Source organism: Liolophura sinensis, chromosome 12 (assembly GCF_032854445.1).
Source record: "Liolophura sinensis isolate JHLJ2023 chromosome 12, CUHK_Ljap_v2, whole genome shotgun sequence".
NCBI classification, from domain to species: domain Eukaryota; kingdom Metazoa; phylum Mollusca; class Polyplacophora; order Chitonida; family Chitonidae; genus Liolophura; species Liolophura sinensis.
This window is the reverse complement of record NC_088306.1, coordinates 14,430,107-14,502,195: the sequence shown is the minus strand read 5'-3', so window position 1 is coordinate 14,502,195 and position 72,089 is coordinate 14,430,107. Positions and strand designations below refer to the sequence as shown.

Here is a 72,089-nt window from a genome sequence, read left to right as displayed (position 1 = left end):
GCTACAGCCAAAAGTATTGGTCGGAGAGCAACGCGGTTTGCACCATTCGATTTCTCGTCACAAAATACGTCGGATTAGCCTATTACCAGCAGCACTGGAACAGTTTTTCCACTTTTGCATTTTTTGCCTGGTCTTTTTGTTAATTTGAAATCGGATACACTGTACTATGTACCATCGCGACTGGTCATTACTATATTCAACTTTTGACTATAAGTTATGTGCCCTTCGGTAGCCCAGAAGACGTCAAATCTTTGGGGCTAAGCCCATTTAACTCACCCAGCAATTGTCTTACTTCTAAGTCCAAGACAATCTCAATGTCTTTATCTAGATGTAGAAAAACCACACCATTTGTATATAAAAAACACAAGTTACTTGATACAGTCTGCTGTAAAAAGTACAATTAAACACTGACCCACATCAATAAGGTGCCAAAAGATGCGCAATTGGGCCAGGCATCTCCAGCTGTTGAAAAATTGCAAATTTCCTTGGTTTCCATGGAGTAAGAGCCGTTGCTGGGCACGTGACAATGACATCAATGATCATTCAATTGTGGCTACAGCCAAAAGTATTGGTCGGAGAGCAACGCGGTTTGCAACCATTCGATTTCTCGTCACAAAATACGTCGGATTAGCCTCTTACCAGCAGCACTGGAACAGTTTTTCCACTTTTGCATTTTTGCCTGGTCTTTTTGTTATTGAAATCGGCTACACTGTACTATGTACCATCGCGACTGGTCATTACTATATTTAACTTTTGACTATAAGTTATGTGGCCTTCGGTAGCCCAGAAGACGTCAAATCTTTGGTCTAAGCCCATTTAACTCACCCAGCAATTGTCTTACTTCTAAGTCCAAGACAATCTCAATGTCTTTATCTACGTGTAGAAAAACCACACCATTTGTACATAAAAACACAATGTACTAGATACAGTCTGCTGTAAAAAGTACAACTGATCACTGACCCACATCTATAAGGTTCTAACAGATGCGGAATTGGGCCAGGCATCGGCAGCTGTTAAAAATTGCATATTTCCCTGGTTTCCATGGAGTAAGAGCCGTTGCTGGGCACGTGACTATGACATCAATCATCATTCAATTGTCGCTACAGCCTAAAGTATTGGTCGGAGAGCAACGCGGTTTGCACCATTCGATTTCTCGTCACAAAATACGTCGGATTAGCCTCTTACCAGCAGCACTGGAACAGTTTTTCCACTTTTGCATTTTTACCTAGTCTTTTTGTGAATTGAAATCGGCTACACTGTACTATGTACCATCGCGACTGGTCATTACTATATTCAACTTTTGACTATAACTTATGAGCCCTTCGGTAGCCCAGAAGACGTCAAATCTTTGGGCCAAGCCCATTTAACTCACTCAGCAATTGTCTTACTTCTAAGTCCAAGACAATCTCAATGTCTTTATCTACGTGTAGAAAAACCACACCATTTGTACATAAAAAACACAATGTACTAGATTCAGTTTGCTGTAAAAAGTACAACTGATCACTAAAACACATCTATAAGGTTCTAAAAGATGCGGAATTTTGCCAGGCATCGGCAGCTGTTAAAAAATTGCATATTTCCCTGGTTTCCATGGAGTAAGAGCCGTTGCTGGGCGCGTGACCATGACATCAATGATCATTCAGTTGTGGCTACAGCCAAAAGTATTTTTCGGAGAGCAACGCGGTTTGCACCATTCGATTTCTCGTCACAAAATACGTCGGATTAGCCTATTACCAGCAGCACTGGAACAGTTTTTCCACTTTTGCATTTTTGCCTGGTCTTTTTGTTAATTTGAAATCGGATACACTGTACTATGTACCATCGCGACTGGTCATTACTATATTCAACTTTTGACTATAAGTTATGTGCCCTTCGGTAGCCCAGAAGACGTCAAATCTTTGGGCTAAGCCCATTTAACTCACCCAGCAATTGTCTTACTTCTAAGTCCAAGACAATCTCAATGTCTTTATCTAGATGTAGAAAAACCACACCATTTGTACATAAAAAACACAATGTACTTGATACAGTCTGCTGTAAAAAGTACAACTGATCACTGACCCACATCAAAAAGGTTCTAAAAGATGCGGAATTGGCCCAGGCATCGGCAGCTGTGAAAAAAATTGCATATTTCTCTGGTTTCCATGGAGTAAGAGCCGTTGTTGGGCACGTGACAATGACATCAATGATCATTCAATTGTGGCTACAGCCAAAAGTATTGGTCGGAGAGCAACGCGGTTTGCACCATTCGATTTCTCGTCACAAAATACATCGGATTAGCCTCTTACCAGCAGCACTGGAACAGTTTTTCCACTTTTGCATTTTTGCCTGGTCTTTTTGTTAATTTGAAATCGGCTACACTGTACTATGTACCATCGCGACTGGTCATTACTATATTCAACTTTTGACTATAAGTTATGTGCCCTTCGGTAGCCCAGAAGACGTCAAATCTTTGGGCTAAGCCCATTTAACTCACCCAGCAATTGTCTTACTTCTAAGTCCAAGACAATCTCAATGTCTTTATCTAGATGTAGAAAAACCACACCATTTGTACATAAAAAACACAAGGTACTTGATACAGTCTGCTGTAAAAAGTACAGCTGATCACTGACCCACATCTATAAGGTTCTAAAAGATGCGGAATTGGCCCAGGCATCGGCAGCTGTGTAAAAAATTGCATATTTCCCTGGTTTCCATGGAGTAAGAGCCGTTGCTGGGCACGTGACTATGACATCAATGATCATTCAATTGTGGCTTCAGCCAAAAGTATTAGTCGGAGAGCAACGCGGTTTGCACCATTCGATTTCTCGTCACAAAATACGTCGGATTAGCCTCTTACCAGCAGCACTGGAACAGTTTTTCCACTTTTGCATTTTTGCCTGGTCTTTTTGTTAATTGAAATCGGCTACACTGTACTATGTACCATCGCGACTGGTCATTACTATATTCAACTTTTGACTATAAGTTATGTGCCCTTCGGTAGCCCAGAAGACGTCAAATCTTTGGGCTAAGCCCATTTAACTCACTCAGCAATTGTCTTACTTCTAAGTCCAAGACAATCTCAATGTCTTTATCTACGTGTAGAAAAACCACACCATTTGTACATAAAAAACAAAATGTACTAGATACAGTCTGCTGTAAAAAGTACAACTGATCACTGACACACATCAATAAGGTGCCAAAAGATGCGGAATTGGCCCAGGCATCGGCAGCTGTTTAAAAAATTGCAAATTTCCCTGGTTTCCATGGAGTAAGAGCCGTTGCTGGGCACGTGACTATGACATCAATGATCATTCAATTGTGGCTACAGCCAAAAGTATTGGTCGGAGAGCAACGCGGTTTGCACCATTCGATTTCTCGTCACAAAATACGTCGGATTAGCCTCTTACCAGCAGCACTGGAACAGTTTTTCCACTTTTGCATTTTTGCCTGGTCTTTTTGTTAATTGAAATCGGATACACTGTACTATGTACCATCGCGACTGGTCATTACTATATTCAACTTTTCACTATAAGTTATGTGCCCTTCGGTAGCCATTAAGACGTCAAATCTTTGGGCTAAGCCCATTTAACTCACCCAGCAATTGTCTTACTTCTAAGTCCAAGACCATCTCAATGTCTTTATCTAGATGTAGAAAAACCACACCATTTGTACATAAAAAACACAAGGTACTTGATACAGTCTGCTGTAAAAAGTACAACTGATCACTGACCCACATCAATAAGGTTCTAAAAGATGCGGAATTGGGCCAGGCATCGGCAACTGTTTAAAAAATTGCATATTTCCCTGGTTTCCATGGAGTAAGAGCCGTTGTTGACCATGTGACTATGACATCAATGATCATTCAATTGTCGCTACAGCCAAAAGTATTGGTCGGAGAGCAACGCGGTTTGCACCATTCGATTTCTCGTCACAAAATCCGTCGGATTAGCCTCTTACCAGCAGCACTGGAACAGTTTTTCCACTTTTGCATTTTTGCCTGGTCTTTTTGTTAATTGAAATTGGCATCGTGATTACTATATTCAACTTTTGACTATAAGTTATGTGCCCTTCGGTAGCCCAGAAGACGGCAAATCTTTGGGCTCAGCCCATTTAACTCATCCAGCAATTGTCTTCCTTTTAAGTCCAAAACAAACTCAATGTCTTTATCTACATGTAGAAAAACCACACCATGTGTACATGAAAACACAAGGTACTTGATACAGTCTGCTGTAAAAAGTACACTTAAAAACTGACCCACATAAATAAGGTGCCAAAAGATGAGGAATTGGGCCAGGAATCGGCAGCTGTTCATAAAATTGCATATTTCCCTGGTTTCCATGGAGTAAGGGCCGCTGTTGGGCACGTGACTATGACATCAATGATCATTCAATTGTGGGTACAGCCAAAAGTATTGGTCGGAGAACAACGCAGTTTGCACCATTCGATTTCTCGTCACAAAATACGTCGGATTAGCCTCTTACCAGCAGCACTGGAACAGTTTTTCCACTTTTGCATTTTTGCCTGGTCTTTTTGTTAATTGAAATCGGCTACACTGTACTATGTACCATCGCGACTGGTCATTACTATATTCAACTTTTCACTATAAGTTATGTGCCCTTCGGTAGCCGAGAAGACGTCAATTCTTTGGGGTAAGCCCATTTAACTCACTCAGCAATTGTCTTACTTCTAAGTCCAAGACAATCTCAATGTCTTTATCTACGTGTAGAAAAACCACACCATTTGTACATAAAAAACAGAAGGTACTTGATACAGTCTGCTGTAAAAAGTACACTTAAACACTGACCCACATAAATAAGGTGCCAAAAGATGTGGAATTGGGCCAGGCATCGGCAGGTGTTTAAAAAATTGCAAATTTCCCTGGTTTCCATGGAGTAAGAGCCGTTGTTGGCCATGTGACTATGACATCAATGATCATTCAATTGTCGCTACAGCCAAAAGTAATGGTCGGAGAGCAACGCGGTTTGCAACATTCGATTTCTCGTCACAAAATACGTCGGATTAGCCTCTTACCAGCAGCACTGGAACAGTTTTTCCACTTTTGCATTTTTGCCTGGTCTTTTTGTTAATTGAAATCGGCTACACTGTACTATGTACCATCGCGACTGGTCATTACTATATTAAACTTCTGACTATAACTTATGTGCCCTTCGGTAGCCCAGAAGACGTCAAATCTTTGGGCTAAGCCCATTTAACTCACTCAGCAATTGTCTTACTTCTATGTCCAAGACAATCTCAATGTCTTTATCTACGTGTAGAAAAACCACACCATTTGTACATAAAAAACACAAGGTACTAGATTCAGCCTGCTGTAAAAAGTACAACTGATCACTGACACACATCAATAAGGTTCTAAAAGATGCGGAATTGGCACAGGCATCGGCAGATGTTTAAAAAATTGCAAATTTCCCTGGTTTCCATGGAGTAAGAGCCGTTGCTGGGCACGTGACTATGACATCAATGATCATTCAATTGTAGCTACAGCCAAAAGTATTAGTCGGAGAGCAACGCGGTTTGCACCATTCGATTTCTCGTCACAAAATACGTCGGATTAGCCTCTTACCAGCAGCACTGGAACAGTTTTTCCACTTTTGCATTTTTGCCTGGTCTTTTTGTTAATTGAAATCGGCTACACTGTACTATGTACCATCGCGACTGGTCATTACTATATTAAACTTCTGACTATAACTTATGTGCCCTTCGGTAGCCCAGAAGACGTCAAATCTTTGGGCTAAGCCCATTTAACTCACTCAGCAATTGTCTTACTTCTATGTCCAAGACAATCTCAATGTCTTTATCTACGTGTAGAAAAACCACACCATTTGTACATAAAAAACACAAGGTACTAGATTCAGCCTGCTGTAAAAAGTACAACTGATCACTGACACACATCAATAAGGTTCTAAAAGATGCGGAATTGGCACAGGCATCGGCAGATGTTTAAAAAATTGCAAATTTCCCTGGTTTCCATGGAGTAAGAGCCGTTGCTGGGCACGTGACTATGACATCAATGATCATTCAATTGTAGCTACAGCCAAAAGTATTGGTCGGAGAGCAACGCGGTTTGCACCATTCGATTTCTCGTCACAAAATACGTCGGATTAGCCTCTTACCAGCAGCACTGGAACAGTTTTTCCACTTTTGCATTTTTGCCTGGTCTTTGTGTTAATTGAAATCGGCTACACTGTACTATGTACCATCGCGACTGGTCATTACTATATTCAACTTTTGACTATAAGTTATGTGCCCTTCGGTAGTCCAGAAGACGTCAAATCTTTGGGCTAAGCCCATTTAACTCACTCAGCAATTGTCTTACTTCTAAGTCCAAGACAATCTCAATGTCTTTATCTACGTGTAGAAAAACCACACCATTTGTACATAAAAAACACAAGGTACTTCATACAGTCTGCTGTAAAAAGTACACTTAAACACTGACCCACATAAATAAGGTTCTAAAAGATGCGGAATTGGGCCAGGCATCGGCAACTGTTTAAAAAATTGCAAATTTCCCTGGTTTCCATGGAGTAAGAGCCGTTGTTGACCATGTGACTATGACATCAATGATCATTCAATTGTCGCTACAGCCAAAAGTATTGGTCAGAGAGCAACGCGGTTTGCACCATTCGATTTCTCGTCACAAAATACGTCGGATTAGCCTCTTACCAGCAGCACTGGAACAGTTTTTCCACTTTTGCATTTTTGCCTGGTCTTTTTGTTAATTGAAATCGGCTACACTGTACTATGTACCATCGCGACTGGTCATTACTATATTCAACTTTTGACTATAAGTTATGTGCCCTTCGGTAGCCCAGAAGACGTCAAATGTTTGGTCTAAGCCCATTTAACTCACCCAGCAATTGTCTTACTTCTAAGTCCAAGACAATCTCAATGTCTTTATCTACGTGTAGAAAAACCACACCATTTGTACATAAAAAACACAAGGTACTAGATACAGTTTGCTGTAAAAAGTACAACTGATCACTGACCCACATCAATAAGGTTCTAAAAGATGTGGAATTGGCCCAGGCATCGGCAGCTGTTTAAAAAATTGCAAATTTCCCTGGTGTCCATGGAGTAAGAGCCGTTGCTGGGCACGTGACCATGACATCAATGATCATTCAATTGTGGCTACAGCCAAAAGTAATGGTCGGAGAGCAACGCGGTTTGCACCATTCGATTTCTCGTCACAAAATACGTCGGATTAGTCTCTTACCAGCAGCACTGGAACAGTTTTTCCACTTTTGCATTTTTGCCTGGTCTTTTTGTTAATTGAAATTGGCATCGTGATTACTATATTCAACTTTTGACTACAAGTTATGTGCCCTTCGGTAGCCCAGAAGACGGCAAATCTTTGGGCTCAGCCCATTTAACTCATCCAGCAATTGTCTTCCTTTTAAGTCCAAAACAAACTCAATGTCTTTATCTACATGTAGAAAAACCACACCATGTGTACATGAAAACACAAGGTACTTGATACAGTCTGCTGTAAAAAGTACACTTAAAAACTGACCCACATAAATAAGGTGCCAAAAGATGAGGAATTGGGCCAGGCATCGGCAGCTGTTCATAAAATTGCATATTTCCCTGGTTTCCATGGAGTAAGGGCCGCTGTTGGGCACGTGACTATGACATCAATGATCATTCAATTGTGGGTACAGCCAAAAGTATTGGTCGGAGAACAACGCAGTTTGCACCATTCGATTTCTCGTCACAAAATACGTCGGATTAACCTCTTACCAGCAGCACTGGAACAGTTTTTCCACTTTTGCATTTTTGCCTGGTCTTTTTGTTAATTGAAATCGGCTACACTGTACTATGTACCATCGCGACTGGTCATTACTATATTCAACTTTTCACTATAAGTTATGTGCCCTTCGGTAGCCGAGAAGACGTCAAATCTTTGGGGTAAGCCCATTTAACTCACTCAGCAATTGTCTTACTTCTAAGTCCAAGACAATCTCAATGTCTTTATCTACGTGTAGAAAAACCACACCATTTGTACATAAAAAACACAAGGTACTTGATACAGTCTGCTGTAAAAAGTACACTTAAACACTGACCCACATAAATAAGGTGCCAAAAGATGTGGAATTGGGCCAGGCATCGGCAGGTCTTTAAAAAATTGCAAATTTCCCTGGTTTCCATGGAGTAAGAGCCGTTGTTGGCCATGTGACTATGACATCAATGATCATTCAATTGTCGCTACAGCCAAAAGTAATGGTCGGAGAGCAACGCGGTTTGCAACATTCGATTTCTCGTCACAAAATACGTCGGATTAGCCTCTTACCAGCAGCACTGGAACAGTTTTTCCACTTTTGCATTTTTGCCTGGTGTTTTTGTTAATTTGATATCGGATACACTGTACTATGTACCATCGCGACTGGTCATTACTATATTCAACTTTTGACTATAAGTTATGTGCCCTTCGGTAGCCCAGAAGACGTCAAATCTTTGGGCTCAGCCCATTTAACTCATCCAGCAATTGTCTTCCTTTTAAGTCCAAAACAAACTCAATGTCTTTATCTACATGTAGAAAAACCACACCATGTGTACATAAAAACACAAGGTACTTGATACAGTCTGCTGTAAAAAGTACACTTAAACACTGACCCACATAAATAAGGTGCCAAAAGATGCGGAATTGGGCCAGGCATCGGCAGCTGTTCATAAAATTGCATATTTCCCTGGTTTCCATGGAGTAAGGGCCGTTGTTGTGCACGTGACCATGACATCAATGATCATTCAATTGTGGGTACAGCCAAAAGTATTAGTCGGAGAGAAACGCGGTTTGCACCATTCGATTTCTCGTCACAAAATACGTCGGATTAGCCTCTTACCAGCAGCACTGGAACAGTTTTTCCACTTTTGCATTTTTGCCTGGTCTTTTTGTTAATTTGAAATCGGATACACTGTACTATGTACCATCGCGACTGGTCATTACTATATTCAACTTTTGACTATAAGTTATGTGCCCTTCGGTAGCCCAGAAGACGTCAAATCTTTGGGCTAAGCCCATTTAACTCACCCAGCAATTGTCTTACTTCTAAGTCCAAGACAATCTCAATGTCTTTATCTACGTGTAGAAAAACCACACCATTTGTACATAAAAAACACAAGGTACTTGATACAGTCTGCTGTAAAAAGTACACTTAAACACTGACCCTCATAAATAAGGTGCCAAAAGATGTGGAATTGGGCCAGGCATCGGCAGGTGTTTAAAAAATTGCAAATTTCCCTGGTTTCCATGGAGTAAGAGCCGTTGTTGGCCATGTGACTATGACATCAATGATCATTCAATTGTGGCTACAGCCAAAAGTAGTGGTCGGAGAGCAACGCGGTTTGCACCATTGGATTTTTTGTCACAAAATACGTCGGATTAGCCTCTTACCAGCAGCACTGGAACAGTTTTTCCACTTTTGCATTTTTGCCTGGTCTTTTTGTTAATTGAAATCGGCTACACTGTACTATGCACCATCGCGACTGGTCATTACTATATTCAACTTTTGACTATAAGTTATGTGCCCTTCGGTAGCCCAGAAGACGTCAAATCTTTGGGCTAAGCCCATTTAACTCACTCAACAATTGTCTTACTTCTAAGTCCAAGACAATCTCAATGTCTTTATCTACATGTAGAAAAACCACACCATTCGTACATAAAAAACACAATGTACTAGATACAGTCTGCTGTAAAAAGTACAACTGATCGCTGACCCACATCTATATGGTTCTAAAAGATGCGGAATTGGGCCAGGCATCGGCAGCTGTTTAAAAAATTGCAAATTTCCCTGGTTTCCATGGACTAAGAGCCGTTGCTGGGCACGTGACTATGACATCAATGATCATTCAATTGTCGATACTGCCAAAAGTAATGGTCGGAGAGCAACGCGGTTTGCACCATTCGATTTCTCGTCACAAAATACGTCAGATTAACCTCTTACCAGCAGCACTGGAACAGTTTTTCCACTTTTGCATTTTTGCCTGGTATTTTTGTTAATTTGAAATCGGATACCCTGTACTATGTACCATCGGGACTGGTCATCACTATATTCAACTTTTGACTATAAGTTATGTGCCCTTCGGTAGCCCAGAAGACGTCAAATCTTTGGGTTAAGCCCATTTAACTCATCCAGCAATTGTCTTACTTTTAATTCCAAGACAAACTCAATGTCTTTATCTACATGTAGAAAAACAACACCATTTGTACATAAAAAACACAAGGTACTTGATACAGTCTGCTGTAAAAAGTACATTTAAACACTGACCCACATAAATAAGGTGCCAAAAGATGCGGAATTGGGCCAGGCATCGGCAGCTGTTCATAAAATTGCATATTTCCCTGGTTTCCAAGGTGTAAGAGCCGTTGTTGGGCACGTGACTATGACATCAATGATCATTCAATTGTATGTACAGCCAAAAGTATTGGTCGGAGAACAACGCAGTTTGCACCATTCGATTTCTCGTCACAAAATACGTCGGATTAACCTCTTACCAGCAGCACTGGAACAGTTTTTCCACTTTTGCATTTTTGCCTGGTCGTTTTGTTAATTGAAATCGGCTACACTGTACTATGTACCATCGCGACTGGTCATTACTATATTCAACTTTTGACTATAAGTTATGTGCCCTTCGGTAGCCCAGAAGACGTCAAATCTTTGGGCTAAGCCCATTTAACTCACTCAGCAATTGTCTTACTTCTAAGTCCAAGACAATCTCAATGTCTTTATCTAGATGTAGAAAAACCACACCATTTGTACATAAAAAACACAAGGTACTAGATACAGTCTGCTGTAAAAAGTACAACTGATCACTGACCCACATCAATAAGGTTCTAAAAGATGCGGAATTGGGCCAGGCATTGGCAGCTGTTTAAAAAATTGCAAATTTCCCTGGTTTCCATGGAGTAAGGGCCGTTGCTGGGCACGTAATTATGACACCAGTGATCACTCGATTGTTACTACAGCCAAAAGTATTGGTCGGAGAGCAACGCGATTTGCACCATTCGATTTCTCGTCACAAAATACGTCGGATTAGCCTCTTACCAGCAGCACTGAAACAGATTTTCCACTTTTGCATTTTTGCCTGGTCATTTTGTTAATTGAAATCGGCTACACTGTACTATGTACCATCGCGACTGGTCATTACTGTATTCAACTTTTGACTATAAGTTATGTGCCCTTCGGTAGCCCAGAAGACGTCAAATCTTTGGGCTAAGCCCATTTAACTCATCCAGCAATTGTCTTACTTCTAAGTCCAAGACAATCTCAATGTCTTTATCTACGTGTAGAAAAAGCACACCATTTGTACATAAAAAACACAAGGTACTAGATACAGTCTGCTGTAAAAAGTACACTTGAACACTGACCCACATCAATAAGGTGCCAAAAGATGCGGAATTGGGCCAGGCATCGGCAGCTTTTTAAAAAATTGCAAATTTCCCTGGTTTCCATGGAGTAAGAGCCGTTGCTGGGCACGTGTCAAAAGTTTGGGTCATGGTGACCGTGCTGATGAGACGCGCACACTATTTACCTCATCTACGGAAGCCGCGAAATACGTCATGCAAATGACATGGTAATATACTAGATGTGGAAAATGAAACAAATACATATCTGAAGACATTCACTCATGAAACGGAAGAGATCAGTCATTATTCGTGTTTAGAGGGTAAGACGTCGAGCTCTGGCCATTTTTCTCCATCGTTTCTGGATCACAGAGGATCTATAAGGGTAGATGAAAGGTGAGCAGGATAAACAAATCCCTTGCCTTTCTTCTAACTGGCATTATCAGTCAATTCGTCTGCGCCGCTCTTTTGCTATGAAGATTGGGAAAGCTCCACAAAGACCTATCGATCTAAAAAAACGTCAAAATTATTGATCCATATGAAGCTAGCGGAATATAAAATAGGGTTAACCTATAGGGAGCGAGCACAATAGGTTACCCTGATTAGCTGTGTTAGATACAAGCGTAACATCCAAGAGCCTCAACCTACTGGAAACCCATTTTTCTTATCTGATAAGACAACCCTTGACTTTCTCATCAATCTGTGTTATAGCCCTTGATGCCTTTGATGACCGCCATTCTGTCATGTCGTTGAAAATAATTTAAGAGGAAAGAGCATTACTTGCTCTGCAGCCAAATCAGAATGTAAGAGTGACATTTGTCAGAAATCTGCCAATTTGTGCTCGACTGTATCTTTCTTTGTACACAGTGTAATAGTCAACTCATCAAAATAAATCCCAAGTACGTATAACAAACCACAAACCACTACATAAATCCATTCCAATAGTTTCTAAGTAAATTTTAAGACACTGTTGTAGGCTAGAACATGCAAAACTTTTAGCATTTCCTATTTTCTGACCTCTCAGGGGCACTCTACCAACGTTATTAGAAACTTCTGATAATGATATTGTCATATCAGTCGTTCCAAGTGATTTTGTGGAAGATAATTTTCAGTGGCACATCTCTGAACTCTGGGATTTCCAAATACCACAGGTTTTGGATGCCTATTTGGTTAATTCTAGATTAATGCACATTATAATTTAGGCATCTAATTTTGACACCTATAGATTTATATGAAAAATGGCTAGAGATCAGTAAGTGTTAATCTGTGCAGTTGTTTTAGCACGTAATTACATACATCCAAAAAAATCTTTATTCTGCATATGATGAAGATTGTTTTTACTCCTTGTGATATGTGCACTTCAAAATTCTGAATGCCACGTCTACTAAATTGCGCCTAATAAATTACAATTAACATCACTTTACACAGATCTTTTTAAATCATGTCTTTAAATGGTGTACATATTACCGCACATAACGCCATACGCCATAAGTAATTTTACATATACGAAAGCGGTCATCTTAGTGCTCGACATAAACCACCGACGTTTGACAAGTTATTGACCAGCTTTCTCACGTGATATGGTATGCACAGCCTCTTTGTGGAAGACAAGTGCAGGCCTTCAACGAACGTTACACTAGTCATGCCGACATGTGGCAACACGAGCGTAGTCGATCGTTTATAGTCACCAGAATTAACCCCAGTTATATATATCCCCAGTGCGTCTTGACAGTTATTGCTATAATATTGTACCATAATTGAAGACACGGAACATAAAGACTGAAACCAGAGCAGCGACGACTGTGGTGGCTGGCAAATTGTCACATGCAACCGGTGAAACACGACCTCTTGTCAGTTTACCCCAGTCAGGGCCCCACTCCATCTGTTCATGTAAATGCATAAACATATTAGCAACTCACACGTCCCTAGACACAAGGCCCAAACAGAACTAGGATTTCAGAGAAAACTGATCAGGTAAGCCACACCCAAAGTTTACATGGGATAGACTCAGACAAAATATACAGTGATGTTAATTGGAATTCATTAGACGTCACAAGTCTAGAAAGACTACAAATGCTGTGTTGCCATAACATTTAACATACAATCACATTAAAACAATGTAAAGCTCCACCTGCGTGTTGCGAGTTATAGCAGCATGTTGCGAGTTATAACATCGTGTTGCGCGGGGATACGTTTTTGTTTAGGCCTACCTCATATACAAACGATTTAGATTTCCTTTCTAAATTCACAGCGAACGTTTTTGTTATTCAAAGTAATGATATTGTGGCGATTTTGCTAGAGACAGTATATTATTTCATATAATTGCATGGGAGGTTAGGGGTTAATTTTCTGCCTTGTCCATAACGTAGACACAGGTTTTACCTGTAAAATGTCAATTTTTATGGGTTAGAGATATCCTTAAATTAAATTAGAATTTTTGTGGAATATTTTGAAATATATATTTTTTTTTTTTAACATATAGAGACAGGGTATTTTGTGCACTCATGAGAGCAAGTTGTTTTTGGCGCCTTGATATAACTTTTGAAGGACACAGTTTCCGTGGAGCCCTGTCCCTTCCAACGTAAGAATTTTAACACTTGATGACTTAATTAGAACACCATATTTCACGTATAATACACTGACATGATGAAGGAGTTTCTCTCCAAGCTTGGTGATCAGATATTGTTTGACTAGGTTGCAAACAACAGTTTTTTTTTTTTTTTTTTTTTTAGCGACCTTAAGTTTGGCGAAACATCCGCCATTGTTAATATTTTGAAGTGACAAATTCGAGTAGAGTTTCCATTACTTTTGGACATATTCTTGCTGTAACAAACCACGTACGGCATCTTTCCAGTTAAAACAACATTAGTACTCACTGACTGTGGCATGATTTTGGCACAAAACGTCCTTTATACCAAGTTTAAGACACTAAATCATTTTTTGTGGTTGTTGTTGTTGCTTCGCCGCGCACGATCGTTGTTCATGGTGAACTGCCGCTAGACGAGGTTGTCTAATTTACGACATCCTTTAGTGTTAAACTCATATTGAAGAGTTTCAAAAGGGGCATTAACTTGTATTTGCGAAAGTAAATAGTTTCACTCCACAGGCTCATCTCCTTCCTACCTACAAGTTATTGTTCATCTTTCCATTATTAAGAAAAAGAAAAAAAATGTGCCATGACAGTAGATACGCATGTACATGTATAGTATTTCTATACACAGATGTTGTTACTTTGGTATTAGCCAATCAGTGCTCTGAGTACCATCCTTGGTACTCATGAATATTTATGAGCGTAGACTATAAATACTGGGCAAATTCCCACTTTTAGTCCCAGATGATCTCGGACCACCGTCGTGTTAACATTTAAATTTCCACCTAGTTAGCTTTCTAAGGCAGGTATTTTACATGTATATAAGCAGTGTGAAGTGGTAGCTAGATAAGTTGTCAGCACTGAAGTGGGATTTCAGCTTTAGAGCATACCTAGAGACAGTGGGACTGCTAGTTCCAAATTGTGACACAAGTGTTCCCAGGCTGTGGGACTGACTTTCCCAGGCTGTGAGACTGATATTCCCAACCATGATTGAGACAGTATATCTCAATAGTTTGTCACTGGGATTTTCTGGACCAAAATTTTATAATTCCCAAGTATGAGCTGAAACATTTATACTGGGAGAATTTGTGCATAAGTGCCCCTGAGCAATCGTGGGACTGGGATTCCCAGTTTCAGCACAGTGAGACACCGAGTCCCAGAATTTGAAACTCGTTTTCCCAAGTTATTACTGGACCAATTCTGGAACTGTTACTCCCAGAGAAGACCTGAAAGTATTATTTACGGATAATGTCCACACACATGGCTGACATATTGTCTATATGACACCAGTAGGACATACCACTATCACAGCAGTACTAGGTTTAATACCTCCCTGAGATATCCCTAACACAGTTATCTGAACCATCTGAAGTACAGATGTTGTGCTTGTACACAGTACTGGCACTTTTACCTATATATATATATCAACATACTCTTGTCACTCTATTTTAATAAAACTGTTGCTGCTGTTTGTTGAACTTTAAAAATCGGACTTTTCTTGGTTATTCGAAGTTCAGAGCTAACTAGTGGTTTTCCCAAACATACTACTGAATGACACGGACTGACCGAGCTGACATTCAAAAGAATCCATAGTAGCGAACGTCTCCAGCAGTATACAGATATTGTTCCAGAGTTCGACACTGGGTGATTCACGCTACCAATATTGTGCTTTCCCCTGTAGTAAATGGTGTGATTTGGAACTGGGATATCTGTATCGTTAAGAAGATATATACATAAAAACAAAATCGCTACAATATTTTTGTCAACATTCAGCTGACATATTAGTTTAAGCTGAAGATACAGTTTTTCAGGTCTGGTCTGTGAAAGAGATGAAAACACTACCGAAAAGATTTAAACCGTGTATTGTGAATCATACATGTGGAAATGACAGACAAAACAAACATTGTTATCTTAAGAATAGACGAACACCATGATCTACCGTTTTATTTTAAGACCCAAGAGATAAAAACTATCGACAGTTAAAAATACTCGGCCATCAAATTTCATAACAACGGCAAATACATTATCGCAAAAAATATGATGTTATTGCCAAAGGAGCAAAAACAACATGAGAGTTATTGAAAAAGTTACATCTGCCTAACATAGGATTGTATTATAAAACTATCTGACGAAACAGTGAAAACGCTGTTATTGTCCGCTGAAATATGAACTTTAATAGTTTTTTTACGGGGATCCTAGAAAATCTGCCAGTGCTCAGAATTGAACCTGCACTTTCTTACGGCATTTGGGAGATTTTGTATTTGGATCGCCAACTTAGATGTTACGCCAAATTCCCCCTATTCAAGAAACTTGACGGGATATGGTTCAAGGCGTCCGTTAAAAGGAAAAAGGCAGCAAATGAAAAAGATAACAATAGTCATTTAGTCAGAATAGAGAAACAGATCTAAACAGTAACAGCCGTATTTTCCCGACGTGGATGTTAATTCTGTATGCCAGCTTTTGGGATACGTCATATTACAAAGAAACCGGAAGCACCATTCCGCGTCACTCGTACCATGAACGCATGTATGACTAAAAGGCATGCCCCACGAGGTTTTGGGTTATGTCAGTAGAAACAATTCCGATATCTCAGTTCTGTAACATCACCAAAATAGTAACCTGACAGGCCTCCTTCACGCTGAAAGATTTATAGCGTTCCAAACTGCCTTTATTGTGTGTAATGTTGAGATGGTATGTTTTTATCTTATTGCAAGCTATTTAGCAGACAGGCCTAGGTGTTTAACTAAGTAAGGGAGACTACTCCCTTAGCGGTCGCGTATGTACGGTTTAGCAAAACTTTCATGGTTCAGTGCAAACTTTCATGGTTTAAAACAAACTAGTTTTGTTTGTTTACTCGGCACGCTCTTGCCTTGCAAACGGTGATATTTCCACCTAGCCTAACGCAGAGCATTAGATAGATTTGTTAAACGCACACGAGTTAAATGCTGATGCACACTAACGATTTTTTGTGGGTCTATTGGTGAGAATCGCCTGAAGCCAATTACAGAGGCATGAAAAAATGTGAATGAAGCGTTATCATGCAGCATTATCACGACAGTGTACATAGCTGAATGTTGAGTTCCCTCTAACACTATTCAGGCGAGCTAACTCAGTGATAGACAGGTGGCTCAGTTGGTTATCGCGCTAGCGCAGCATAATGACCCAGGAGCCTCTCACCAATGCGATCGCTGTGAGTTCAAGTGCAGCTAATGCTGGGTTCCTCTCTGGCCGTACGTGTGAAGGCCTCCAGCAACCTGCGGATGGTCGTGGGGTTTCCCCCGGGCCCTGCCCGGTTTCCTCCCACCATAATGCTGGCCGCCATCGTATAAGTGAAATATTCTTGAGTACGGCGTAAAACAGCAATCAAATAAATAAATAAATAAATAAATAAATAAATGTTAGACTGTGCTCGATGTGTTGTCACAGAATTGTTAATTATTTTACGTATTACACCACTCATATGTCCTAAATTTGTTGTAAGAGTTACTACTTTAACTATTTCTCTAAATGTGTCCAGTTGTCCGTTACGGATAAAGTAATATATTGTTACATGAGTGTACCATAGTGACGAAAACTCGAGTCCTTGAATGTCTGTGATATATTGGATTGAAGTCAGTAGATGAGCATTGTGTCACGCATAACTGAACAATCAAGATGTATAAACACATAGCTACTTAAGTAATATGCACGTAGTTACATTGTGCAGGTGTAATGGTGACCTCATCGGAAAACATACAGGTTTGTGCTTTCTGTGTACTTGTGTACTGTATACCCTATTTGTATATAAGGCATGTTACTCGTGTCATTCATTAAATGATATCGATTTGCCAGACAATCCTCTGTTGATGGATAAAATACAGTTGTAAATCTGTTGTAACTTGTTCCAGCATTAATCCCGTACCATAACCATTAACTCAGATGAATTAGTGAATCTGATGAATTAGTATTCTCATCACGGTCAGAGTTCGAATCTAGCATAGCTTTGTTTTTGTAGTGCAATGTACTAATTCCCATGTAGATCTGTTCATACCATTCTGAATGTATGTGCCAAATGTCTGTTTAAGTCATGTCAAAACATCTGTATTCGATGTATTGTATCCAGTTATACCCATCTCATGTTTGTTACTTTCAGGCCACCTTGTAACTGGCCAGTCACCGTTTTAGTATAGCTTATTATAGCTCAGTAAATCACTAGCCCACCTTTGTTGGTGCATGGTGTCAATTTGTGCCTAGTGCTGTGAAGCCGCACACATGTATTTTATGTATCCTGGCCATATTTGTTCTGTTGAAATACAACTATGCAATTTAAGGAACAAAACATGTATTGTACTACGATATGTGGCATTGATCTGTTGCCACAGTGATACAGTGGTACAAATAATGAAGGTTTTCATGCACACACTAACTGAACAATGGAAATAGAATCGGCTTTGTTTCCAAAGAAAATTCGAGAAAATGTCTGTATCATAATATGACGTTCTGGTGCAATACATTCTCTTTAAGGTCGTGTCACAATGAGGTGGTGTCGGGTCCTCCATTACAGGCAGAATAACTGATAGGCCGTTTGTGGGTGTAGATGACCAGTGAATTGTACTAGAGGACTATTGGTCCCTTACAAGAAAAATAAAAATAGAAAATGAATAGACCCATTTTGCAGCCTTTGGTGTCCATTTTGTCAACAGACGTTATCGTTTAGTATTCTGTTTGTGTAATCTATTGTGTAATTCTTATTGATGTCTATTGAAATAAATGTGTACGTGAGAAGTGTACTTAAATCAGTTGTGATATCAGGCTTACATTGTATGTTTCCAGTCAATCACGTAGACATAGACGTACAACATACACCGACGACTTATGTACCAATAAGAGTAGCAGTAATTACTTTGTACTAAAACACCACGTGATGCGTCCATTCAGCTGGATTTTTGAACCTTAGTAATTTCTGACATAAACCGTTGGAAGTTCTGCCAGGATGGTAGCGGTTGTGAGATTTCCCAGCATCTGCCAGGTTTCCACCGCTGTCGTATAAGGGAAATATACATAACTGAGTACGGCGTAAAAGTCCAATCGAATAAATAAATAAATCAAATCATACAACAGTGCTTACCGCCGCTGTATAGGTGAAAGCGTAAAGTACAAGCCAAATATGTGAACATGATTTTTAGAAGTACAAAAATAAATATATGCTACAGACTGTTTATTCTCTGATGCACGTGCACCGCAGAGCGCAGTCTCGCGTTTCATCCGGAGTTCTAACCTACACAGCATATTTCACCGTCCTAGCTATATTTCCCATGTAAACAGGATTTACCCGCGCATCCTGTCAAAATGTCACCTTTCAACACACTCCTTAATGTCAACACTTATACAAACTAGGCCATTCAAAATGGACGAGACTACAACGCCCAACGAAAAATCTGGACCTGCCTCCAGAAAATATCAGATTGTTGTGGTTGTAGTGCTGGTGGTGGGGTTCACGGTGGGCCTCGCGGTAGGCTTAAGCCTGTACTTTCAGAAGGTGGAGACAAATGCTGTTCCCAGTCCCACTGGAACGATAGCCCGCGGAGAGGTGCTCGTCAGCTGTCAAGAGGATTCACAACAGAGAGAAGACGGGTGTCTGGAGAAAGGGTGAGCCAGTAACTACAAATTCAGAGACAATCTCTGTGTTTCTAGGTGTCCTATGTCAAGTTGTTCCCAAGCGTCAACCTCGGTAAAGTAATACGCTATAGGTATGCCGCCACAATGAGAAGGCGTTTGATTAATGGCTACAATTATGGCAGTCAAGCTAAAATAACCCCAGAATAATGAATAACCATCTCATGTATCACCTCACCTAAGTGCATGAAGTCATTAAAATCCCCGCTTCCCTCGAACATACATACGTATTTACGTATTTACCCATGGGTAGTGCGATGACCTATATCTATCCCGTCGTAAATGTTTACTGTGTCATATTCTTACACGCAACTGACATTATTCAATCAACATTATTTGGTCTATATGGTTTCACTGCCTTGCACACATCCCTTCCTAGCATACCGGAGTCTAACGTTACCCATACTCTACCTTACAATGTTATATAAGACTTACGTACAGCATCAGAACAGTGTGGCACCTGGCAAATGCTCACATATAATCGATGAAAGGCGGTCTCTTGTCATTTTACCAGAGCTAGGGTTTTATTCTAACTGTTTATGTAAACGCTTAATTTGTTGCAAATTGCAAAACCATGGTTAACAAACAGAAGTCGCTGAGATATACATTCTCTGCACCTGTAATTCCGTATACGGAATACCTTTGTGGTCATCGGGCTGTGTACAATGCTGGGTAAGCCTAAATAAATAAAGTATGACACAAAAACACAATTCCAGTCTAATATACTGACACTTTAAGTAGCGACTGTGCAGAAAGCCTATCTACTTTGTGATAACATAATATACAGTAAATCTGCCGCAAGAAAAATCTCAGACAGTAGAGTTAGAAACTATCGTAACTGTGACATGAGTCAAATCGCACCTTGCAAAATAAAGCTGACATGGTTGAAACGCTGGCTACGTACAGCGTAGTGTGACTTTGTGATAGCTGGCAAATGGTCACACGCAACCGGTGAAGTACGGCCTCTTGTCAATTTACTTAACAGTTATTCTAACTGTTCATGTAAATGTTTACATGGTACCAAATTACACGCTCCCTAGCACCAAGGTTTAAGCCAAATTATGCAGTGATGAAAATTGCAATTTCTTGGACATCACTGATGTAGAATAACTCAAAATGCCGTGTTGTCACCATGGGTAATACAAAACAACGTATAACACAAACCACCACAGAACTAAGAAAGTATATAAAGTACGACGATAGGACAGAATCATGCAAAGAGAAGCAGTCAACAGTTTTTATTGATGTTGGAAAGACGCAAGATATGTTCTAGTCGACTAAGAATATCAGTTGTCGATAGCAAAATATGTATCTCAGTTGCGCCTTGATTGCAACTACATGTATTCATATAGAATCATACATAGGCAGTGTATCGGTATTCCGACGGGTACAAACTTTGCCCACCTTTTGACCGATCTATACCTGTTCTCATATGAATACGATTATATGCAAAAACTATGAATGAGTAATTTTCATCAGGTCCGATCTTTCTCATTCTCTAAACGGTATATTGATGATCTGCTATATTTAAACAAACCATATAAAGCAAAGGCTGTGAAAGATATTTATCCACATTATGAAGGAATTTAAGGAATTTATGGATTTAAAGGAACCCACAGACTCTCCAGATGGTACATCTTATCTCCATCTGTATTTGTACAAACACTAAAGCGGTTTCCTCTCTCCTACAAGAGGGATAGTTTCAATTTTGACATTATAAATTATCCTTACTTGGACAGCAATACACAGAAAAGTCCTGCATATGGTGTGTACATATCTCGCCTTGTAGCATTTGTTAGATCCTTTGTGCTGTTTGACGATTTCAATCAACGTCAAACGTCACAAGACATTTCTGCAAAAACTAGTGTGTCAAAGTTATTCCATCAAAAACCTTCACTGCAAGTTTACTAAGTTTTACAATGAGTACAATTCTCTTGTAAGTAAATACGGACAGAGTGTGCAGAATCTTATATTATGTGTACATATGATATTCTTGCATGTCATGCGATTTGAATACTGATTTCACTGAGTCGCCTAGAACATACCTTGCGTCTTTCCAACATCATTGAAAACTGCTGAGTGCTTCTCCGTCCTATTTTCGTGCTTTATATAATTTTTTTAGTGCTTTTGTGATTTGTGTTAAACCTCGTTTTTGGCAATTCGCCTTGGCATTATTGACATTTAACGTCCTTTCTGGTTGACAGCTGGTATACAAATGTCTGTTTCGACGCACAGATTCTAACTATGTTATGCATTCCGGTGTTACGCCAGGAAATGAAAATCTATGGAAACAGGAATTTCGAAATGCGCGCAAACCAGATTCACGTTCATGTCCTCTGTTTTGATGGTTATCATGACACTTCAACAACCTGACTATTTTTTCATTCATTTAATTTTATACAGTCATATTTTCGAGAAATAGCAACATGAATTTTTTGAATGTCTTTCCAACATCATTGAAAAGTGTGGACTCCTTGTCCCTGCGTGACTCCATCTTAATTTCATTCCTTATAAACTTCCTTAGTTCTTTGGTGGTTTGTGTTACACGTCATTTGGGAACTGGCCTTGCCATTATTGACCCGGAACGTCCATTTTATTTGACGGCCGGTGTGCTCATGTTTGTTTCAACACTCATTTTCACACTCATTACAAATATATAACTTGTACAGTATTGAAAGTTATTTTCAAAGAAAATGTGCTTAACAAATGTACTATGAACACGGTCTGTTTGTTTGTTTACGTAACCGGTGAAATTCGACCTCTTGTCAATTTACTTCAGATAGACTTTTATTTCTAACCGTTCATGTAATTGAACGGTTTGAATAACTAAATATTCCTGTTAAAATTACTTGTATATTGGCAAAAAAGAGCAGACCAGGTGTTCCAAAAATTAGAAGAATTATGATATTGTATAAAACTAATTTGTTAACTTTACAGAATATGTTTTTCAAATTGACAATAGAATGTGTTATTATGTTATTTATGACAGGACATCCTCTGATGTTTGGTGCATTTAGAAGGGTATCCTGTAGTTTTTACATACTAGTAACTTAATATTTTGATATAATCTATCGTAGCATCTATCCGAATTCTATTTCATAAATTTATATAAAGGGAGAGGGGGAGCTGGGTGCCCTGACTGGTAAAGAGGAAAAATTAAATAGTCACACTTCTTACAGCGCATGTGCCACTGTCTACGCTCGCTTTACATCACTGCCTCCACTAAACAAGCTTGAAGCATGTGCGACACAGGTAAGCTTGTTTAGGCTAAGTCTCACCACTGGTATTCCGTCGAGAAACTTCAGAATTTAATCAGTAATTCATCAATAATTCATTTATGAATAAAATTGTTTCAGGTGTTGACTAGAATACTGTGCATGTATATACAAAATATTCAAATCAAAGGTTGAGTTTTTGCGTTTTCTGACATCACTTCTTTCACGATCAATGTGACCTAAGTGACCTCAGCCTTTCAACATTTTCGTACAAAACTGACTAGTGGTGGCAGTGGCGTGAAGTGAACGTAGACTGCGGCGCCTGCGCTGTAAGGAGTATGGAATAAAGTATTATTCCAATCACGTCCTCGCAGATGCATCGACGAGGTCTAGCTGTTTACTTCCAGGCCTCAAAGTCACTCTTTTGAAATCCGGTTTGTAATGCTGTTGTTAAGCACTATCTATGTGAGAACCTAAATATCATAGCACAGCATACGCTAGCCTTTGTACAGGCTGTGAAGAGCGCAGAGCGTCAATGTGGAAGATACCAGGCCTTGACAATGAGATAGTATGTAAACAGCTTAAGGTCGTCCACGTCTAAATATACATTGATACTGTATATCCTGTTCCCCCAAAATGTGTAGAAAGGAGTATTTCTACACTGACAGGTCTACGTGTAAACTACTGCGGGCATACACAGTGTATAAATTCTATGTACCATTCTATACACAAGTTGTTTAATGGGTTCCACAAATATATTTAAAAAGGTATAATGTGCATGTACTTTCTGCACAGCAACATCAGTCCCATAACTTAAAAGAGTACGAAATATTCTCGAGTAACAGCGTACAACACCATTCAAATAAATAAATAAGAGTATAGTGACTTCAATTTGTATTAAACCAGAGTTGATAGTCATGAAGCGTTGTAAGCACGGTATGCAAGCTGCAAGAAGTGCGTGTCTAGCTATGATACGCATTCCTTTCTTTGTCATGCGACAGTGACTAGCAATAATCAAAGCCTGCGCAAACGTTACAAGAAAAAAGTACAGCAAACCATCCACAGGCGAAGGCATTGATATCTTATACCTGGGAAGTTTGATCCGAGCTCAAGACTCGCATTCCTTTTCTTTTACGTTATGTCGCCATCACTAACACTTAAATATGATACATTGTACAAGAGATATCGAGTTAGACAGGAAGTCATTTTTAATATTCGGTTTTTAATTATAATGCATCCGCCTGTGTTAGTGGACAATCTCTATAAATTAAGATCCGTAAAACATCCTATGTAAGACAAAATGATATGTTGACTTTTGTACAGTTGCATCATATACACAACTCTTGTTTCACTAATATCAGTGCATCATTGAAACGATTTGCACTGACGTTACTAGTAACCATGATACGATATCACAAAAGCTAGGCGTGAATGGATATGCTTTTACAAAAATATTCCACACGCTGTGAATCATTCTCCGGCATTGGGGTCACGCTCCGCTAGGTAATTTTTCAAGTGCAGTTCGGGTCAGAGAGAAACGTGCATTGTCAACTTAAGCCCATTGGTTGATGTTATTGCTCTCACACTCAAACTGGGGTCTCGCCTAGAACGAGACGGTACGAGGTCGATTTTACTTTAGTCGTTGATAAAGTCAAGAAGAAGATTTCAAGCTCCTACACAGCAACTGCTGAAAAAGACTTTGTCTCTCTGGGACAGACTAAAACAAACTCCCAAACAGAGAGTATCACGCTATTGCTAGGTTTTATAACGTCGAAAGGCATTTATTTGTTTGTTGTCAAATGAAAGCGTTCTTTCGGTGATATTTATTCCTGTTTAGAGGATAAGACGAAAACTGGAGTGTCTTTCGTGTCTTTGTGGACGTTTCCAGACCTGTTTTTAAAGGGAGTTCTTGAACCATGGTATCTGAACAAGAAAAACTCATGGAAGAAAAAGCGGAGGCAAGGAGGAATAAGATCTGTGCTGCAGGCTTTTGTGTAGTATTCGCTGTGGCTATCACAGTGGGGTTAGCGGTGTATTACACCCGGCCTCCCCCACCCCCTCCATCGCTCCCTGAACCCCTCCAGCCCAGGCAAGAAGTGATCGCCAGCTGCCACATAATGGTGAACCAAACTAAGTCAAAATGCGAGAGTCTTGGGTAAGTCTTAAAATTGCTATGTGAGGTTTTGCCCTTCGCGAATCTTATTTATTTAATTGGTGTTTCACGGCCTACTTAAGTATATATTTTACTTATATGGCGGCAGCCGGCCTTATGGTGGTAGGAAACGGGACAGAGCCAAGGCCTTATACGCTAACAAGATATATTTACTGATTCATCTATTCTTTGATTAAATCATTTATCCGTTCAGTATGCTGAATCATTTATCAGCATGGACAAAGTAGCTCTCTGTAGTTAAATCATTCTGTCTGCCTGTTAGTCTGTCGGTCAGTCAGTCGGTCGATAAGCTTAAGGCGATAGAAAATCATCTTGTTTTGATACATCAGTTGTGATTTGTTGCGCCAGTTATCGTACTTAAACACAATGTTCTCCACGATATTTTCTAAATCTATGTTAAGACTATGTTAAGACTAAGACTCATTCTTATCTGGGTCAATCTATACTCACTTTTAATGCAAATGTTAAATTGGCAACATTTTCTTATTTTTAAAATGTAGAATGTAGATTCTAACATTTACAATGTTACGCCGTGTATTAATTCCTTGCAAGGTCGTAACGCATTTATAGATTATAAAATGTATAAAAAAGCACCAAAAAGTATTAATCTGACATAAAGTATAGTGTTAACTTACAACAATTTCGAAGTATATTGTAACGTTTTAAATTTCTAACATTTTAAAAAGTTTTAATCTAACATTATAATGCATTGCTTCCTCCACCACTGCCAAAAACTTGAATTTAACAATATTAAATTGATATATAACATTTCAGTTCTCAAGAGAGTATAAACATTCCTTTTATTTCCAGTTACATATATAGTACCTCAGTTTCATTGGTCATTAAACCTAAACAAGATAACTGTTATCATCTCACACCGATGCAAGTGTCAAAACAAGTTTGCTATACACACCCTAAAAATGTATTGGAGAATAGAAAACACATTATTCCAAATGAAACTCTTGAAATTCGTTTCTCAGTTAAGTTCGTTGGAGAGGACTTGCCTTCCATCATTATGACGTGCAAGCAAAATTTCGCCAATAACTTGCCATTGGTACAATCCATAAAACTGAATGTCTTAGTATACTGGAAAAATTCTTGAGCATGACGTTAGATTCTATTCAAATAAGTGTATACATCCATTACGGGTCATCTCGGTGCGCAATCAATGAAACTCTCCCAGCCTTAGTTCTCTAAAAGGATGTCAGATAGAGGTCAGTTTTCTGCCTTCTGTTCCTAATCGTATTCAAAAGCGATTGCTCTGTTGTTCCGTTTTCTTATGTGTTTCAAATAGTGTGCAAATATCCCCTTTGCATTATGTTATTCTGTTTTTATATTAAATGTAAAATTTGTATTAAATGATGATAATATAGCATTTTGGGAAATTCTATATCAGTGATTAATATAGTTACGATAATATAGATAGATAATGCATATTTTTTGAATTAATTCTGCTTAAGCCATAGTGCCAATGGGTTGGGGGGTCACCTGCTGCTATTAAGCAATGAAATAAACAGTTAGAATAAAACCCTAACTGAGGTAAATTGACAAGTGACCTTTCATCAACTAATTACACTGTCGTCGCCGCTCTGACTTTCCTCTCTATGCTGTAAATCTTATATATTGCAGTAAACACGTCCTGTTCGAAGCTGCTAGAGGCTTTATTGCGCACTAGGCTAGCTGTAAAATGTAGTTACACACTTTTTTCATCGTTTATAGTAACATAGAAAATACAGGTTGCGAATTGCATTGCGCAATTCTACACGTTGGTGATTTCGTCCCAAACGAATGCGATTGCGGAATTCCAACGTCTAAATATATCAACGATGTTACCTTTTTAAAAAATTAAAAATTATATCCTTCACAAAGGGGCACAGAAAGAGTGAATAGACACATGCGTCATGGGCGCGTCACTTGTAAGCCATACGGGTGTGATGTCTGGCTATTCAGAGGGAGCGATAAAAATGGCAATACCGTGCCCTTCCCGATTTCGAAATAATCTCCACTGAAGCACGACGCTTTCATATTGGACTGGTGCGTGTTAGGCCAGCTTTTAGCTCATATCTTTAACTTCAGGTTTCTAACTTATTATCCAAAGGTAAGGAAATGTCTCAGTGTTCACAGGTTCACATTTTTGAACCACATTTTCTCCACTCACTTGATTTTAACTGACAACTGACACTCAGTCCAGTATGAGATTGTTGCCGATATTTACGCCCTGAATAAAGAAATCATAGTCAAAATAAAAACAAACACCAAATATTGCTCTTATAATGATTTAGTGTCACTTATATGGTTTTACCAAGGGGAGGCTACTCAAGTTTTCTAAAGTATACTTTATTATTTTAATGAGATTTCATCGACTAACATGTTGAACAAAATGGTAATACTACACAAATGGCCGGTGTGAATCGAGGCAGCCATCTTGAGAATTTTATCCAATTAAACATGCTGCTATCAGATTGCGCGACCTAATCTGTGACGAAATCTTACCAACTGACGCCAAGAAGTGACATATGATAAAACAGAACTACTGCATAAGACATCATTTTGAGATCGTTTACAAGGATTGATTTACGGGCAGCCGAAGGGCCATTTCACACAGTGTTGTGGGACAGGTCTGTATCCTGTACGGACCACCACAGACGTAAAATCAGTTCATTTACAAGCCGTGTATTATTCAACGACAGTATCATAAATTTTGCCAGATAGCAGCATACGATCTCGGCCCAAACCGCTCTCACCTCCCTAGTAGACTTTAGGCCTACTTTGACACGCTGTTCAAACTATGCAAATACATTTTGGTCGTTCATGTTATAATGTTTAGTCAGCATGCAGTTGCTAAATTACAAATATAAGAATCAGTGAAAAACTCATTAGGGATGCAAGAAGTTTATAGACACGAGAGGACGGCATCTCATCGGACAATGCTTAAAATTAATTAAATCTTATAATTTTTTTTTCTCTGAATTTATTAGAACTGAAGAATTTAAATATTTTTCTTGGTCTTTATCGCATACAAGGGATGGTTTTTTTTCTGTTTTCTTTTATAAAATACAGTCAAATTTACTGAAAAACCGTGTTTAAACCGAAGTGCTTTCTATGACGTTCATGATAATCAGGTCAGCACTGCTCTCATCTTCGAAGGCATCACTACAAACTGAAGCATTAAATCCTATGACAGTCGAAAGCCTAGATCAGCATCAGTGGTGTTTGGATTTGTTTCAGTATAAGTCTAGATGTACACCAATCCTACTGTAATTTTTAAAAAATATTTAATAGGGACATTTCAAGCAGTGGAAGCAATATTCTTTCAGTATGTCCAATTCCGCGAGAAAGCAATTTATCATTTGGTCCTTCATTGCTGAAGTTCACAACTTTAATCTTCCATAGGCTACTGCTTGGACTATTATACGGGAAATACCTTCGATGTTAGAGCGCAAGAGCAAACGTGACGTCACCGTGATGTCGATAATGGATACGCGCTGAAGCTGTGAGAAGACGAACTTTTACATCGGTTGAAAAAATCTGAAAAAATATTAAATGGCGGTTTAAGGTAATTTGAATGGTAGTCTTTCAGTGGGCATAAACATTAGTCAGGTGCTGTCTTTCACTTTAAAGGGCGCTAAAATGTCAACACCGTTCATGAGTGGTCATGAGGCGTTGATGTTGTTCGGAAAGGGTGTTAGTCTGGATTATAGGTCAAAAAGTTAAGTGGATATGCCAACTGATTATACCCGACACTGCATGATAAACGTGCTGTGTGCTTAGACAAGTCCGACATACATGTATATGACACGTATATTAAGTTTTTATAAAAATTTTATGTAATTAATTTCTTGTTTTTAACGCCGTCTTCCGTATTCTCTTGAATGATGGCGGACAGTCTTATGGGTGAAGAAAATGGAGTTACTGACGAACTTGCCCACGCCTGACGTACAGATATAAACACAATATTGGTGGTATGTTAATAAAAAAAGAATCAAATAAATAAATCTCACAAGCTCCTGGAATACAGTATTAGGGAAAATTACCCTGCACTTCCCAGTTTGTTATCAAACAACCGGTGTGTGTTAGACGATCATTTAACTCAGTCCAGTCACAATGTGGGCTCAACCTTTAAACCAACTTTTTCTTACGCCCAGGCATGTTCATACCATTGCATTTCATAGACAAAAATAATTGTAAAAATGTCATGAGTTTAAAGTCTGGATAAACTCCAGTGTTGATTAACGATAAATTATGCAATTAGCATTCACCACAATTAACTTTTTAAAGATGCTGGTTAAATTCATGCTCCTGAGGCAAATTATTGACGTCAAACTCCCACTGCGTATTAGTTTTTAGGAGCGTGACCCCGGATTTTTATAGAAGGAGCTGAAAAGATGGGGGATTTCCCACAGCGCATGCCTTCTAACAGGATGCATTATATAGGTTAATTATCCCCTCACCTATTTGTAACAATAATTTCTTACTGACTTGTTTAAAATATATCAGTCTTTTCTGTTTTACATAGATCTGAAAAATTTCCCCAGGATTACTACCAGTTATCCCCCATTCCCTTGGAGGTTACCATGGTGATTAAATGATATATGTACTTCCATTTGCAATAGTTTAAACAATGCACAAGGAGATTATGCTAGGAGGTTATTCTCAACTTTAGATACGTATCTGTGATACGTATACGTACGCGTACACTTATCACCACAATATGATTCAAACGGACACGCACATGTATAAAAAGCAATTATTTTATTAATGTATGTTAATTACTTATATGGGCAACGACAAAGGCGCCATTTGAGACAAGGCTAAAATTACTACCGTTATTTTGACAGTTACCGTTACTGTAGTACGAAACCGACGTTGCATCAATTATGGTTCGATCATTTTTTTTGTTTGTTTTTTGATTGGTGTTTTACGCCGTACTTTAGATTATTTCACTTATACGACGGCGGCCAGCATTATGGTGGGTGGAAACCGGGCAGCGCCTGGGGGAAACCCACGGCCATCCGCAGGTTGCTGACAAACCTTCCCACGTACAGCCGGATGGTTCGATAATGTTATACAAACTAACAACAATGTTGAACAATCGTCCTATATGTAGCACAAAAGAATGAACGAAGGGTTTTCTACACTCGCCTTTTGATGATAATTTATTAAAAAAAAATCAGCGTTACGTGCAGTAGTTAAGTTTTTAATTTGAAGATGGAGGATGAGACGCCAGCAGACAAAAACTGCTTTCACAACTATTTTATTTATTGTTTTAGAATTTTTTTTCTGGGCTATAAAATTATTTAAAATAACACAAAATGTGGTGTCCCTTTCGGACGTCACGTCACTTTCTTCATAATAATTTCATTTATTTGTATAAAGAAAATATTAAAAATAAATTCACAAATTTTGTTTTTTATGAAATCATATCTACTGAACTCGCTTAGGATTATTCATATACATTTAAATGGACTTTAAGCGCTCAAAAAATGTGAAAATCCTTTGGGTTAAACGATTTCGAAAACTGAGCGAAAAAATTATTTCTTCTTTCGCCATTTTTGTTTTAGAAAAAATGTACAATATTCACTTCTGAACATAGTTGTCTATTGCCTTTCATCTGAAGCAAGAACATAATATTTTTAACTTTAGGTAAACAGTGCATAGTAAATCCAGTCAACTTTGCATAACAGATTTTATTCACGTATGTTAGACATTGCCGAGGAAGTGGTAAACTCGGAAAGGATTCATTGATTTCATTTGATAGGTGTTTAACTCCAGGCATTTGTCATTTCTATGGTGTGGTTCAGTTTTATGGGCGTAGTAAGTGCCGCTGGAAAACAAGCGGGCTTCAACGAATGTTTGGGTTGAGACCTTAAAAGAGGAAGTTGTAAATATCTCGCTTGGCGCTCAGCATGACGGGGATAGTGCAACGACCGGTTGACCCGTATCAGTATAATGGCTCGGGCAGGGCGGCCTACTTGCCTTAGGGAAGGTGTCTCAGTGAAGCAGCACTAGATAAAAGGGTGGTGGAAATCCGTCCTGCAGCAAGGTTACATGCACTCTAAGGATTCTCTCATCGCCATATGACTGAAAAATTGTTAAGTACGACGTTAAGCCCCAAGCACTCACTCACTCACTCACTCAACGAATGTTAGGCTATGGGAAAAGCTACTCTAGTGTCGTAGAGAGAATCGATATGCCCTGATCCGTTCAGAAGGACCGGTCAATTCGGAAATAATAGGCTTCCGTCCTTATGTACGTACATGTACATCTGTCTGTCTGTCCGTTTGTCTGCCAGGCCGTGTATATACTGTGTGTATATTTTGTGCAATCAACTCCTGCTACACTAAACACGGGAAGCTTGTGGAACTTTTGTAGTACACACTTTCAGGATGTGCACTGTATCTTCAATGGGTTGATCCACCACATCCAATGTCCCACCACCCAGTCACGTGACAACCTTACTTTTCATTCCATTCCAGGAGAAAGCCATTGCGACGCCATGTTGTCACAGAACAACTGAACATTTGTAACCAATGTGGGGGACATCCGATTGACCTACATGCGACAATATTGATTATGATTGGTCAAATGTGTTTTCTTGATTGACGGTTCGGAAAGGTCTATTTGTATTCCAAGTGATTTCGTTGTATCTTTACAGATTCTCAAAGTTTCAGGAACTCATGTCGGTTTTATAGTAGACATTTTCAAGATGTGTACAATATTGTTTACTTGTACCTCTTATCATTATTTGATGATGTCATGACGTTTTAATGGAAAGGCCTTTTGAGTTGATGCCCTATGTTATAAATGAAAAACCTTTACAGAAAAACAGTATGTGTCAGTCACATATCTATGTTTGCATGATAACGGACAATCTCTAACCTAGGCCGTGCTATCGCCTCACTGCCATAGATAAAACCTGCCTAAAGAAAAGTGTAGCTTGTGTTTATCTCGAGGATACGTAGATATGCGGGAGCGACTTGAACTCGTTTTAGGGACGAGAACATTGAATATGTATTATGAGAGCTTAGTGGGGAACCTTCTGTGGTAACATTAAATAGGTGTGAATAGGTGGTTTCCGATCTGGCGCTTACAGGATGCATGTAACTTCACGTGATTTTTCTAGCCGTCCAGAAAAAAGCCAAACTGGAGGTGTTCTCATTGTTAAAACACTCAGTCGTTATACCATATTGTTTTTCTAAGTGCAAAAGATATGCGAACGCTCATTCTGAAGTCTGATACTGTAAGCTTGTACTGTGGATAGACCGAACAGGCATATTGATACAGCTGCGGACGCCATACACGAAGGTCTACAGACGGATTTAGCCTATCTAAAATCTTGATTGGGAATTTCAAAAGTGAAATATCTACGGTAGGAATGTTACCTTCGTTGAAACGTGGAGTTCTCGTTTGGACGTGAGTCTCGAGGTAACGAGACCAGAGAAAATTGGTGGCTAGCTCTTTTGTCAGGCTGTACGCCGTAAGTGTGTTTGCCGATGGCTTGTGCCCGGTGTCGAAAGGACGATGGATGTATGAACAAATGCATTATTGTGGCCCTGGTGGTGATATGTCTGGGGGTAGCGGCCGTGGGGTGGGTCCTACACTTCATCCTGTCCCCCGGGGACTCCGCCTCTGTCCGGGACACGGCCGTGGTGGATTGCTTACCGAGGGGAAACGCTAGTAAAGAAGCGTGTACCACAAGAGGGTAAGCAGGCTAATGTGCATGGGCGGAAATCCGCTGAATCAAGGATTTCCAATTGGTTGTCTGTTTTAAATTTCTGAAAAAGTTGACACTAATATATAACACGTACGTTTCGAGATACGACGTTATGACAAAAGAGTGACGTCCCTTTGAGAGGTGACGTCGTCGTTCTAGATTACAGTATTAGATCAATCTTCTAGTTTTAGGTTTAGGTTGTATAGAAAAACAGAAAAATAATTACACAGGATTAGACTAATCTTTTGATTTATGTTCTTTCGGTGGATTTTGGAGTTAAATGTTGCAAAAATAATGATATGCTACCGTTAGTTTTATTTAAACCTACTGTAAATACTGCAATGTTGGCAGACTGGGGCCTCTTGCACAAAGCTATTGTAGGGTATGTTGACCGTAACTACCAAGGCAGTCTATGTTTTTAACATGTGTCACCATGAAAGTTACAACCAACTTAGTCTACTATCGTTTTGTGCAAGAGGCCTCTCATCAACAACTTTTGAGACCTGGAACGGAGACAGCTGTCTTAATGACATGACTGGAAACGCGTATTGCAGGCTGTACGGTCATAGTGCTGAACATTTTAAAAACCATCCGTTGTATTAAAAAGGATACATAAATCCGCATAGTAAGGCAACTAGGGGTTGTACAAACATTGCGCAATTTTAAATCACCATTTAATCCATGTAAAGAGTAGAAATGAAAGCGCGACTAAGATACTTCAAAATGTCTTTATCGATTTACAGCAAGGAACAATGAACACTGAATATGAAGTTTGCGATTATTGCATGAGAATGTTCTTTTTATGCACGTAATGTAGTACTAGTATATTACATATTTATCGAAAACTTCTTCCATATAGCAAATTTTCATTTGTATCAATCGATCATGTTGATATAAGGATTTAATGATGCCAATCTTATAAATGATTAAACTAATCTTGGTGAATTTAATTTCAGGTTATATCTTGCTAATTGGCAGTCAGTAGAAGTGAATGAAAACTACTACTGACGTTATCACTTCCGCCATGAGGTTCTCGAGGTCACAATGTGATGTACTCGAAAAATTAATCTGTTAATTTTAACAGAAAATCTAGAATGTCTTATGTTACTATTATAAATATACTACTACTATTATAATTAATTTAATTACTATTAATAGTATCCGGTTAATCTGATAGAATCTATATGGTGAATTAATAGAATATGTGTGGTATATTGAACACAACAATTTGTTACAATAGCAGAATATGTTACCGCATCACTCAAACATCAGACTTTGTGTTAAACTGGACAGATAAATGTTTTGAATGTGTTTAATTTAAATTAATTTAAACCGCAAAACATGGCCTCTTCAACAACGGAACAACACTGATACAGAATGGGATCTGAATCAGGATTTCGTTCACAAATAAAGATATCCCAGGAATATCAACCGGTCTTTAGTGCAAATTGATAACGATTCTTCTTGTGAGGGTCTATTTAGCAGTGAAATGTTTGTGTCGTTTAGATCAGAAGAATTTATCCAGCTCCTGTGTTTTTGTATCGTTTTGTGCGATCAGTGTGCATAAAAAGTGAAAAATTTCATTCGAGTTAAACATACATGTACCCTCTTCTTTTGTTGGCCTCGCTAGCGATTAATCCCCGACGAGAGATTTATGCAGTTTAGAAAGATGTTTTAGGTGTGTGCACGGTCCCCAATATATGAGAGGGGTAAGTTTTTGGCCTGGGATTTGAAATTAGATATCAACTGTGCTACACGGAAATCTCTACTGGCGACTGCTCGCACATCGGGGCTCTCTGTGCCGCGCTTGGTATACATATACTTATTTGGGAATGTGATGACAACACAGCATTTGGAGTAAGTTTAGACCAGTGACATCTAATAAATTGCAGTTGATATCAATGCATGTTTTTATCCAGTAATGGTGCTAGGGGGCGTCTAATTTGCTACTAACCATTCATACGAACATTTACAGTAGAATCCTAACTCGAACAAATTGACAAGAAGCCGTATTTCACCGATTAATTGTGACTGATTATCACCCTGTCGTCGCACCTCTGTTTTACTCTCTATGCTGTAAGTCTTTTATTGTATAGAATAGATCATCGCCCGGTAATATTAGCACTACGGTGTGTACTGAAAGGGAATTTATGTTCTGCAAATCGGGTTATTATGATAAGCATTGTGCTTTTGAACCAAGTGGTTCCACGCCGTCAGTCAGTCAGTCGTTGATTCAGTCTGGAAGCTGGACATTTATCCATACTCAGTCAATCACTCCATCGCATTGTCTGTCTTTTAACAAGGCATTCATTTGTCGTTCTGTCAGTATGCCTCACATCTCGGCATGTGAGTTAGTCTGTCAGTGACACAGTAATTGAATGGCCCTGTTGGTAAGTTCTTTTGTCAGTTCCCGTCTCCTTCCCTGTCTGTCCGTTAGTCTGTCAACCACACGAAATATTGAATGACCCATGCAGTCGGTCCCTTCTTCATTCTGTCAGTCTTTCCCCGTCTCCTCTGTCTGTAAGTTAATAGGTCAACAACACAGCCACTGAATGACTTCGTCGGTCATTCATTCATTTCGTCAATCGGTACCTGTCTCTTAACTGTCTGTAATGCACTAAGCCATTGACTGGCCCAAATTGCCACTCGTTAAGTTAGTCTGTTTGACCCACTTCTCTGTTTGTTCACGAGCATGTCAATAACACACTGTCATTGACTGACCCGGTTAGTTACGCATTCATTCTTCCAGTCTCCCATCCCGTCTCTCTCTGCGTGTTAGTCTGTGTACAACATATAACAAGCATTTAGTGAAATAGTATTTATTTATTTGATTAGTATTTTACACCGTACTCAATAAACTTATTTAACAAAAGCAGCCAGTATTATGATCGGAGAAAACCGGGTCAGAGTATAATTAAAGACGTACGGCATTATAGAGTGAAACCAGAACAACGACGACAATGTGATAACTGGCGAGTGGTCACACGTAACTGGTGAAATAACTTCTTGACAATTTACCTCAGTCAGGGTTTTATTCTGTTCATGTAAATGTATAAGAGGCCAGGGGCACCCACGACAATCCGTAGGTTGCTGCAGGCCTTCCATCATTAGCTGCACTTAGACTCATACCGACCGTATTTGTGAGAGGCTTCTGCATCATTGTGCTGCACTAGCACGCCAACCACTGGGCTACGGAGGTCTCCGAGTAAGCTAGTAGCGGCCCCCAGGTGAACTTTTAGTCGGTCCCACTCTCTTTTAGTCGGTCCCTAATTAACGCACATAATCATTGACTGGCCGAGTCGGTCACTTACTCATTCCATCTGTATGTACATGTAAATCTGTCACTTGCATTCTCAGTCACTGACTGACCGAGTCGGTCACTTTTTCAATCTGTCTGTATGTACATGTAAGTCTGTCAGTTGCACTTTCAGTCACTGCCTGACCGAGTCGGTCACTTATTCATTCCGTCTGTAGGTACATGTAAGTTTGTCAGTTGCACCCTCAGTCACTAACAGACGAAGTTACACATTAAGTCAGACTGTATCTCTCCGTATCAAGTCTTTGTTTAGGAAATTGGGACTGCATTTATTAACCAAAAACGGCCATTATAATTTACGATATCTACTTCCACGCCTACACTCACTCAAACAGTAAGTCAACCACTCAGTTATCATTCGTCAACCAGTCTATCTTTACACTTTCAGATGTGTCTGGCGGAATATGGACGAGAAGGGGGCTCCGAAGTGTCAATTCCCGGCGGGTTATGGCTACAAGCTGGTGGGTGACCCCATAGAGACAGACCTGGGGGTAGACTACGTCCTCTCCCGAACAGACTCGAAGCCATTATACGAGAATGTTATTCAGACGGTTTTACTTCAGGTTGAGTTCCTCAGCGAAAGCATCCTCAGACTGAAGGTACGTTGTGGCGGATATTTAATTAAGTGAAGACTGTAATTATTAATTACATCTACGAAGGAAGTTATGTCTTTGTCGGCGTGCACATGTTTGTCTCTCAGCAAGTTTGGATGAAAATGTGTGCACATGTCGGCCTCGGACTAATTACCATTCCAATATATCACCAGGAGTTTTTAAAAACGATTCTTTATGACTGACATACAGGACAGAAATGTGAGTACTGACTGACCGTCCGTGATGAATACATGCTGAGATAAATTGACACCAGCTCGATTTCACTTAAAACGTCACCATTTGCCAACTATCACTTATCATAACGTCACTATTTGCCAACTATCACTTACAACGTCACCATTTGCCAACTATCACTTAATATAACGTCATCATTTGCCAACTATCACTTAATATAACGTCACCATTTGCCAACTATCAAACTGTCTTCCACGCTCTAGTTTTACACTGTAGTCTGTGGTCTTTTATAATCAGCAGATGAGAGTTTGAGGTTCGTGCTGTCGGAGTGCCGCTTAATTTATTTGTTTGGTCTGTATTTAACGTTATCCTCAAAATGTTTCTCCTATGCAACGAAGCTATGTTGGAGGTAACCGGACAGAGCCCAGAGAGCCTATGAAAATCTATATTTGTAAAGTGTACGTACAATCGTTCATTAGAAGCCGCAAATTCACGATATCCAATTAAACTTTATTTACATCATGCCGAAAAATTGTCCACCTGCATTAAAATATTGACTGTGTACGTAATTAAGTCAGAAATTAACTTGCATCGGGTGACACGCTTAAATTACTCTCAGGTAATCGACTACAAATTTCTCCGGCCGTACGTGGGAAGGTTTTCCAGCAACCTGCGGATGGCCGTGGGTTTCTCTCGGGCGCTGCCCGGTTTCCACCCACCATAATGCTGACTACCGTCGCATAGGTGAAATATTCTTGAGTACGGCGTAAAACATCAATCAAATAATAATTTAATAAATAAACTACAAATTTTACATTATATGTAAGTTCTTAATATATAAAACTTTATTTCCCAAGTATTAAATGCTAAACTCAGGAGTCACTTACCATCTACAGGCGTACACTACCAATGAGGAGCGATTTCTCTCGTAAATCAACAGGAATAAACTGGGTTGAGAGGGGAGGGGATAAATCGTAGGCCATTTCCAGTTCACCTTTGGTCTGACTTATCCTATGCATATTGACACAGGATTAAATTTACGTGAGGACAGATATCAAAAACGGCAATATGAGCAATTGAGAAGTTAGTGAAGGCTTCAAATAATAATAATAATAATAATAATAATAATAATAATAATAATAATAATAATTAAAAACTCCATGTAATTTCTCTACGTGACGTTATCTTATCTTACTAATTTTCTTTAACCTTCAACAGTTCAAGGATAACAACACGGAGAGATTTGAGATTCCAGAAACGGCTCTACCCATCGACCAGCCAGATGCCGCCGTCCCGGATGCTGACCGAAAGTACAACATCTCAATCACAATGGAGCCTCAGTTTGGGGTTGTCATTATCCGTAGAGATACAGGTGTTGTTGTGTAAGTACATGGCTTGGCTTCCCGAAATGTGCACTGCCCAACGTTAATATGCTCACTTTAGTACTTTCCCCACAGCTGCAGCTAACTCAATGACAACACTGATACGATTTGAAAAAAATTAAAGAACAAACACTGCGTGCAACGATTTTGTACATCACATCAGTAATAAAAAGTAATAATTGGCAGACGGTACCCCAAGACCGGTGAAATACGCCTCAGGCCGAACTTAGGTAGGTCAAAAATGTTAAATATGGTATTTAACTATTAACCATCATATAAATAAATAAATAAATAAATAAATATTCCACCTCTAGACAATGGAACACGTTTCTTTATCCACAGTACATTCCTCCACCTTTGTTTTACATGTACAAAAGTTGTTCATTATATATATACATTGTTATGACCCAAACTGTCTGTATTATAAAGAGATGGCTTGTTCGAAATACACGACAGTTTAGGCGCACAAAAAAGTAACCAAAACCAGGAGATTTTATTTTACAACAATTTCTTAGCTTTAACAAGAGCAGATAAGACTTATACAAATACTAAAGTGCTTCAGTTTAACAAGAAAGGATAGCAGTATCTATACAAATACTAAAGTACTTACGGTGTCAAGTCCCAACGGACGCATATATTCCACAATATATACCACACAGGCATAAATACTCAGAGGCAAATTCACAAGAGGGAAAATCCACAGTATAACTGAGTGTATGACAAAATATACACAAAATTCCACAGACAGGGTCCGTGTACTAATAAGCACTGTGTACACAAGAGCATGAATCCAATATACAAGCTCGGACTGAACAAGTGCTTGGTGGAGATATAACAAAGCCAGATAAAGGCTATAAAGACACCAAAGTTCAGCACAAAAGGCCTACTAAAGTAATACACAGCAAAAGCATCCAAAACTCTCAATAATTCTCCGTTCTCCTTTTTTGACCTGCTTTCATAGGTCTTATATAGCCTGGTGGAATTGTCTAAAATAAGAAAATTCCTGAACACTTGATGTAAACAAACAGGCACCGAACTGAGCGCATTCTGGAATATTCTAAGGTAGAGGCAGACAGCAGGCGCTGAACTCAGCGTATGTAAACAGTGGCAAGCTAAATTTAGAAACTGACGGCAGTCGTGCACATAACAACATAATTAACATATATTTATTATTAATAATTAAACTCTGTATGAGAACACTTCGCATAGGTCTTAGAAAGAAAAATAACATCTAATGTCAATGGGCACGTAACAAAACTACATACCTTTTTATTCCAAATGTTCCGATTACTGACCACGCTTTCATTTCAGTACTCATTAAAGTATATCTGAGCATACATGGATACACTTTACAATATTTACATCGTTAATTGCAGGCAAATCTTTTGAACGGGTTTATATTTCATTGTAGTGGTGTGGGAAATTTTGTGTTTTTCTGGTCTTCAAGTATTTTGGTGTGTATAGGGTGATAGCCGAAGTTCGTTCACAAGATTGTTTATTACATGTGATGACAACACAGCACTGTAACAACGCAATTGGTAGTAAAACGCAATCTGTGATGATTATTACAAAAAACACTTTGGGAGTTGCAATTTGTATAATATACTGTATATTTGTAACATAGTTTTACTTAAGCTATGGGGCCGTTTAAGGTACTACTATAGAGGCATTGTACTCTGGTTATACTCTCTATGCTGTATATTTTTTACAATGAATAATTGTTTCCCTGCGAACAGTTTCAACACCAGTCTTCCTGGAATGGTAATGGCCGACCAGTTTCTCCAGATGACTACACGGCTGCCCACGGAGTACGTATACGGCTTCGGAGAGCATAACCACAGGAGGTTACTTCACGATATGAACTGGAAGACCTGGAGTATCTTCACGCGAGATGTGGCTCCAGTGGTAGGTTTCTCAGATACTACGGTGCTCAACTTTGCAAAGGATTTATGCAGCTAGAACTAAATTTAGACTAATTTCATCTGCAACAGACTATATAATTATAAGACAATACGTATTGGTACTGGTAGGTTAATTAATTAACCATATGTAATATATCTGCTGTAAACACTTGAATCCTGGAAAGGTTGCGTGATTTTAATTGTATTCACCTAAGATAAGTTACCAATACACTATGTAATGGCAGTGCTAAAACACCCGATGCATCAACTATGGGGACGATGGACGCTCCAGCAAGTATTTTAGCATCACGGGTATGACATGAAACCAGGTGTTTGTGTCATTTAAGGTAGGACGTTTTGTTTCTCACTCAAATATGGAGTGGGAAGTGCTGGTGTTATCAGCTTTACCTGTCATCCGTCATAAATGCGGACAACACATGTTGTTGCTGCGTCTTTGCTGTCCATCATTTAAGGAAACCACTAGATTGAGTGAGTGAGTGAGTGAGTGAGTGCTTGGGTTATAACGCCGTGCTTAACAATTTTTTAGTCATATGACGACGAAGGAATCCAATAGAGTGGGTGTAATGTGCCTCCTTGTTGCAGGACGGGTTTCCACTGTTCTTTTATCTAGTGCTGGTTCACTGAGACGACTTACTGAAAGCAAGTAAGTCGCTCCACCCGAGCCATTATACTGATACCGGTCAACCAGTCGTTGCACTATCCCCTTCATGCTGAACGCAAACCCATGAAGTTACTTAGGTCTTAGGTGTGACCCGACCTAGGATTGACCTTCGATCTAACGCTCTACCAACTGTGCTGTCGGGGTCGGTTGAAATGACTAGATACAGTATCTATAAACATTCACCTATAGTCTCCAATACAATTTGTATATATGAGGTTTGTTTTCTCTGTTTCGGGTTTCCATATAGGTCACATCCAAGTGTGAAATATTTAGAACAACATTAAACCTCAAACAAATGGATAAATATATATTAATAGTCGATCAATCCATTTTCTTTTCAGGATGCCTGGAATTTATATGGAGCCCAGCCGTTTTACATGAACCTAGAAAAGGACGGCAAAGCCAGTGGGGTGTTTCTGAGGAATAGCAATGCGATGGGTAAGCTTGTGTTATTTACCTCTCGCTCCCCGTACAGCAAAGACCTCTTTTCGTCGCCAAAATGAACCTTCTGCCAAGTGAAGTCCTTGACTGTTCCATTAAGCAAGAACAAATAAATTGCAAATCTTAGCTACAGATAATGTGCAAATTCCTGTGCAATTCATGTCCGTCAGTGTTGTAAAATCCTTCAAAAAAAATCCCTGGTCCGGGTCACCACCAAAATTGTATGGCCTAAAATGGAATAACATGTAGTTTTATCCAAATCTTTGCATGTCTGTTTCGTAAAATTGCTGACAGACAATCATTCAGAAATATCCCTGGGTCAGGACAAAAATTTTCTGTCTGTTAAGTAGCCTACTGATTCTGTTTCCCTTCAGACTTGCTTCTCCAGCCAGAGCCCCATCCCGCGATCACCTACAGGGTTATCGGAGGAGTTCTCGATTTCTTTGTCTTCTTAGGCGATTCTCCAGAAAACGTGGTGCAGCTTTACACACATGTAAGTGACAGACACTTTTAGTGTATTGCCTTGTAGGTTTGCGCTGCATGTGGTGGCCAAGAAGTTAGGACGTCTGCCCCGTGAGCGGCCAATCCAGGTTTAATCCTGAATCGCGTCGTACTAATAAGAATTTACAAGTGCTAACTTTGGTTCTTTCTCGATAATGTATAGTGGATGTGCAATTTCGGGGTTGCCATTGTGTCAGTAAAATGTGACAATGGGAGTTCTATAATTCTCTTGTAAGTAAATGTGGTCAGAGCGTTCAAAATCTCTCGCTCTGCTTAGTTTATGATTGCGTCTAATTCCGCTTTATTAGGGGGCTAGGGGCGGTATATTCATCGTGTTGAATTAGCTCGCCATGTTGGATATATTGACAGTTGTAATAAAAGCGCAACTGGGATACAATTCTGGATTATCGACAACTTCTATACTTGCATGGTGCAATATTTGTATACTGATTTCATTCATTCGCCTCTAACATTCCTTGTGTATTTCAACGACATTGAAAACTGTTGAATGCTTCTCTCTGCACGATTCCGTCTTATTTGCGTACTTTATATACATTCTTAGTTTTTTGGTGGTTTGTCTGCTTTGACGCTTAGATTGTGGACCATGAAAGGACGTTCCACATTAATGATCACAAGGCTCGTTTCCAAGACAACCTGTAACATCAGTTTCCAAAGAAACATGCAAAAAATGATATGTAGTGCATGCAGTTGGAAACGTGTAAGACAGAAACAGTCATGAGATTTCAATGATGGATCCATTGTCAAACAGTGAATATTCAAGCCATATCATACAACATAAATTTCAAACTCGTACTAACTGGATAACGCTTCAAGATGTTTTTCTCAAAGTATTATTCGTAGAATGTGTAGGGAAAAGTTCCTGCTCGTATCTTTTCAGACAGTTGGTCGGCCACTCATGCCTCCATATTGGTCCCTGGGGTTCCAGCTGAGCCGATGGCATTATGGAAACTTGTCGGTCGTTAAGGAAGTTGTGGACAGGAACAGAAAAGCAGGAATTCCTCAGGTAAGTTAGCATAAAGCCTGAAGGTTTCGTTAGTTGTTACAGGGGAAGGTGATTCACACTGATGGATCGTTATGGTCGTCTCCTGGTGGGTAGCAGTAGGGGCTTTACATAGTATCGTCACCAAGTCTTATGTCAGCAAAGTCAGTTCGTTTTAATTCGCTCCAACCAGATAGTTTGGTATGATATATTTATTATGTGTCTCTGAAGATGAATGAGGACCAAAAATACATTGAATACTTGTTAGTAAAATAAAAGTTAGAAAGGAAAAATTGCTTCAGGATAATAATTGAAAATCATGTGTAAGCATTCTTTCGTTTCTGAAGAGAGTCAAATGCATTTTAATTTTCTGATTCTGTAGTTGACTTTTTAAAACCTGTAGGTGATGATTAGGTACCCAGCTTTTATTGACGGAATAGCTACTATAACTCACCAGTAAAAGATCAGCTGAGTTATTAAAAATTTCACCTGTAAGTGAATATAAAGAAAAATTGATGTAATGAAAGGAAGGCGATTTAACACCAGAGTATCTTACCACTGGCAGCATTGTCTATAAAATCCACAACATGCATTCGGAGGCATTTTTCTACTTTCTAGAAAAAAAACATGAATATCAGTACTGTTGCAGTTTTCTATAGTCTGTATGACGATACTTACCACAGTTGTAATCAGCTATGTAACACCATAGCCGTAAACATCATAGACTTGGATGCTGGTTGTTCGTAAGCGCAAAGTACTTATTTTCAAGAGCCAAAGAATCTGGGGACATATGAATAAATGGTGTAACTTGTCGAGTCAGTGATGGTTGTACGTTGTAGCGAGTTTTTTACTTGACTTCTTGAAAATTGAGATGTCACGAATTGCTCCTTAAGTGAGCACTGAATCTGTCACAATGCAGAGGCGATCAGATCAACAAATGGAACATGGATTCTTTTCATAATGTTTAAATATGTTCTTTAATCCTTGTTTTCAGGACGTTCAGTTCGGAGACATTGATTACATGTTTAAGAAGATTGATTTCACTGTGGATAAAGATACCTATGCTGATCTCCCAGAGTTTGTTGACGACCTCCATAGCATGGGACAGAAGTATATCGTTATTTTGGTCAGTATAGACACCATAATCTGATTAGGCGAGGTTTTTTTTTATCATATTGATGTGAACAAACGTGTTAGCAAATTGTCAACTTAACTGTATAAACGATAGTTTTTCTTTTTAGAAACAGTGAGCCTTAAAGGATACAAACAGAGGGAAAACCAATCTGACCAACGTGTTAAGGACCATATAACAGTGCGGAATAATTAACACATATAATGAAAATTCAAATCGATAAATTACTAAACAATTTAAGAAATAAATTGATATATGGAGTCAAATAGCCTACTAGGAAACGAATCCACCAATCTAGTAATCTTTCAACCAATTAATGAACTTGTTACAGGACCACGCTCTTGGAGCCAATGAGACGATCCTTATGGAAGCTAAGAACAACAGTCCCGGCTTCGATGCCTACCAGGACGGATTGAATAAGGGTATATATGTGAAGCATTGGAATAACTCCAATCCCATATACGCTGAGGTAGGCTCCTTCTTTATTTATGTTTGTTGTCAAGAGTATACTTGTGATAATTCTATTTCAAGACGAAGTACATGTATACTTGCACTGGCTCGCCGACATCTAACGCTGCCTAAACATAAGTTTTTGAACAAGAGATCCCATCTCTTTGGTATGAGCACACAAGATCATTTTTGATGGGAAATATTGTTGTCATGTTTGCAATCTGGTCTATAATTTGATATATTTTGGTTTGCGTTAATTGAAAACAAAACCAGATTAAATCAGAAACATGGAGACCAAGCAATCATACAGTTCTCCAATCACCATACTCAATCGATCAAGTACAACCAGTCCGGGTACCAGTTAATGGAAAATTCCACCAACCAATCACGTCTCCTTACAGGTGTGGCCGGGCTTGTCGGTGTATCCAGACTTCACGAACGACGCCTCTCAGGGTTGGTGGTCCAAATGGTGTGGATTTCTGTACGAGAACGAGAGCATAGCATACGATGGACTGTGGATTGTAAGCATTGCGCATAAAAAAATTTGGAAAGAATTAATTTTTTTTTATCACTTAGTGTTACCAATCAAGTTACGTTTTCTGTCTTCCTCTTTTGTTATCTACGGATTGGCGTGCATGCTTAGAAAAAATGCGCACGGGATCTAGATTAAGTTATGCGCGCGACATGACAAAGATCTCGTTTTCTATTGGTCAATTATCTCGTGGGCGCGATTAATTAAAAAAAACATAGTCGACACTTTGAAAGTTGTGTGTGTGTTTTTTTCTATGATGTAAACATTTGTTTCTAACCATGTCACTTTTACGACTCGGATAGTTATCATCTTGAAGCTGAATATTTTTTGCAGAATTCCCGTTAGGTTTGTAGTCTTTATTGCACTGTTGTGTCAGATTACTATGTTATCTCTTTTGTGCATCGTTCAGTTATCACCTTCAAGGTTAATAATATTTTATGTTCCGCTTATCTTCTTAATTGTATATAGTAAAGTTTTTTGTGCATTGTCGTTTTGTACACTTCAGTTTGGGTTGTGTTTTGTTCATTGCAATATAATCTCTAAGTTAAACTATCATTTATGCATTTGTCTAAATGTCATTGTCAAATTGAATAGTCTTTTTTTGATGCAAAAAAATCATCATATTCGTCGTTTGAACCTTACTCTAACTGTGTTGACATCTCAAGCTAAATTTTTGTTCACGTTACTGTGAACATCATCTTTAAAATAGTTTTTCTTGCACAACACTGGGCATGATATCACATCGGTGTTTCTGTATAGCGATATAAAAGACGGCTAAACACCAGATCAACGACGACGCGATAATAGTTGGCAAATGGTTACATGTAACCGGTCAAAATAGCTTCTTGTCAATTTACAGGATTTAGGGTTTTATTTTATATGTTCCATATAAATACTTAAATAGTAGCAACTTAGACGCCTCTTAGCACTTTGGTTTAAGCAGAATTAATTTAAAAAATACTGTTATATTTTGTCACTGGTGTAGACTTATTCAAAAAGTGTTGTCATCATACTTACCCAGAATGCCAATAGTAACTGATACCGGCCGTTTGGATCACGACGCGATCTTAGACTTAAGTCTAAACACTACTTTAAAATTGTTATTTCTGATGTGTCAAGGCCAGAATATTGCAGTAAAATCTGGGTCAGTCATTGTACAACAAATTTCATCTAAAATAACGGAAATGAACATACTACTTTTAATGATTGAAATTTTGACTGAAGTTTAAGATCGCTTCGTGATTCCGGGACCACGACATACTTCTAAAACGCGAGTTTTATCAAAGCCCTCGTTCTACACATAAGTATTATAGTTCATTATACAGCAGTATGTTCCATCATTATACAGCGCTATGTTCCATCATTATACAGCATTATGTTCCATCATCATACAGCACTATGTTCCATCATTATACAAACCTATGTTCCATCATTATACAACACTATGTTCCATCATTATACAACGCTATGTTCCATCATTATACAGCGCTATGTTCCATCATTATAGAGTACTATGTTCCATCATTATACAGCCATTTTTCCATCATTATACAACACTATGTTCTATCATTATCCATTGATGTTTATTCCAGGACATGAATGAACCGTCTAGTTTTGTACCGGGATCTATAGACGGTTGTAGAGAGAACAAATGGAACTATCCACCTTATGTTCCAAGTAAGTGTGATGATAAATCCTTAAGGGCGTATGAATCGCTCCACTGTTAGTGGCAGTATAAATTTGTTATTAGTTTTATTTATTTTAATTGATTGTTGTTTAATTTTGTACTTAAGAATGGCGATTGCGTCATGTATGTAGATGATTGAAACTACTGTGTCCTGAATGAGCCATCAACCATGGGGAAGTTACTAACGAACATCCTCACTCAGGACGCACACAGATGTGCAGGCCATATCGCTGGAAGACAAATTATCGTCAACGAGCCGGCTTGTGTATCAGTGATTCTGTGTACTCGCAGCAAACGATAGCATCGTGCCCAATAGGTGTATATTGTTTTCAGCCTAAGGCCAGGTGAGCCAAGGCCGCTTTCTGAATCTAATACGATGAATGTTTTCCTCACGTCACAGAGGTTTTGGGGGCGCAGGAAGACGGGAAGCTGTTCGACAAGACGATTTGCATGGACTCGATACAGGCAATAGGAAAGCATTATGACGCCCACAGTCTGTATGGCCACTACATGGCCATGCGCACGTACAGGTAACGCATACCTATCATAATGTTAAAGGTGGAGAAAACATAAATATTACATGAAGCTCAGATGAAACATTTTGAAAAGTTAGTTATCGACTTTATCTTTAACATTTTTTTCGGTATTTCTTTAATGAGAAAAAAATCTGAAAATAATTTTTGTTTGTGGGTATTTGGGACCACCTTCTGGTATCGTCGTTGAATAATAATGTTATAATGAGGACGTAACGAATGTTCAATAAAAATTGTGCTAGAATTTGTTTTTTTATGTTATAAATGTGTTCAATCTGAATCTTAATATTTTCATAAATAATATAACCCCTATAAATTAAAATTGTGAATATTTTCATAAATAAATTAAGACTAAATGCATTTCTTTGAATATAAACAAGAAATTTACATGGAAATAAATTTAGTCATGCATCACATCCTTATTTAGGGCATTATAGTGCAAAGACCATATATACCATGTTGTGGCCCCAAATACCCACCATACAAAAATATTGCTGACCTTCGTGTTAATGTATCCCAGAATTTCTGTCCTGATGTTGAGTCTTGTAATGCGGTCTCCCAAACGTCTTACGTGAGGGGGGCCTCCGTGGCAGAGGTGGTTAGGTGGTCTGACCAATGCGGTCGCTGTGAATTCGTCCACCTCATGCTGACTTTCTCTCCGGTCGTGCGTGCAAAGGTCTGTCAGCCACCGGCGGATGATAGTGGGTTTCCCCCGTACTCTGCCCGGTTTCCTTCGACCATAAAGCTGGTCGACGTCGTACAAGTGAAATATATTTGAGTACGGCGTAAAACATCAATCAAATAAATATGTAAATAAATCTCACGTTGTCAAATCTCAGTTTTATAACATAATATAGGAATATCGCATTCAGGTTTAATGAGGCTTAACTTAATTATCTGACCATAATCCGCTCACTGTACCCATTTCAAATCACCATAGTGTCACATATACAAAAACATGGACATAAATAACAGTAACAGGCTCATTTGATGGGAAAGAAAGTGTTATTGGAAAATAAAACCTTTTTCTCAGTATGGATTCCATTTGACACAATGTATACAAAAATGAATGCAATAGATCCTTCAGTGCAGATTCTTGTAAGTTTTAGGGACCCCTATACCTATCAGCCACGAGACAATCAAAGCCAAGCGTGTCGCAATGGCTCGAAAAATAGAAAATGTTTTGCGATTGTGAGCGGAACAAGGACTGTGAGGAGAACGTGCATTCCGTTTTGATTCCTGATAAATCTGTGCTTTGTGTTTAACTGTTTCTCTTTAAGGACACTAGAGGAGAGGTTCCCGGACAAACGTCCCTTTGCGATGACGCGGTCGAACTTTGCTGGGACTCAGAAATACGCCATTCATTGGTTAGGAGATAATCAGAGCCGCTGGGAACAAATCCCATGGTCAATCATAGGTAATTCTGTCCATTGATTTTCCTCAAATAAATCGAAACCATGTTCAATTTTTACAGGAAGCCATCCGAAAACAGGATTTATTGGAAGAGGTGAACTTTCATTTCTCAATGAAATAAGCGATGAGTTTAACAAGAAAATGATATAAAGTAACAACCACAGCAAAATTTGACAACATTTTTTGAAGTGTGCACTATGATCTTGCTTGTATTTGTGTTAATTGTTAAAGAGTACGCTTTATCTTTCTTCCAATGGAGAATTTAATTTATACTTTCTCTTCTTGCAGCAATGTTGGAATACAGCATCTTCGGGTTCTCTATGGTATGTGGCTCGCGTGAAGTTTAGTAATTATACCATTTTGATTTGGTTTAAAATATTTTCCCTCATGGCGGATCTAATGCATGGGACACAAAGTGATGTCATTATTCCATCAATCCAACCATTCAACCGAATGACCTCATGATATTGTACATATCAAAGCTTTCATGGTTTCACTGGCCTAACAGTATTAAGTTTCATTAGTTGTTCTGCCAATAATGGATTTAGTCCACCCATTCCAATCCATTCTCGATGTTTTGCATGTTTCCAGACTGGCGCTGACGTCTGTGGATTCTGGTACGCCACGGATGAGGAGATGTGCACGAGATGGTCTCAGCTCGGAGCCTTCTACCCTTACAGCAGGAACCACAATGCCAAGGGCTTCCCGGTAATATCTCACTTCAAAACCAACTTTACATATATACTTAGTCCTTGGGGCAAGGTCCAAAATTTCACATATGGATACCCCCAAGCGCGGCCAAATATTCTTGCTATTTTTGACTTGGTATATGTTTTTACTTTTGATATGATAGCCCATGCAGATGGGGAGCTGTGTATGGGTTATGCGCGCTTTATTGAATGTACTTATTGTTCAATACACTAATTCCAACATGGCCAACAGTCATACAATAACAGCGCTATTTTAACCCCCAGTCAACCCAGGAAAAGAGGTGTTACCTTTAGGAACATTTCCTGAATTAATTCAAGCTATTCTTATCAAATATAATGGCAGATTTGTTGATGCAAGATTGCATTTTAGCCCTCTCTGGGTTGGGAGAGGGACAAGCTACAGGGGCGAGAAGGATTGCATCAGTAATTTTCTTTGCAGTCAGAAAACGACAGAAGACAAAGAGTTTATGTTTTGTAACATTTTAGTGCATTCTGTCGTGGTCGTCTTAACAAGTCTAACACTTCAAGTCTAAATATTAAAATGGTAAATTCTAAGTAGCACACAGTAGGGGCTCTCCAAAATCGCAAACACCAAAGGAAACTGCAAGGCTTTTGATTCTTTCGGAAGGATTTTCACACTCTCATTTATCTGTCAGCGGATGCCATGGATGTTTACCTAACACCTTGCTCCTTAATTTGATGTCTTAATTGCATGGTGGCTTCAATTTCGGAGCCCTGGGTGTTGGTAATCATCGGTTTGTTGTCACGCTAAGCTGTCTTTATAGAGGAGATTTCTCTTCTCATCCGAAAAATAAAGTTATGTGATTCATCTCACTCTGAAATATGATGGTTTTGTGAACGTTTTTACCTTGATGTTAAATCTGTCAAGAGCAACACTTTTTGATTTAGAAGGCGAACATTTCTTATAAGTAGGGCACTTCATTGACTGTTTCCATTACCGCTAACTCCTATACAGTATGTTTCTGTTCCTCCTCTGCACTACTTCTGGAGGAATGAATTAATAAATATGGCTAAACGCCGCTATTTCTGGAGGAAGACTCCTCTCTATGTACAACTGAAAAGTTTATAATGCACGACTGCACCCTCGGTCTTGTGTGAGGCAAAATTCTTTGGCCAAGTTTTTGGATCGCTGTTCCAAAGTATGCTGCCACCTGCACCAAACTGAGCTAACTGGATTGGAGGCTCGTTACTTTGTGTCCATTAGAGAATAAAAGCATCAGCATGACAATCCTTGAGACATCTTTGTCTGCTTTACTGCTGGGATAGTGTGCGTGCACAAATTCATCTCTAAAGAGCGAATATGTTGAGATCTATCAAAAAACTTCTTGCGTGGATCGCTCTGAAAGTGGTTGTTGTATCCCCAGAAAATCTTCTACAAGAGATAGTTACAGGTTAACCACAGGCACCAATTAAATGCCATGGTGAGAATGCCACTGAACTAGCCGTCATATTATATTTCTGAAATTTGTTCATGGTTAACCACTGTTGCCTGATGCCTACCGCTCGTCGCAGAATGTTCCACGAAACTAATCTTCTCGCGATGTCAAGGATTCAGTCATCATCAAAACAATGAATGATCCCTAGCTGCTTCATTTGCATAGTAATGCCTCCAGAAACGAATGATACATCCATTCAGAAATAATCTGTTTTAGGGACCATGAATTGCATTAAATGCATTATGCATTATGGCTGTATATAACAATGTCTGTACATTTTAATGTAGTAGTTTAGCAGTCTGAATTTAACGAGTGGCAAAAAACCTTATGTGACGTAACTTTTCACAATATGGTCAGAAAAGACCACTTGAACATCCAGTGTTTTAAACGCAGTTTACTAAGTTGTAAACATTTGAAAAAAGTATATTGTGTGACATACACTTCACAATAGCATTGTTTTCTTATTTTTTTGTCCTTAACTTCAAAGTAGACATTTACACTGTACAAAGAGAAATACGGTACAATTTAGTTCTTAATCTTAGTGTTTGGCGGAACGTTCATTTACCAGTATTCTTGCTGGAAAGTCAAAAAATCTTACATTGTAGTTTTTAGACATGTAGATCACTGGTAAGGAAAGGACCCGAACTTTTACTTACCTGAGCTAATCTACCTTAACTCACCGCAAGGATGGGCGTAAAAAAGAAGTACACAGCTGGGCATACAAGCGGTTGATAAACTGTTATGAATCCAGCTGAAAGCCTTGCAAATCGTACACGTAAATGTACAGGTCAATTGAATATTCAGCTAAATAACGTACATGAAATATAGACAAATGTGGACTGCTAAATTTTCTTTGCTTCATAAACAATCCAACCACTTTTTTAAAAATGGTTATATTATAAACTAAGAGTCCGCGATATATTGGCGTTCTCTGTTCTCTTTCGTTTTTTTTTTTTGTAATTTGCGCAACACCTTATTAAGTGATTTTTCTTTTTATCTAAATTTGTGATAAAACTACCATTGCATTGAGGCTATCATGTCTTAATTTACTTCTGCTGGCCCTATGTACATGTAAGTACCGATTAGATTTGGCCACCTCAGGTGTTACCAATATCATGTCTGGCCCGTGGATTTAATTGATTGAAAGCTTTATTTTCATACCCACTGTGATTTATCTGAATTTCACAATTCACACAACTTGTACTCAACAATGAAACTTTTAGCTTCTTGTAATATATCCCTTGTTTCTCTTTTGTTGTCTTTGTTTTGACATTCAAGTCTGGACATGTACATGGTCATATCGATTCTGGAACACGTAACTGAAGTACAACAAGCGCCTCACTCATGCTTATTAAGACCACAAAGTGGGCACCTGTCGTTTAAATAAAGAAAACACAAAAATGACTAAATAATGGAAGCGTTAGTGTAAAAAAAACCCATTGAAAAACAGATGAGAAACTGTGTTAACTTTTTTGATTGATATTTTTTGATTGCAAGACGGGAAACTGACTTATACTTGAATACTTATCTTTTTATACAATGTCTATTTATGTATATAAATGAGCTATTACAGCAATAAATTTGACGTACTGAGTAAAATAATGACTGTGACGTCATTCAGCATACAGCAAACTTCAGTAAGTGAAGGTAACTTCACGAATAATTTTCAGTGGTCTTTCAAATGACAGTAACCGTTTTCGGATTCTTTTATGGAGTATAGTTGGGGCGTGATGGTTCATCCCTGACAATTACCAGTCACTGCATACATCTTTCTTACAATCTGTGAACTCTAACCTCTGTTTTAGGACCAGGATCCGGCTGCATTCAGTGACGTCATGGTCAGCTCCACGCGCAGCATCTTGATGACGCGCTACAAGTTCCTCCCCTTCCTCTACACACTGATGCATCACGCTCACGTCAAAGGGTCCACTGTAGCCAGACCTCTCTTCTTTGAGTAAGTAATATTGAATGACCGACATATTGATTATTTGATGGAATTATCCAGTGAACTATTGATAAATTTGCTATTAGATCAATGGAATAAATGGTTGAAGAAACTTATTATTTTATTATTGACAAGTATAAGTTTATTCATTTTGTTATAAACTTATTTCTCATATTGTTATAACACCCGAGTTTAGCATATGAAAGATTTAAACCCCAAAGATAAAAATATTGTTATTCATTTTTTGGTCTGTTATGTAGGTTCCCGACGGACATGACTACGTACGCAGTGGACAGACAATTCATGTGGGGATCCGCACTCATGATCTCGCCCGCCATGAACAGAGTACGCGTCATTCTCTGCTCTATAAAGCAATTCTGCTGAAACGGAAGTGACAAATGTCATATTTTTGACAAAAAACTAAAAAATTGTTGTCTCTTTGGTAAAAAGTCTGTAAATCGATAGTCGGAGCGTTTGGGAAAACATGGTTGTCAAGTTAATACAACATGTAAATCGATATTCATGGTTTTTGTGAAAAATACCTGTCGCTTTTGTAATACTGTAAATGTATATTCACTGGTCTAGGAAATGGGCGATAATCACGATATCTCTCATTATTTAAATTTAAAGCTCATTGACATATGTTTCCTAGTGTTAAGCCCGAGGAGGGTTAGCACGCCAGCGCAGCACAATGACCCAGGAGCCTTTCACCAATGTGGTCGCTGTGAGTTCGTCCAGCTCATGCTGGCTTCCTCTCCAGCCGTGCGTGGAAAGGTTTCTCAACAGCCTGCGGATGGTCGTGGGTTCCCCCGGGGTCTGCACGGTTTCCTGCAACCATAAAGCTGGCCGCCTTCGTATAAGTGAAATAATAATAAACCCCAATCAAATAAATAAATAAATCCTATCGCATTTTCAGCATTTAAAGATTTTCAAAAAATTAATAGACTTTCACAGATTTTACTAACGCATCTGTAATATGGGAAACCACATATCTGCGTTTCATGAAAATCTTTCACTCTGATATTAACAGTGATCAATAACATGGAGTGTTCGAATACACCTTAGGATGGTGTCAGTTGCCATCTGATTGCTAAAAAGAATTCAAAATGGACAAAGGGTGCTGCTCTTATATGTTTACAGGGACAAACAAAAGTGGATGCGTATTTTCCAAAGGCCAGGTGGTATAACTATTTCACCGTAAGTATATTTTAGTAAGATCAAAATATGAAAACGAAACATTGAACAGGATTTATGCATGAACACAGTATGACTAGACAGATAATGTTGTGAAAAGAAAGATTGGGCTACAAAAATAAATACCCTTTAGAAATTTGTGAACTTTGTGAAGATTGTCTGTGTTTGAGCTAACTGTGGAAAGTCAGAAACACTGTACACCAAATGGAAAATACGTTAGATTGAAAGATGGGTTGTACAGTTAAGTATTATTTTGTCTACAAATTTTGCTTTAATCCTACAAACAACAGTAATGGCAATTCATACCACCATTCTGTAATCACTGACTAAAGTCGTATCAAGCTATAATCATCAATTTGTAATCAATAAGTTCAGTCTCTTTTCCTCATCTGTCTTACCCAAGGGCGAGGAAGTGCAGGGCACGGGCAAGCACCACATTCTAGACACCCCATTGGACAAAATTAACGTACATATGAAAGGTGGAACTATCATTCCCTGGCAGGAGCCTGAGAACACAACCGTCTACAGGTATATAACGAGCACTCTGACTGGTCAAAATTCTCTCTGCCTCCATTCTAGTTCTTTGGCCTAAAGCCGATGACGTCTTTTATCATCGACTCTGATGGTGAAGTTGTTCTCTAAACGCGTGTAAGACAGTTGTTAGCTGAACGTGCTTGAAAAAGTCGTTGGGTAAATATGTCTGAGGCAGTTGTTAGATAAACGCGACCAAGCCAGTTGTCAACGTGTGCGAACAAGTTGGGACATTTTTGTGGAAATCAAGGAATCCGTGGCTGTAAACCATTTAAAAGGATATCTTCATGAGAAAATGCGGAGGGGTGGCGGCGATTGCATTGTCAGAAATTCATTGCTTCAGACGGCTTCAAGAAACGACTCATAGAGCACGGAGACACATAACCTCTCCACGAACAACCCGACTAGAGCTATTAATGAGATTATTGTATTGGAATTGGGATACGAGATAAATCTTTTTTTTAATCATCAGATATACAAGGCAAACCGTTCTCTGTCATCAGTTACATGTACACACGTTCAGCTGTACAAGGCAAATCTTTGTCTTTTATGAGCCATACACGCCAAACCTATTTCGATTATAATGTAAAAAACTTACGTTGTTCCATGCAAGAATGCCACATTTGCATTGTTTTAATGTTAATGTATATTAAATGTGATGACATAACAGCATTTTGAGTAATTCTAGATCAGTGAGGTCTAATATATTGCAATTAACATCACTGCATTTTGTTTACCCAATTCTACTTAAGCCACTAAGTACTAGGGGGCGTTTAATTTGTTAATGTTAAAACATTTAAATGAACAGTTAGAATAAACCCTAACTATGGTATATTGATAAGAGGTTGTATTTCGCCGGTCACAGGTTTTCTCTCCATGTTGTTCGTATTAATTATACTCTTAGTTATACCGGATACGCCTTCTAAGGTTGTACTTTGTGGCAATTGAGGAATGTACACGGTAAAAGCAGAACAGCGACGACAGAGTGATACTTGGCAAAAGTTCACACGTAAGCGGTAGAATGCGGCATCTTGTCAATTTACCCCTGTGAGTTAAATTATACATCTCTAACGTAAGGCGCTAAACCTCAATTGATCAACCACGGCGTAAAACACCAATCAAATAAATAAATAAATAAATAAATAAATCAATTGATCAACCATAAGAAATCTACGAATACAAAAACGATATTGGGTCAAGAGTGGCATTACACTAAGCAATCGTTCCACATATTTTCGCTCTTGTTTAATTGAGTTCTTTACTCTCTTCGCCCAAACAGACATGTTTTTTTCATGTTATGAACTTGTCCTTTCAGCCGAGAACGGCCTATGGGACTTCTGGTGGCACTCGACGAGTCCCAGAAAGCATCTGGGGATCTCTTTTGGGACGATGGAGAATCAAAGGGTAAGCTAAAAGTTGTTTTATTCATAAATTTTCTGCAAACGCAAAAAGGCAATATGACAGCATTAACGACAGCTGTAGTAAAAGATTACAAAGTTTAACATGGCCATAATGTTATTTTTATGAATAAATTACAAATTGAGTTGTAAACATTACGCAAAATTGGTCAGAATTTAAGGGGCTTTTGTGGCCGAGCAGTTAGCGGCGTAATGGTTTATGGTTTGGTTTATGGTTTATTAATATTCAGAGCCAACAGGCCGGGAGCCCACTTACAGGTCTGATAACAGGGATACATACAGAGTAACAGAAGCGTATAATACTCATATGTAGAGCTAGGTAAATGTAAAATACAATTTTTTATACAAAGATAGTGTAAACGCAGGTAAACATATGATGTAATTCTTGGTACAGAAATGTTATAAGCCTACGTGTAAACATAGGTTAGTAAATAAAACTATTCTTGTTGAAATGTCATAAAAAATTAGCATTGTAAACCGTTATCATCAGAAGTTAAGATCATAAAATATGTTTATTACAGAAAAACCGATAAAAATGGAAAAAGAATGGAGTGAACTGACCTTCTAAAAGATTGTTGTGAAGAAAAAAATTCTATGCAGTGATTAGATCTCAGGTCATTATAGAAATTCATGGCTCGACGGAAAAAAGAATGTTAATTCTAGTTGACGCAGGCCGGAAAGTTGCCGTTTGTCGTATGGCCCGGGCAGGAAAATTAAAGTTGACCTGCTGCACAAGGCAAGGCGAGTCAACGATAGAGTGAACACATTTGTGTAAGAACTTTAAATCGGCAGCTCTGCGGCGATCAGAAAGTGTTGGCAGCTGAAAATGTTTACACATAGCACTGTATTTTTCAGATGAATAAGCGTCATTGGTTTTAAAACAAAGATATTTGATGAACTTTTTTTGAACGTACTCTAACTTGTCTGAGAGATATTTTTGAATGGGGTACCATATAATTGACCCATGCTCTAAGTTGGAGCGAACTAAGGATCTGTGCACAGATATATGTGACTTGGTTTTTGTAAACGAAATGCATAATTACTTGTGAAAACCAAGCATTTTATAACATTTTCTAACGGTATTGGTGACATGTACTCTAAAATTCAGATTACGAGTTAATGTTATCCCAAGATCTTTCACAGTCTCAACTCTTTCAAGTGCATGTCCGTTTATGTTATAACTGGATATAATTTTGTTGGTCTTATTCGTAAATGATATGACACAACACTTGTCCACGTTTAATTTAAGCTGCCAAACTGAACACCAGTTTGTTAAACGTGTAAGGGAATGGTGTAATAGCTCACACTTGCGCGGAACGCACTTGTTTGTAAAGTTCACTGTCATCTGCATACAGTGACAATTTAGAGTGCCAAACACAAGAGGACATGTCTTGTACATATAAAACAAACAGTGGCGGACCAATCAAAGACCCTTAATGAACCAGGAGCTTCCCCCAATGCGGTTGCTGTGAGTTCAAGTCCAACTTATGCTGGCTTCCTCTTCGGTCTTGCCTGAGTTGCACTGCAAGCAACCTTTGGATGGTCGTGGGTTTGTGGAAGGCTTTGCTTGGTGTCCTCTCACCATAATGCTGGCCGCCGTCCTACAGCGTTTCATAGCCCACGCTGAAAATGCGTGTGCGATAACTCATGTTTTGTACATGTAGATATATTGCACGACAAAAGATATTTGTAGATCGAAACGTTCTACACAATGAAATTGTTTTATTTTGGTGCATGTACATCTAGTTGATAAAGAGGTATATATTGTGTTTGTCTATTAACTCTCCATTATGGCTACGGGTAACTGTGCATGTATATGGTGACATTTGCTTGAATTTCTGTTTATCCAGATACCTACGAAATGGGCAAATATCTTTACTTGAAATTCAGCGTCAGTGGGGTAAGTTAGATCATTCTTATCAAGAACGCATTCACTTCAAAGTTTCAAAACGCTATAAGTTTCCTTTGCGCCGTCGTCTTGTGAAAGTCTAAAATATCAATATATTAATTTATTTATTTATTTGATTGGTGTTTTATGCCGTATTCAACAATATTTAACTAATACGACGGTTTTTTGCATCACAAAACATGGATAAGACCTTATAGGACGATAAAACTTGACTTGTATAGGAAGTAATTTGTGATAGCTTGCATTAAGTATATAACTACACCTGCAAGCAAAGTCTCACATTCTGAGATATAAACGATATGTTACATTATATTATGTGACAGTACTGGTCGTTCATATTATACCAAAGAATTATAACTCTTGCATGTTTCCACCAGATGGAGCTGCGAACTCAGGTGGTCAACAACAACTACACGATTGCTAATGAGCTGTACTTCAAAACTATTGACCTCTTTGGTTTGAGTCAGAGACCAAATCGGGTATTAGTTGACAGGGTTCGGTTGTCATCCCAACACATTACAAACTACAATGGTCATAGCAAGGTAGGTGTGTCTTAATTTAAAGAGAACCAGCAACGGCCAAGGAGTATTTTTTCTGTAACAACTTTCGATTATGTTGGACAACAGTCAAAATGTCAACAGTTCTCCTCATTCTTTTTCCTACTGAGTTCAACACATTCAGACATTCGGATTGTAAGATGGCACTTGATTGATCACATTGATAAGATACCTACTTTTGGAAGCACGAGGAGACGGCATGACGTTATCGGCGGCATGCAAGCCAACCATTCAGTCCAAACATTTGGCTGCATTTAATCCTGTGGGGAAAATGTCAGAAAAAACTGAAAGTATTCAGATAAAGCTTTTCAAAAGGTCTTTCAGGTTTACTTTTCTTTTAAATGTTAGATCGTGAAAAGTGCGTCCGAACAGTTTCCCACTGTTCTCCTGTTTTAGTGCAAACTGAACTGAATGAATTCATTGCATAACTGATAAAATTTTATTCAACCATATGTTCAGATACAAGGTCAGAAAGCCACTAGCTGCTGGTTAATGAGATCGAGGGTTCGAATCAAGCTCTCGCAGTTTCGATTGCGCGATTATGTCAGAAGGTTTGTCATATCTGTGAGGTGTAGTGGTGTGCGCACTCCAATCAAAACCTACAGGTAACCGCCGTATAAATGATATAGTCATTAGCAAGTCGTTAACTGCGAATGAAAGAAAATAAACAAGTAAATAAAGTTTCGATAAGGTGGACGACGAATTCCAGTTCGTTTGAATGTAATCATAATTTTCGATGTATTTTATTTTACAGGGCTTCCAAATCACAAACCAAATGCTGAACATCACACAGCCTCATACAATATCCTGGCAACTGTTTTAAGCGAGTGTGCATCAGTTTAAATTCGACACAAACGTTACCTTAAAGGCTGGGATTTCTTGGGTAATTGCATGAAGGGTCTGTCTTAGACAACCCGGACGATGACGTAATCGGGAAACAAGGGGATCAGCGAAATTTACTGTCTGGAGAAAACCGTGTTCGTCATTGATTTACGATAGCACTAGTATTTCGCAGTTAAGACTGAACTATTGTAGTGTTATTACACTGTGAATATCCAGTCGTGCTTTTGTTGACTATTTACAACTATATTGTTTCGTAGAAGTTAGTCTTACACGTATCCTCAAAATAAAGATGTGCGAGTTCAATCCCGGCCTCGGGCCAGGAATTTGTATGTTCTTCTGATCTCACTGATTGTGGGTCTTTGGCGAGAATTGGTGATCGACGACAAGCGTGTCTCATGCCATTTACATTTCCTGTAACGCCCCCAGCCAAATTCTTGCGCGTGGTGTTAATCAGCACTCAAGAAATATATATATATAGGTATAAAAGTAAGATTTTTCTGACGTGGAGAAATGATAGAATAAAAAACAATTAAGCTTTCTCAACTTTCTACGTCTTTGTGTTCCGACTCCAGTATGAATGAATAACCAAGTAAATAGATAAATAAATAAAACTCATACTTGATTGTCTTTATGTACAAATACATGATCCCTTTAACTGTTTAAACTATCAGCAGATTGAATATCTTGTCATAATTATGAATTGAGCAGGGTGGATCACATTGTACTGTTTACCAATCGTCAGAAGTTTTATCGAAGGCACACAGTGTTGTCAATCATAACTAGGACATGAATTGCCAAAGATGTTTCGACGTGTTATTTGCTCATTAAAATTTTGGTTTCACATAAATCGAATTAGACCAGTATTCTAGTGCATAAATAATATATTGTATAAGTAAATATTTAGTGCTGATCAAAATGTTCACACTGTTTTCTTTTGCAAGTCTCAAATTGTAACTAATACAAACCTTCATTTAAACGGGTACATGTTGTAGAGTGCTGATCAGGGAGCATATAAAACCCTGGTAGTATTTGTATACTAGTTGCCATTTTGTTTTGTTCATTGCCTTTTTCGAGTTATACGTAATGATGTGTTTAACACTTTTCTGATATTCAGCCAACAGGATTGCTGTTATAGTTTTGCACGATATTGCGCAAATACATCCAGCACACATGCGCAGTCTCATGTAACAGCACTAAGACATGTTTACAAACAGATTCCTGCCGTGGTTGTTGTGAAAGTCCACGCTGGAGGTTGTAAAAAATGACATCATCAAGTCGTGCAATCACACGAAACCGAAATGGGACGGCGTATAAAATCACGACAGAATATACCTTACACTCCCCGGATGTTGATTATAGAACGTCCCGAGCATTCGGGTAAAAATATGCTTGATATCGTATTTGTCGTGAACCAAATTATCCAACTGCTCGTCAAATACACTAACATCCCAGGTCGTGTGCTCGAGTCTCACCCGAACATGTATAGTTTTGCCAGATTTATCAGCGTAGGAAATGGGACTTACGACGCTTACGACTTTGCGGCTGGCGACACCGATGTTTCCGCAGAATCGCTGCGACCCATGTTTATTCTATGTATTCCCTGTCGGTGTTTTCAAATCACCACTAACAGAGGATATCATCTTAACCAGTTTAATCAATTAGTCGAGTGTTGTTAATTAATCATCTTATATTTTTGGAATAAAATAACAAAAGAATGTATACATGGCCCATGTTCTCACTGTTCAGGGAGGAAGGGGAGGTGAGGGGTTGGTCGCACTAAGCCGTTAACAACGCTCTTGTGGCGGTTATCACAGCCTGACGTTCACTCCAGATTATTTGTCCGCCAACATGAGATGCATATCTGTACTTCACAGATGTAAAATTTCTCAGCAATTTCTCAATAGCCGATATTCTTCGAACTTTAAAATCCTATCGTATTGATGGGATATTTTTTTTCAGTATGGCATCTATAAAAGGCATCTATGAAAGGCTCTTCCTGGCTCATTCATCGCTCTTACCAGAATTGATGAACCCCTGATCAACTATTTAGCAGGATCGAATCCAGCTCTTGCTCTGTTTTGTACGGCGGTGGTTTTTCTGGTTTTCTCCACTCAACCTAATAGTCGTCGTATACAACTCCAGTTACTTTGTATGTGCTGTTTTAGTCTTTGTTGGAAACATAGATAGTGATGATGTATCGGACTTTTCCGCGATTGGTATGGTAACCCTATATCTATTATATTTATATATTTATTTGATTTACGCCATACTCTTCCAACAACGTCCGGATGATCATGGGTTTCCTCCGGGCTCTGTCCAGTCTCCTGCTGGCCGCCGTCGTATAAGTGAAATATTCTTGACTTCGTAGAACATCAATCAAATAAATAAATAAATAAATAAATAAATAAGAAACATTGTCATTCATTCGACATTAAGGACGCGAGTGTATTCAACACAGGAAATTTGTAACGCAACACTTGAAGTGTACCGAAGGTTTCTGAAGGGGTATTTAACACAGGATGAAGTGCACGCAGATTGATCTATTTTCCATACTCGCAGCATCCATTTGGAGTAACAAGCTGGCCTGAAGCTGAAAGAAAAAAAAAAGAACTTTATTAGAAAAGTTTCAGTTATAAAGTATTGAACGATTCAAATGTCATGGATTTACTTATTTATTTGCCTGTTTTTTTAACAACTTACAAGAGTATATTTAACTCCCACCATTATAGTCGATTTAATGGGCGGAGTAGTGCTGGAGAAAACCACCGACATCTGGCGAGTTCCTGGCGAACTTATATTATCAGTGACATTCTAAATACAAAACATATACAACCTTATGCAAGTAAAATTTTACCTAACCAAGGATTGCCATGAGATTAACTCTAGGTGCGTATACGTCTATCACATATTCTTGAGGTTGGGAGTTGGCCTTTGTTATAGGCGCTTGTCTTTAATCGCTGGAACACACAGGGTGCAGGTTCAAACCCGACGCTGGATGGATTTGATGCATCGGCCACTACATCTTGCCGACATGGTTGAAACCCGTGAGTATATTTCTACTTCTAGGTAACTTTACGTAACACTGCGTACAGGTTTGTCACTTAGACTGCATCCTTTTGCAACACTGTGTGATACAAACATTGCATCGTTGTGCGAGACAGACACTACAGTACATACCTGTGTGACAGAGGCCGTTAGCGATGTAACCGATGGATTTACAGAATTTTCTCGGACTTTTCACTTCCGTGAATTCCGTCAGGGATCGAGTACAGGTGACGCTCCACCCCTCGGGGCAAGAGCTTTGAGTGTCTAAAATAATCGTTTATCACATTAGATAAGAATGGCATAGAAGTTATAGATGGAAGTGGTAAATAATTTATACTTGTTAAAAAGATCAAAGAGAAGAAGACAATCTACTATCATACTGTCAGATCAGGGCAAATATGGTGTTTTCAAATGCTACCTATATAGTTGATATAAAATCGTAAGCTAATTTTCCTATTTTATAAAATTGCACCTAGGTTAACATAATTTGCACCTAGGTTAACATAAATTTGCACCTAGGTTAACATAAATTAAGGCTGTTGACTGAAGATTGGTATATCGATCTTGAGCTAACGTATTTAAAACCATCGATCTCCACAGGTGCTTACCGGTCTGGCAAACGACCACGCCCAGCAGGCAGGCAAACAACACAGCGATTGTCAGGGAATTCATTGTGGTAGATGTCTGAAACATAGGTAATACACAGTTGAAACATTAACAGTGACAGGGTACCCGCTTAGAAACAGTTTTGGACAGCGATTGCGATGTTAGTCGAGTATCACCGCTTTCAGCAGGATGACAATATTCTCCGAACTACCTTAACTATATACCGGCCCGGATAGCACAGTTCGGGACCGGTAAATCCAGGATCAATCCTTGATCGAGTCACACCTAAGACTTTAAAAGAAGTTGTAACTTCCTCGCTTGGCCCGTACGGGGCTAGTTGACTCGTATCCCCGGGGCGGCTTACTTGCCTTCGGTAAGACGTCTCAGTGAAGCATCTGAACTAAATAAAAAGAGCGGTGGACATACTTCCTGCAACAAGGAGGCACATTACATGTACATGCACCCTAAGGATTCCTTCGTCGTCATATGACTGAAAAATTGTTGAGTACGACGTTAATACCGAAGCACTCACTCACCCTAACAATACGCAATGAAATACCTCTATCTTATTTATCAGTTAGCTTCTGGCACAACTTAAGCTTGGTCTCATACTTGCTCTTTGATTAACGGACTTACGTCGGTATTGACCGAATTCTAGACTAATATATACTTCAATTAACATCAGTTGCACTTAACATCGTTGCATATTTCTTTTACATAATTCTTTGTAAGACATGGTGTTAGGGGCGTGTCACTTGCCACTATTAAGCAATGAAATGAACAGTTAACTGGGGTTTCACCACTTACATGTGACCATTTGCCAGCTATCACAGCTATCACACTGTCGTCGCTGCTCTGATTTTCTATTCTGTACAGCTTTTTAAGTTGTATGTTAAATATCTTTGCGTGATTCACAAAAAGGTTACGTTTAAGCGATTAAGCGTTCTTTTATAATAACTGTCAAACTTTCTCTTGCATTGTCGCTGAAATTAGTTTCTGATCTGTCCACAGATAATTGGTTCAGTACATCGTCAATCATTTGTACAAAGTCCTTCTTCACTTCGTACTATACTCACTCTAGCATTTCCTATAGCAATTCTGGAATTTTACCTGAGCACCGGACATTAGAACGAACTATCCTTTGACCCGTATGCACAGTACTGAATTTCCATTTCAATGTTAGCATAAATATGGCTAAGTCTGAAATCCACCCTGGCTAGAGTAGTAAAACGTCACGGCTTTGTTTTGCATCACATGTAAACTACCAAGAATATACCCAGTACAAAACGTTTGACGACGTTTAGGAAGAACCATAAATATGTGTTTTCAAACTAGACGACTCCGATTACCTCGATATGTGATACCTGTGTTAACGGTACGTGACTGCGTCGTAAGGAGGCAAGACCCAAACTACGAAAGAAACAGGACGCGGATTCAATCCTAGTCATGAGAGAATTGTTAAATTTCCAAGCTTTCACTGACATAGTGGCATTACGTTCCATTGGATGTGTTTGGTACAGGTCACTTATCTCCCTTCAATGCGTTCAAATCTGCACGCCAAAAGAGGAAAATTTTGTTGGGAGCGTGGCAAAACTTGTTTGTGGTGAATTCCGCCATCCATATCGTTTAAGAAGAAGAAATTTAAAAATATGACACTATAGGCTGAAAAAGGCACATTTTTTTCTATCTGTTGGTGCCAGCTGCATACTTTTTTCGATTTTCGCCATACACGTAAAGTCTGAAACCGCACAGCTGGAATAAATCGCTGAGTCCATCGAAGATTTCTACCAGAAATATACCAAGTGCACTTCGGAGGAGGTTTCCGACGGCAATTCTCCTCCTAACACAGAAGACTTCAGGACTAGTTCTTAGGCAAAATGGAGTCGCCCACAGAGGATTTTGGCGCTGACTTTATTTATAATTTATCAACTTGAGGTACATATTAGCATTTTTTATGGCATGCACCTGCTAGGAAATGCATACTCTTTTCAATGGTAGATTTTCTACTCCTTTAAGTGAAAAGTGAAGTTATTAGTAAAACGGCAATAAAATAAATAAAAAAATACTTACTGTTGTTTGAAGTTGTCAGTTTGCACAGTGGTCTATGGTTTAGCAATGCCTGTGGTCAGTACTGGTCCAGTATTTAAGCAAACTGACCGGAAAGGTTTCATGGTTCGTCCATTCATATTCCACAGTAAACTGGAATTTTAATTAAATGTTATAAGTGAGATTACTTTGAAACCATTGTCCTGCAATAACAAATTTGCACAATATTTTAAGCGCGGTATTTGCTGGACAGAATTACAGCCATTTGCATGTCTAATTATGATTTCTCAATAAGAATGCTAATATTTCTTGATAAACATCGGTTATAATCATACACGAGCTATTAGCTATCTTGATACCACTTCAGGACTGCCAAAGGTCTGGCGAATCAAAGGGAGATAATTAATGACAATTACTTCCGGAGTTAAATGTTTACGCCATGGTGCAATTTCCTTTTCTCCATTAGGACCAGTCGCCGTACGGGTAAGAAATCTGTGTAGCCGTAAAAGGACAATGTGGCTAGTTACACATGTACACGCACTTAAGATATTGTAATCGATACTGATCTATATCTCATGATTGGCTGCGAGACAAAGTTTCGTTGTAATTTTCCAAACTGTTAACATGTGGTATATACATGTTTATTTCAACCGACGCCTGTCATTCAATTTCAAATCCATCAAAACTGAACGGTAAAACAATAGGTACCTTTGTTTACCAATATGAAAGAGTTTAACCTCAGGTAACATCACGATGCCATTTGGCTAAAGAGAATGGAGCATTCACTCACAAAGAAACCGTGAGTAGGGGCTTGTACATACCCAGTGCTTTCTACACCTAATCAGTCTTTAGTTATTTAAGTATGTGCAAGAAAATATTATATAAATAGAAATAAAGCTGGAAACAAGTGAAGCGGGAAGTGTTTGTCAGCTTTCAATGATGCAGGGGGTGTATATACTCGTCTTGACCTGTAATTAACAAATCAAAAAATGTATAACAATATTAAATTTAAACTTAAACTGCAGTTGTTAAATTGACGGAGTTTAAAATACAGACAATATCCATTTAATGAACAAAAGCAGAATAATTTTACAGGTTGACGATTTGGAATATATACAGTGACAGTTCATCCAGAATCCCTGGAACTCTTCCTTACAGTTGTGTCTAATTCCGCTTAACCCGGAACTAGGGGCGCTATATTCACCGTCTTGAATTAGATCGCCAAGTTGGATGCATGGACAGTTACAATCAAAGCGCATGTAAGATACATATTTGGATTTTCGACCTCTTATAGGCCGCTTCGGTAGCAGAATGGCGAGAACGTCCTCCTCGAATGCATCCCTGCATATATTGCCTAATTCTGCTTCAGCCATGGGGCAAGGGGGCGTGTAACTTGCAACTATTTATGCATTTACATGAACAGTTAGAATAAAACCCTAACTGAGGTAAACTGACTAGAGGCCGTATTACACCGGTTATGTGTGACCATTTACCAACTATCACACTACCGTCGCTATTCTGGGTTATTCTCTATGCTGTTCGTCTTTAATTATATCGTGTGGCCATTTGACCAGCTACCACACTGTAGTCGGCTGCTCTGGTTTTACTCTCTATGCTGTACGTCTTTAATTATATCGTGTGACCATATGCCAGCTATCCCACTGTAGTCGCTACTCTGGTTTTACTCTCTATGCCGTACGTCTTTAATTATATACATGCTACATGAAACTTATATTATTAGGTTACTGTGAAGTGTTTTGCACATTATGGAGTGGTATTGTACGAGTCCATGTTGTGTTGAAAATCCGTGTCGAGACGCCGCAGTCCAGATATTACATTCTTGGAGCAAAGAGTCGATAGTTAGGGTAGACATAACACGTTGGCAATTTATGGAATAAAACAACTCTGTTTCAAGGAGCAGAATACCTGGCTACACTATATTCAAATGCTGACCTAAGTTGTACAATACCACTTCTGTAGTGTACAGTTGTCGCTTATTCTACGTTTTAGTGTACGCCGTGTGCCATAATCTCTTTCTTTTAGCTAGCCCTCTATATGTAAAATCAGTCATACACGCTACCAAAATTGCCTTTCCTGACACAACACTCTTTACACACTGATATATTGGACGTTCGCATTATTACAAGGAAAATGAAGTTAGACTATTTTTTTCTAATTCAAAATGTTAAACTCAAAGTTAGAGTACTTTTTCTAATTCAAAATGTTAAACTCCATAAGCATGGTTTCGATCTCATTGTCTCGGGACACATCATGATTATTCAAAAGCAATTTGCATGCTGGACAATGGGTGTATAAAGTTACTTGTTTCGCAATAGCTGCACCAACATGTGGTTAGAACAATCCAAACGCAGTAACACAGCCTACATTGTCTCAGTGAATTGGCTAAGTTGTTTTTAATAACAGAATTTCCAACAACATCATCTATAAAACGATACTGTGTTAACATCATATACTACAAGAAATAAAGTCTGCCAGCAACCTGCGGCTGGTCGTGGGTTTCCACCGGGGTCTGCCCGGTTTCCTCCCACCATAATGCTGGCCGCCGTCGTATAAGTGAAATAGTCTTGAGTACGGCGTAAAACACCAATCAAATAAGTAAATCAAATAAATACAAGAGATAAAATAAAATTCATTTATTGCGGTTACATTATACTAAAATGTATAAGACAGGGTGTACACTAAAGTCGATAGCAGTTTAGGTAACAGGTGTCGCATTCCTTTAAAACATGTTAAACTCATTTTCCAGGATGCCGCTGGTTTTTGAATGACTTCACCCGAAAGCAATGAGTTCTTGCCGTGAAAACCTAGCTTATGCAGTTTGACAATATAAACTATAAATGTTTTGCTATGTACGGATTGATCTATGTCGAATTATTTTTGATTATAACACTGTGTGTGAGTAGTACCCACAGTACCCTTGTGCAGTTAACCGAATTTCTGATACATAAAGTGGACCGGCACTAGGGAAGAACAGGGAATTGTGTAACCGTTTAGTTCTGGAAGTAATCATCAGTTATCTCCCTTTGACTCACGTGTAACAGCCTCGCGTGTAATCATTTCTTTATCAACACAGCATATCAAAGCTGTTATTGATTATAACTGATATGTATCGAGCAGTGTAACCAAATTGTTGAGGAATCTTAATCAGACATGCAAATAGCTGTAATTCTGACCAGCAAACCCAGAGTGTTAAAATGTCGGACAAACTTTGTATAGGATAACGGTTTTAAATAATCCCCATAAAATTCTAACATTTGATTAAAACATTAATTACTACGGCATTTTATGATGGACGAGCTATGAAACCTTTCCGGTCAGTTTGCTTAAATACTGGACCAGAACTGACCACGGGCATTGCTGACCTATAGTCCACTGTGCAAAGTGACAACTTCGAACAACCGTAAGTATAATATTTAGTTATTTGTTCGTCATTTAACGCCAAACTCCACTTTCCACTCAGGATGTCTGTCCGCATCGTGGATGGGGAAAAACCGTAGTGCCCATGGTAAATCAACTAGAATTGGCGAGAACGCGTTATTGTTGAATAATAACTGGCTTTCGATGAGTGCAAGGCCCGAATTTTACCATGGTCCCACCAACAATAAGAGCTAGAAGCCCTTCAAAGGCCATGACTGAACCCGCATCTTATTAGCCCCGAAGTTGCAAATACACTCCAAAATTTAATTTGTTAATTTTAACAAAAGGTCTGTTGTCTGCTTAACACTCGAATGTATTCTGTTAGTCTAGTAGAATCCTTATGTTGAATTAATAGAAAATTTGTGTAGTATTTAGCAGAACAATCTGTTGTTATAACAGAATGCATTCAAGCATCACTCAGACAACAGGCTTTGGGTTAAAATTTTTTGAGTGTACAAGTCCTTCATCGTTGGCGTTGTCAAAGATTTTAAATACTGATAATTCTTATTTTGCTTGCAAAAATCAGAGAAAGTGTGACCACTGAGAGCAAAAGAAATGAAACTTTTGCTTTGTTACTCTCACGATCTATGTGAATGGGCTCTCCAGTATACGGCATTGACCAGAGTGCTTACGGGTGAAATGACAGTTCGTGCTCATATTTAATTCTCAGGTAAAATTTCACCACTGGTAATATCTGGACTTGAGTAGTGAAAATGGTCGAGGGGGTGCCTCCGTGGCAGAGAGGGTTTGCACGCCAGCGCGGCGCTATGATCCAGGATGACCCAATCAAATAAATAAATAAAATAATTAAGAATGGTCGACAATGTCAGAAATAAGTTGATCACTTCTGCGGTACTTTTTTCTTCCTTAAAGCTAGCCATGGATAGACCCCTCTTCCAGAAGATAAAGAAAACCTGCACAATAATACTGCATTTGCGGTGTTAATGTTTTGATCGCGTGTTGCCCTATATTTCAGAAATCTACTGCAATGAATTTCCTGCCAATCGCTGTTTTGTGTGCCGGCCTGCTGGGCGTGATCTTTTGTCAAACTGGTAAGCACCTTTATACGTGAGCTCTTAGTCAACAGCCTAAATTATTTTTTACTTAAATAAAACAAGGCTAAATAATGTATCTTATGGATGTTTAGATAAAATTTCATTTCAATTATAAAATAAACATCTGAAAATGCCGTCTTTTCCTCATTTGTTTATATGGTACATCGTCTTCTCTTGAACTTCTATTTTGTCTCATCAGTTAAACTACTAAAACTGATTTCTAGTCCTTTTGTAATACGATAAACGGCTGTAACGTTTACTTATTTAGAGTCTTCCAGCACGTGCCCTGAGGGTTGGAGTGTCACCTGTACACGGCCCCTGGCGGAATTCACCGAAGTGAAACGTCCAAGAAAGTTCTGTAAATCCATCGGTTATATCGGTAACGACCTCTGCCACACAGGTATTTAGTTTTTGTTTCAAACAAGGATGTAGTATTTGTGTCAGACAGGTATGAAATGTTAAGTGTCACATCGGTGTTACGGGCATAACGTACAGTGTACGGCGTCCTAATGACACACAGTATACTGGCACATCCGTGTTCCTTTGCACCTCCGGGGCCTCCGTGGCTCAGTTGGTTAGCGCGCTAGCGCAGAGTAATGACCCAGAAGCCTCTCACCAATGCAATCGCTGTGAGCTCAAGTCCAGCTCATGATGGCTTCCTCTCCGGCCGTAAGTGGGAAGGTCTTACAGCAACCTGCGGATGGTCGTGGGTTTCCTTCCACCATAATGCTGGTCGCCGTCGTATAAGTGAAATATTCTTAATATTCTTACGGCGTAAAATACCAATCAAATAAATAAAAAATTTCAGTCAAAATTTCTTTAGACACGCAAAAAGCACAACTATCTCATTTGTAAGTAAATATGAACAGAGTATCCAGAATCATAGGCACTCTGCTTTTATAGTTGTCTGATGTATGAGACTAAAACACTTCTTGCGTCTTTCAGGCATCTTGTAAAACTTTTGGCAGTTTTAAATTATTAAAAGTGACTCCATACTTGTTTACAATTTTTTTCGGTTCTTTGGCGGTAATGTTATTTTGAAAATGATTAACCGCGAATGTCTGGTTGACAGCTGATACACGAATGTGTGTTACGACGCCTAGATTTGTACGTAGTGTAAACGTACCCTCTGACATACATATTCTGTGGATGCCATTTCCTGCCTAAACCTAGGTTAACTTCCTTAAGGCGCTGTTCGTTTAATGTTCAAACCAACCACACATATCGCATGCATAACTGTGAAGATGATAGACACAAGTGAGATTACAGGGAATTTGTCGATTCCCCTCGTCTTTGTTAGTTAGGCCTTGGTGATAGTAGGCGGACATAGACGCTCGTGCAGCCATTTTAGCAAAGTCCGGCTTTCGTTTGACCACATCTCTTTCACCAATAATTGGGGCGTCTGTGGCCTACGGAATTACCACGCCAGCGCAGCGGAATGACCCAGCAGACTCTCACCAAGGCGGTTGCTCTGAGTTCAAGCCCAATTCATGCTTCCTCTCCGGCTGTTCGTGGGAAGGCTTACCAGCACCCTGCGGATGATCGTGGGTTTGGTCCGGGCTTTACACGGTTTCCTCCCGCCATAATGCTGGTCACCATTGTATAAGTGAAATATTCTTGAGTATGGCGTAAAACACCAAACAAATAAATCTTTCACCAATATTATGTGTATATCTGTAAGCCACATGTGGGAATGTTCATAAGTAACTACTCATTGGTCGGTGGTTTTGTCCGGTCTTTCCTGTCTCTTTCACCTATAATACTAATCGCCATCATTTACAAGAGAAAACTCTTCAGTATAACGTTAAACACCAATGAATTAAATACATTACTCATTCACGGTCTTTAGATGTTTTATGACTATAAACTTGATCTCCTTTTGTCTTGTTCCAGCGTCAGGCCAGCTTGTCACTCCCAACGGATGCTGTGAGTACGGGAAGTAATCCGATCGGCGGAATATCACTGTAAAAAGACCCCTTAAGGATTCTTCGTTACTCTTTAAATGTTATGTGGAAAATGTTCTGTATTGAATAAACTTACAGCTGTTGTCAAACGAATGACGTGTACTAAGTTTTAATAATCAGAATTAAGATTTATTGCTTTATTAATTGATGACCACCTGAATTACTAGGTGTGGATTCAAATCCGGTTGTCGGCAATTTGTAAGATCCTGCAGGTCTTTTGGCACCCTCGCAGCATTAGGCGATGGTCTAGTTTTAGCAGTCTAACGTTACTTAGTTAAGACAGCTTGTCTTCCAACAATATGGTGATCACATCTGAATGTCATTCCTGAGGAGGCTAGTCAGTAACTTGCTCGAGCCTGGTGGTTTACACCATGGATACTCTGGTTTTCCTCACCCAGACATCGCCTTCGTGTACTGTTATAGAAGTACTTTCTCCACTGGTCTTCTGATTATAGACGTTTATAGGCAAATACAATAGGGCCGAAGACTGTACCAATACGGTGGAATTGTTCCAATTTTGACTTTGGCAATGAATGGGGGTCAGCACGCCAGAGCAGCGCAATGACCCATGGTCCTCTCACCAATGTGGTCGCTGTGAGTTCAGCTCATGCTGGCTTCCTCTCCGGCCGTACGTGGGAAGGTTTGACAGCAACCTGCGGATGCCGTTATGTAAGTCAAATATTCTTGAGTACGGCGTAAAACACCCATGAAATAAATAAATAAATAAATTTTGGCAAGGCCGTAGCCCAAGAAGCTCTGAACCTATATACTAGGAGCAGAAGATATAGACATTCAGCCTTTCTTTGTAGTATGACTATGCGAAATCCTTTGTGATATGTGGCGATTCCAATCAACCTCCAAAACTATTTCTGCGAAAACGAGGGTGTCAAGGTTATTCCACCAAACACCTTCATTTTAAGTTCCTTACGTC

At 38.9% G+C, this 72,089-nt stretch overlaps 1 protein-coding gene across 3 annotated transcripts; it reads left to right on the top strand.

Annotated features, from left to right (window-relative positions):
- The first annotated feature begins 19,280 nt into the window (after positions 1-19,280).
- On the top strand, positions 19,281-60,723 carry LOC135479549 (sucrase-isomaltase, intestinal-like). Of its 3 annotated transcripts, none has more exons than XM_064759429.1 (23): positions 19,281-19,553; positions 36,387-36,597; positions 38,005-38,168; positions 39,905-40,073; positions 41,093-41,189; positions 41,567-41,685; positions 42,592-42,717; positions 43,688-43,819; positions 44,157-44,294; positions 44,677-44,796; positions 46,400-46,484; positions 46,895-47,024; positions 48,308-48,444; positions 48,729-48,763; positions 49,032-49,148; positions 52,413-52,561; positions 52,813-52,897; positions 53,693-53,749; positions 54,150-54,274; positions 55,593-55,681; positions 57,546-57,595; positions 57,982-58,146; positions 58,916-60,723. In XM_064759429.1, the coding sequence occupies exons 1-23, from the start codon at positions 19,312-19,314 to the stop codon at positions 58,982-58,984; spliced, it is 2,811 nt and encodes a 936-aa protein (XP_064615499.1). In that variant the 5' UTR covers positions 19,281-19,311; the 3' UTR covers positions 58,985-60,723. The 3 variants fall into 3 exon arrangements, with proteins under 3 accessions (XP_064615499.1, XP_064615500.1, XP_064615501.1); XM_064759430.1 differs by lacking the exon at positions 19,281-19,553 and adding an exon at positions 24,402-24,950; XM_064759431.1 differs by lacking the exon at positions 19,281-19,553 and adding an exon at positions 32,006-32,670.
- The last annotated feature ends 11,366 nt before the right edge of the window (positions 60,724-72,089 follow it).

What these genes read in the sequence shown, in the direction of transcription:
- LOC135479549 (XM_064759429.1), top strand. Translation starts at nt 19,312, where the DNA reads ATGGACGAGACTACAACGCCCAACGAAAAATCTGGACCTGCCTCCAGA. An exon ending in GACGGGTGTCTGGAGAAAGG is followed by an intron (nt 19,554 to 36,386) that starts GTGAGCCAGTAA and finishes TTACACTTTCAG; the next exon opens with ATGTGTCTGGCGGAATATGG. An exon ending in TCTCGCCCGCCATGAACAGA is followed by an intron (nt 52,898 to 53,692) that starts GTACGCGTCATT and finishes ATATGTTTACAG; the next exon opens with GGACAAACAAAAGTGGATGC.